Here is a 72,089-nt window from a genome sequence, read left to right as displayed (position 1 = left end):
TAGAACAGCAATGGAAATAACTATTTCACATTTCACTGCATGTATCTCTTGGGTATTAATGTCTCAGTTTTAGATGGGAGTTGTTTCAAAACCAGGTGTATTCCAAACTAATAGTATGTGGCACCTATGATGAATTAAAACAAAGATAATAATGACCAAAAATGATTCCCACACTCATGATTATGTAAGCTATTGTATGTGGAATATACATAATGTGCCTAAATCAAAGACAGGTAAACAAATATAAGCTTGTGACACGAACATTTCAGTGGTTTGTGTCCAAATGATGAGTTTCTGATCTCTTAATTCATCACAGAGTACATACTAGAGATGGACCGATCCGATATTACGTATCGGTATGGGTCCGATACTGACCTAAATTACTGGATCGGATATCGGAGAAAAATAAAAAATGTAATCCGATCCATTAAATATCACGAAAGCACCTCACAAAACTTGCAACACGCCGTAACTCGCCTCAGAACGTTAGCACGTCGGAGCAGTATGCATCACGTGATAGAGCAGCTGTGGCATGCGGGACCTGTCGGTGGTCTGGATAGCATGTGGAGCTTCGCTAGCAGCCCGGCATTTCATCTCCGACAAAGTTATCCCGAGAGAAGTAAAGCAAGTGTGTAAGTCCATCTCTGAATGTTTGTAAAGCATTCCTGCGTTAAGCTTAACAAACGATATATGGAGCGACTGCCTCTTCTTGCAGCTACTTCATTCATGAAACTGCTTGATGATCAGCTGATCGGCTTTTCTGTCGCGAGTCCGTCTGTCTTGTTTGTTTTTGGCCCACTTTGCACCAGAAAGAGGAAACCAGTGGATAAACAACAGCAGCACGTTTAAGCTTGATAAGCTGTTATTAGCATTTATTTAATATTACTTTCTACACCAGGATCTTTTTCTACGTAGCTGACGCTGGTAACTGTGCAGGGGCGGATCTAGCAAAGTTTAGCCAGGGGGGCCGATAGGGCATTAACAGGGAAAAGGGGGCACAAAGACATACTTTTCTTTCTTATTCTCATTTAAAATGTCTAGCTTTTAATAAATAATTATCTGACACCCAAAGTTTTAATTTGATGTAAAATATATAGAAGTCCATTACTGTATATAGTAACTATTAAGTCTAATATATATACCTAACTAATATATAAGCTATAGTACTAATATGTAAGCTATAGTACTTTTTCCTTTGGGAAGGTACCATCTGTGCAGTCTGCAATTTTGTTGAAGAAAGATGTTGAATCTATTTAATATTTTAATATATTGAAAAATAATTGATTTCTGTGCATTTTTTTTCACACTGCATCAAATTAAGGTTGATTACGTCGATTAAGCATCATGAGGTGGAGCGTGAGGGGTGGTTCCCTATTTTTTATTTATTTATTTTTGTTGCTGGGAGTTGGAACCCTATTAGTTAGGTTGCTTAATATTTACACTAAGTACTCTTTAAAATACCAGAATAGGGAGGATGGTGTAGGTTTGAGTTTATTAGATTGATCAGTATTGCTGAACTATGAAATTTTTTTTTGCATACAGGTATAACAGAATAGCTTTAGTGTAGTTGTTGTTTTAAACTTGAGTATGAACTTATACAAAATGCAGCAAGATATTTTAAAAAACAGTTTTGTTGATTAAAAAAACACTATATCGGATTCATATCGGTATCGGCAGATATCCAAATTTATGATATCGGTATCGGACATAAAAAAGTGGTATCGTGCCATCTCTAATACATACTATTGAAAGTTAACTGGTACATTTATATTATTTGGCTAATAACAACAACAAAACTGCATTAATACTGTGTAAAAAATGTTTTATGAGCACCTTTGTCCTGCAGCTGTTATTCTGTTACACTAAGTGAACTTTAGACAACATTCATTCAGCTTCAGGCTCAGAACATTCAGTCAAAACAAAACAGAGATTACACCAAAGAACTGTTTCAATTCAGCACATGCATGAATGCAGAAGAGTACAATAATATTGAATGGGTTGCATTGTTGTATTTTGTCATGTTTCTCAGGTCTTTGTCTGAATTTCTACGAACATTATTGCTAAGGATTGTCTTATTGCATTGGAGTCACACTGGGTTAAATATGTACACTTGGGTTTTAAGGGGTATTTATTATTTTCTTCTTTTTTTTGGGTTGTATGGAAGCCCCAAACGCAATTTCATTGTTCTTGACAATGACAATAAATAAATAAATACTAATACTGTCATGCGGCGGCTGTGTGAAGGCAAGAGAGGACCCAAATGCACGGCTCTAGACACACGGGGATGAACTCAAAGGCCGGTCTTTATTAACAGGAACATAAGAAGTCATACAAAACTATACTGGGAGCAACTAAAAGCTGAGGCGCTGGGAAGACACGGAAAATGCACACAACCTAGAGGGACGACGCAACACAGAACAAAGGGACACTCTGACATAAATACACAGAAGGTAACGAGGGAAGTGGGAACACACGGGGAACACAGCTGAAGACAATTACTTATGGCCGAGCAGGGAGGACACGAAACTGACGATACTGACACCAAGATGTGGACCTTAAACACAACACAGTACACAGAGATGAGCACGGAGAGAGAGAGGCAGAGAGAGAGGCAGAGAAGAAGGATGAATACGAGGGGATGAGGAGAACACAGAACACATAGGATGGGAACACGGTACCAGAGCAAACACCACAATAAAAACATGGACACAGGGGGAATCCAAATACCAAACCAAACAATCCAATGGACATAAGAAACAAAATACAAAACTACAGAAAAACTAAGAACACTGGGTCAAAATGACCCAGGACCATGACAAATACTAAATACTAAGAGTCATGTACGGACAAGAAAGTGTCATCTCCAAAAAAGGCCACTCTCATATTTAATCGGAAATTGAAGACCTGCCATTAAAAATAACATCAATATATGTTATAATCAGCTGAGTTTATTTTTTGCATACTGCAGCTTGGTGTTGCTTTCAGCGGACAGTATGGAGATATTTCATAATGATGCATTCATGGTTCAGGTGTAAATAAAGTTTTTTAAGTTTACTGTGATCCACTATGTTGGACTGGTGCAGAGCAGACATGGTGTCCATGGTCAGTGTTAGGTTACACCAGGGGTAACACACATCAGTTTACAATGAAGCTCATGATGCTGATTAGCTTTACTCACCAAAGTCTTCCTTTTATCCTTTTTTTAAGCCAGCCGTGACAGTTTTTGTGACTATTTCTTGGCGATTCTTTTCTCCACAATGCACCGTAACACTTGATCCTATGGGTTCCCTCATCTCCCACTTTAACCCCTGTAATTAATCTACAGAAGCCATCATGTTGAGCTGCGCCGAGTCGATGTTTCACTTCTGCAGGATGTTCTGATTAAGACATGGAATAAGTGCTTTAAGTTGAAGAAGTTTGTGTTGATGTGAGGATATTATAATTACAGACCGACTTCAGGACTCTTCATGTTATCAAAGGCGTATGAAACTGAAATGCAAATCCAAAGTGCATGTGACACAAAAATTAAAGATTCAAACCACAATTAATGTATTTTTATTTTTAAAACATTGATGTAATTAACTCTAATTATCAAATGGGCTCTGTGATTTTGTTGTTTTTTAATAATCCTTGAGTGCTGTACTTTTTTTCTTTATCCTTCGTTTTCATTCAAGAGAACATTTCCTATGATTAAAATCATGTGACCTGCTGGGGTTCACCCCCTCCCATTTGCACATGTTGCACATTCATTTAACTGTGTCTGCTTTAATCCATAATGGGGCATTTATACGTCTAGATGAGGTGTGAATGACAGTTTAAGTGATGCTCTGTCTGATGTGTTGTTTCTCTGCAGCAGAGTTGAGTCAGTGCTGCAGAGTAATGAGCAGTGAGCATGTTTTGTTCAATAGATTTAACCAGAGAATTATCACAACAAATGAATGGTTACACACACACACACACACACACACACACACACACACACACACACACACACACACACACACACACACATTTGACCTGAAAAACACCATGATGACAAACTGCACACACTGAGCCATCTGCCGCTCAGATACATCAGCACTGTTTCCAAATGTGGTCGGAGGGCCACACGAGGCCCCGCTGAGGGCTGCCTGGGGTCCTTCACACAACAAAACACACAACGGTGATGCTGAAATACAAAACCGCATGAGAGAATCATTCGAAGAAGAATTAATAGCCTTGTTGGAAAGAGACTTCCTTTGTTTTGGCTGAGTGAATTTAAGAAAGAACCAAAAACACAAAAAGACTCATTTTCAGTCATGAGCAGATTAGAAATGTCATCATCATAACAAAAACTGATATAAAAAACAGTAACAATAACAAACACACAAAAGGTTTAAAACTGCCTCCACACCAAGCCCTGGACCAGAAGGACATGTGGACCCAGATTAGTTTGTAATATTTTCAGTTTTTCTCATAAAATTGTTTTGTACTTATGAAGATGTGATGCAAATTTTGCCTGGTCTTAAAACAGTAAACAGACATTCTTCCTGACATTCCTGGACCCAGATCTGGACTGACTTCCAAGGTTGTGCCAAGCCCCACCCCTGGGAGCATTTTCATGCAAATCTGTCCTTATGTTGTAGATAAATGTTAACAAACAGGCAACCAACAGAACAAATCACAAAACTTAAAGTTAAATATAAGTTTCAGCTCGATACATCACAATTAAATATGAAACAAAACCATAGACACCACCCAGTAGTTTCTCTCCTCTGCATTTTTAAGCCTATGCCTTAGTGTTTTGATACAAACACGACTAAATTCACAGCCCAAGAAAACGGCTTTATTTATCTCTAACTAGCATAAGCTTTTCTGAGATTTCTGATCAGCAACTCAACACAATGGAAAACTGAATGCACTGAATGCCTTGTTGATACCAGCTCCAAGTTTGTATATAATAAAGTTTCAATTGACACTTTGCGCCAGCGCCTCTGTTCCTGACTGTCTGCATGGCTTCTCAATGAGATTTAGATATCGAGGAAGTTTTAAAAAGCTAGTTAAGTGCTATTCAGCTGCCCTCAAAGGGAAAGCATTGAAAAAGCCAAAACGAGAGTGTAAAGAGCATCGCGGCGGGGGTTTGTGGAGAAGCGAAACATCGGCATTATGGCACGGATGCCATCTCCTGAGCCGCACAGAAAGCCCTCCCCAGCTGGCAGCGCAGAGTCCGTCGGCTGAAGGCTTTCACTCTGGGACAAAAGCTATCTAATTGAGAACAAACTGTCAGTGAAAGAGACGAGACCGTGACCGGAGAGGGGGCCGCTCCGGGCCGCAGGCCAGCTCCGGAGGCCCCGGGCTCAGTCTATCGCCGGGCCTCGGCCCCTTCGGGCTCCTCGGACCTCTTGTGACTGACACAAGAGGCCACGGAGGATAACACGCGCAGCGGCCCGACACAAAGGCCTTTCAGAGCAGACACAGTCCAAACTCAGCCGACTGTCAAGCGTGAAGAGGAGGAGGAGGAGGAGAGGCTGAAAGGACGTGGATACAGATAAGTGTGAGGTCTTAGGAAAAGGAGGGAGCATGCATCTCTGCAGGGTCCTGAAATCAGAGCGACTCTGCACATCTGCAGCTCATCCTCATTAAAGGAAGTAGTTTCAAGTCGATAGTGAAGGTCATACATGAAAAACCCTCAGTGATTTTTAGAGCCTGCCATAGTTTTTGTTTGAACGTTGTCCAAGAACAAAATAACTCTGGATTTTAAAAAACAAAAACACAAGGTGGTTTTATTTTGATGATTTTTTCCTCGACTGGGAGTGTGCTGAAAATAAAACAGTTTTCTGGAATGTGTGTCCAGAATAATTTGGGTTCCTGAAATTAAATATGACTCTTTTTGAACCTTAAAAACACATTTGTAATTGTATAGAGAATATTTGTAGCTCTGAAAATAACAATATTGAATTTAATGCCTGAATCGGAATCATGATAAATTGTTGTTTTAGCTCTTTTACAAACTAGACTCAACATCAAGGGTATCTGGCTAATTCTTCTTACTGTTCATTTGGGGAAAAGGGTAAATTTAACCTGTGTTTGGACACTTGTGTGACTGCAGGATTGTATTATTCAACAGGTGAATGTTCCACAGGTTTGATTCCCTGCAGTCTTGCGGTGACCCTTCTGCATTTTTACCCGTTCCTCTCCAGCTCCTTGCTGTCCTTTTACCCATGTTTTTGTGGAGGATCTTCTCTCTAGCCTCATGCTCCACTGCTGCAATGTTTGGCGTGTGAGATGAAAAGCCGCTCCACCACCAACAGAGCTGAATGGTCATTGTGAGGTTCACAAAGGCGGCTGCAGGGGAACACAAGACTCACTCGTCTCAATGGTTCACTTTGGGAGCTCAGACAAAGGCGTAAAAAACACAGATAGAGGCTCCAAAAGAGAAGCACCACTCGAATCTGAGGGACTCATCTGGGATTGTGCTCTCTGTTAAAGACGCCATCAATCACCCCATCAGTCGTGCTCCGGCTGACTTGATTTACATGTTCACACAGAAGCATCAATCATCCCAAACCTGCAGAAGTGTTCCCAAAAAGCTGAGAGGGAAAGTTTACCTCACCTGACCTGCCACCTTCACTTAGCATCATGAGGTTGTGGTGCGTTTAGGCGCTAAAATGTTGTCAGGAGCGAAGCGGACATGTCGTTCAGGATGAAAACAAATCCCACACTTTGAGTCTTGGTCAGTGTTTGCAGGAGACGGCTTGGTTAGACCTGTTGTGCATGAAAATTACAAATCTGACAGGATAAATGACAGTATTTTAAAAAAAAATACAATCACAATAGATAAGGGTGGTATTTCTTATCTCCTTATGTTTTCCAGCAGAGCCCTGATGACTTCATAAGCACAGGAGACATGCACATGGAAATTTCAGGGCTGAAGAACACATTTAAGCTCCGTTTGAAACTCAAACCAAATCAATTTTACACCCACTCCAAGTCGTCTTCTTCTTCTGTTGGCTACTCTCTTTAGAGGTCGCTACAGTGGGTCATCCAGCTCACCATATCCCAGCATCCTCCTCTGTCACTCAGGCTTTCAAGCTTTTTTTAAACAATCAGCTCTGAGTGTCAGTATTACAGGATCTATCATAGCTTCAGTTAAATGCTCCAGTTTAATGTCTGTGGTGTCGTTGAACAGAAACAAACATTGATATCCTGCAAGTTTGATCTGTTTCTGATCGTTCTCTGAAGAAAACTTTAAAAAGTGCATTTTGGGTAAATTTTCAAGGCTCGTATTATCATGTTGCATAAGTAGTTGCCCACAAGAGGTTAGAGCATATGAAAGGCCTCCCTTTCACCTACATTTAGACACCAAGATCATCTAAATCCTTCTAGCTCAAAGCAATTTTCTAATAGAGTCGTTTTATGGATCATTCAGTGTCTGAGTTTGACCTATGAAAGTTGACCAAAAAGTTACATGTTTCTGCATGTGTTTGAACCCAGACTGAGATGAGATATCCCTGCTTTGGGTAGATCTCTAATGCAGTGGCTTTCGTTTTATTTCCGGAGCAGTCCCACTCAAAAAGCTGACATGATGAGTGGAGAGCGAGCAGGCAGAGGAGGGGCTGGGTGGAAACCTGCAGACAGACAAACGAGGAGCACGAGTAGAGCCAGGAGGAAAGAAAAGTGTTGCCTGTGTTCAGTGAGCACATGTGCCGATCTTCAAATACTGCAGGTAAAAGACGCGCCTCACAAACACAGAGGAAGCTAACCTGTGACACACTGGCCGACAGTCAAAGAAAAGTGGTTCAGGAATAAACTTTTAAAAGAAAATGTCCAGTTAAACTAAAGAAGAATCTTAAAATTTTAAATTCAGCTAAATTTTGGCTAAGTTACATGAAATTTGTGAATTAATTGGTGACACTTAAATCCCACATGCTTTGGTCTGTTAGTTTTGTTAGTTTGCTACTGGAGCTGTGTCTGTTAAGTGATGTGAAGCCAAGCGCACTTTAACCGAGTGCATGGTTCACTATTGAAGTTCAAACATTTGACCGGTGTGCTGTGGTGAGACCAACTCGACCATGTTGTGCTGAAGTTAGTGTGAAAATGGTGCAAAACGTTTTTCCAGATTTTACTACGTTTCATGTGGCATGCAACAACCCGTGAGCTACACTTTTCTCTTCTTCTGTGGTGTATGTAAACTTACATTAATTAGGCGTTGTATGTATGACATCCTATCCACAATTATAATATATTTGAAAACAGAAAAGAATTTAAAGTTTTTATTTATTTATTTTGCTTTAGTTGTGAAGGCACCATGTGACTATCCTCCTCACTGCTGCTGATATAATGATGCTTTGCAGTGAGACTTACTGAACACATCCATGTGGTTTCAGTCCTGAACAGGTGAATCAGGTTTTGAATATTAATCAGACACTGATAATTATAATAATAAAAAATGTGAACATTTCTGAGTAGCCTTGTGACAAACCCGTCATACCGAAGACTGGAATGAATATAAAGTAAAACTAATAAACTAAGACATATTAGTAAAAACACACTGAGGAGTAAATTGAGGACAGAGGACTAAATAGAAATTATAAACAGAGACACAGGCGCACATCGATCCAACAGACAGGAAGTAAAAACTGAAAGAAGATGCACAAGAGAAAACCAACTTTGAGAGTATAACAAGTAATAGAAGCACAGAGACAGAGGGACACTGGGTAGAGGAGAGAATAAGATCCCAAAACTCAAAGCCAGGAAAAAAAAGAGTAAAATCAAAACCAGGACCACATTTTAAATTTTTAACAAAAACCCAGAAACTCATTCGTAAAGAGGTCAGACCATGAGTCGGCATGAGGGAATGAGAGTGTGTGATAAACCTGCAAACACAGGCACAGCAAAACGCATGGATAAGACCTGAGAGATCATTTTAGTTCAGCACAAAACGTTTTGTGTGTAATTATCTGAAAGAACGCGAATCTGAGGGACTCTTGGAGATTGCTCTGCTCCAGCCTGAAGTATGTTGATGTCCACCGCTTGCAGAAGCAGCGGTCGTTTGTTTTGGAAACAAACAGCACATTTTTCTTGTGCGTCCTGTCAGCAAGGACGGACGGACGGAGGAGAAGGACGAAGCAGTGATTATTCCTCCCTCAGAGTCCTCCCATCTGTCCCCGTTTCTGCTGGCCTCAGCCTCTTTCACTGCGACTGACAGGAGGGGGGTCCACCTCACCTCTCTTCCACCCCCCCCTCCCCCCCATACACACACAAACACACACACACGCATATACACACCTCATCCCACCAAACCCCACCCCGCAGACCCCCGATTGTGTTCCTGTGCACCAAAGCACTCTTCTATAGCTTTTTGATTGGCTTTCAATCCCCACACCACTGACAAGGTTCTGTATGGGAGGAGTGTGTGTGTGTGTGTGTGTGTGTGTGTGTGTGTGTGTGTGTGTGTGTGTGTGTGTGTGTGTGTGTGTGGTGGGCTTACTAAGGAGATTTAGTGAAGGGCAAGGGGGGCACAGAGGTGATTTTTCAGGGGGAGGAGGAGGACGAAAGTAAAAACTGGGACAGATGGGGCTGATTGTTGCTCTTTACGCAAATTAAGGAGCGAGACATCTGCAGAGAGACGGAGTGGCCGACCAAGGCAATTAAGACAGAGGAGAGAGAGTCCGTTCCACAAGTGAGAATACGTTCAGTTCACAGTCAAACCCTGAAACAAGAAAACAGCAAATTTATGCAAAAATTTAAAAAACAGCCCTGACAATTCTGAAAATGCCTTATTTGAGAGTGGCTCTGAGCTTAGCTGCCTTTGACCCTTCGCAGTTTTCCTCGCTGTCCAAATAACTCATTTAGCAAAGTCTGAAATGGAATTCATTAGTGTGTGTGCAGCTTTCTTCTTCAAAGAGTCCAGAATAAAAAGAGTTTAGAGTAAAACGTCCAACTAATGGGAAAACTTCAGAGATCACCTTAAACGACTTCCTTCAGATCACACACTTTTTTATGTGGCATCATCCTTTTCATCACATCTAACAATCTTTTAATCATTTGTGTATCATTTTTAAAAGTTTCTTGTATAATTTTTCACTTTTAATTGCATTAAATTTAATAACCATGAAACTTGAAACTCAGATTTTAAAGGTGCTTTATGATTAAATGTATTATTATAATAACTCGATCATTTTGATATTAGATGCAATGCTTTTCTGCCCCTTTGTGTTCTTGGTGCGTGCGCACACACACACACTCCTCCATTGTAATGTGAGCCTGATTGAATCTCTGCATCTCTCACACTTGTTGACGTTGTTCTTGCGCAATGTCTGCATGTCCTTTTTTTAAACCACAGCAACAGAAAATCCTGCTCTGTGATTGGCCGGGAGCAACAGCATCTCCTCCAGCTCAATCCAGTGAAAGGATTCAGATTCATTCATTTCATTTCAGTTTTCACAAACACACAAGCTTTGCTTCCAAGAAGAAAGCATCACAAGCTGAAATCTTGAGTTACATTTTATAAATCTTGAATGTATAAACGTGTGAAACCATGGCACCTTTTGAGCAGATTTGATAAATTAAAAACCTGCAGGAGGTTTAAGCTCAGCGTAAATCCGCAACCAAGTCGGTCTCTAAAAAGAAATTCTCAGAGCGTACAGCAGGAAATTTGTGAAAACTTTCCTTTTAACTTTTTCTGAAGCTCTGATCTCAAATTTGGGGTAAAGCTGGTGAAAACAGGATGTCCACTGAGAGATACAAAGTTGCAGCTGGCCTCAGAGCCTTCTGGAGGTGCATCTAAAGATGACCTTGATGAGGTATGATTATAATTCATAATTTTAAAGGACCTTAAAATAACTTTCAAGTTAACTCTATCGCCCAGAAAATAAATGGAGTAAAATAAGTGGTCAAAAAAAACAAGCTGGAAGTGGTGGAGAGCGGAACTCCAGAAGACAATGGGAGACGAGAAAAAGGGAAGCAAGGAAAGTGATACACCAAAGCACCTGGCAAAAATGAAACACAAGACAACACAAGAAAAGAATTACTAAAAATAAAAATACCAATCAAATCTCAACGACAAGACCTTGAGATCACAGTAACTACAGAAGTTTGCCTGCTGTGTGTCAGGTGTGAGACAGGAAAACCGCCACAATGCTGTCCAGCAACAGAGTTAACATTTTTAACCGTGCTAAGTAACATCCCAATAAAATCCCAGAATTTCAACCACAAAAACTGGAGCTCAGACTTTTTGAATGATTTGTCAATACAATTAACCTCCCAGCAGCCGTATTACTGGTCAGATAAAAGGCTCCAACAGCACAAAGGGGTCCAGAGGTCCAGTTCAGGGACTGCAATTAGCTGAGGTGAAGCCAGCAGACAGCTAGCAGCTACAGCTGGCTGTCAGTCAAAGAGGCCACGCCCCTAATATTGCAACCATTAATTGGACTCTTCCAGCTACAGTAAGTGCAGCAGAGCTGAAGCAGGAAGTTAGTGATGGTTTAATTTCCCTTTAAAGTCATGTGGTTAGACCTGCTGGTTTGTTCCTGACCTTCTTGTGAGTTCTTGTGACTCTTTCCTGTTGAACTTCCTGTTTTGTGTCAGAAAAGATGACCAAACTACTAAAAAAAGAGCTGCAAAGCTAAATGAATCAACCTGCATGTCTTGTGAAAAGAAAAGCAGAAGAGGCAGGAGGAGAGTGATGGAAGAGAGGAGCAGCTCAGCTCTCTGCAGCGATCAGTCGCAGCATAGGCGAGCAGTGTGCTGGATTTAATGTGAGCTTTCTTCCCTTTTTGTCTCTGCTTGTTTTGTTTGTTCCACTGGCGCACACACTTGGAGACCTTGTGTGACAAAGCAAGGTCATCGGCAGGATTACAGCCGTCGGACGCTGCTCTTATTGGACCGTTTGGAGCTGCAGCAGCAGCGGAAGAAGAAGAAAACCTTAGCCATAGGGTAATCTTCAAAATAAAGTTTAAGCCATCAGTTATTCTGCGTGTTTTGTAATGACACTGTTTTTGTTGTAAAGTGGGTCCGACAGTCTGAACTCATGAATTCTCCTTTGTTTCATATGTAGGTTTGCAGACTGACACACAAGCGTGAACAAAGACTGAATCTCTGCTGCTGAATCGTTAATCCCAAACAAGGCCTGAGCCTCTTCATTCACTGTCAGCAGAGCAACAATACAACAGCCCCCTCCACCCCCAGAATGTCTAAACACGCACACACACTCACTTCTAAAAACACTGTAAATCATCAACTACAGCATGCCCCAGCTTTATTAGGTGCTGAGTTTTCACAATGTTGCTCTCCTAATGGGATTTTTACCATCAATCTGAACATGTAATCTAGTTACACTGGCTGTAAGGGTCACATTTTGAATGACTCTTTGACTTTTCATTTTTAACATGGCCTGTAAGTGTGATATAGACTCTCTGCTGCAGGAAGCATGCTATATTTGCAACCTGTTGCCCTTCATTTTATTAAAACAACCAAATGAAGCCCAGCTGTGAAGTTACGGCATCTCAAAATGCCTCATTCTGTTGAGGAAATCTGAACGCATTCAGATGGTGATGCACAAAAATCGGGTTATAATCGGCTGCTAACTCATATGTAGTCAGTAAATGTTTTTTCTGTTTAATCCAGTAACAAATTGAAGCAATTTCCCCGTCTCCTTCATTAGATCATCAAACAGTGACAGAGCTGAATGTAACGAGAGTCACAAACTGCAGTGTGCTTGGATTGTGAGATAAGAAAGAGACAAAGTGCAGGACGGACAGTTTCCAAAAAAGAAGAGCCAGACATAAATCTGATAAGCAAAGATTCAAAGACACAAGGAAGCCAGAAACACTACCGTATCCCTGTAGTGTACCCCAATGATAGGTGACAATCCATAAGTAAAAACCATGTTTTTTACATTATTTTTAAATATTTTAAACCATTAAACCCCTCCCACATTCTTGTAAACCCTCTCTGCACTCTTAAACACTTTTGAGACACATCCTTATGAAAAGTTATCATCCAAGCCAAGAGCCTCGACCAGGTTTCTGCTCATCACTGATTCAGATGAACCGTGGCTTTAGTTTTTGTTCGCGCTCCTGCCACCCATGCACATACCCAACGGCCCCATCTTTGCCACAATACCCTCCCGGGGAGCTCTGCTTTACCCTCAAACTCTGTTATCTGTAACTGTCACATACAGAGTAGCCCAAAGCTTTCAGTTGTTGATCAGACACAAGTGAAATGTGAAAATGGTGCATGATACTCTGCCATTCGTACTTCCTGAAAAGGCTGCAGCTGGAAAGTGATGAATGTTTGCAGATATCCAGAACTTCCTTCGCATGATCTGGATCACGATACCAAGCGCCCCCCTTCTCTCTTCCAATCTGGTGGCTTGAGCACCTCGTCTGACACATCTTTTCCCAGCAGGTCAGTCACCTCCGAGCGTGGGGACACAAAACACAAACCCTGGAGTCAAAAGGGTGTCGAGAGAGACAGAAAGAAAGGAGAGAATTCCTCCTCAGTCCAGAGATAAGAGCCCTTTGTTATCTCCGTGTTGCCTCACAGGAAGCTTTTGTGAACGGACTCAGAGGTGATATTAACTCTCCGAGCTAGGATCACTTCTCTCTCCAGACACTGTGCCATTAATCCAGAATCACAGAGAAAGATCTGGAATAAGAGCGAGCCGAGTGCAACCAAATCCGGTGGTTCACTTCTGAGTTCAGGAAACACATGAGCCCCGAATGCCTTTAACCTTTTTATTAGTTACACCTGTGAGTTTGATAGTGCAGCAGGTAATGAAAAATCATCTGCTAACACAAACTAAAAGGCTTCATTCCTGTTTACGATTAAATCTCATTGCTAAATATTTCAGTCCAGCACCGGATGCACTCAGTAATTAGCTTACTTCATGGTGATTGATAATCTATCCACTAAATAAATAATTTCAACAGATTAAACTACAAAATGTTTGTATTCTGCTGTAGATTTCTCAGTGCTTAAATAGTTTGCTAGATTTCTTAATACATTTTTTAATGCTAGACTTATTGATTAATAAAAAATACAAAATTCTTGATAGATTCAATTGACTGATTTATTAAAAAACTTCATAGACTCCTTGATCAATACACTTAAATAGATTTCTTCATAGGTGATTTTACAACAGGTTTTTTAACTAGCTTGATTTGACAATAGATCCCTTCATGCATCTTGATAGACATCTCGATCTTGATAGATTTCTTCATCGCCTTCTCGGTCGATTTCTTGATAATTAAACTTTTTGATGAACTAATTGATCAACTGGTTTCTTTGTGTGTTTATTCTTTATTTGATATTTGATAAATCAGTCTACCTATATATAAATGGATGCTTTTATATGTTAACTCTCTGAAGGTCAGTTTTTTATACTGATCCCTAAGTTTCAGTTTTTTTAAACTTTACACCTCATTCTTCTACCTGTATTGAGAACAAACCTTTTCCATTTTCAATTCTCAAAGCATTTTTTCGTCATATGAACAAAGCTTTTGCCCCAAATTAACTGTAAATTACCAGTTTGACATGTTAAAGCCCGGGAGAGGAAAACTGATAAACCAAGCAGGTGTTTTACCACCAACGAGGTCTCTGCAGAAATGTGCTGTGGTTTAAAGAGATGAGGGGACTTTCTGGAAGCTAAATCAGCTTCACTCTGCTCAGCAGCAGCTTTAATGAATCCTTCTGGGATCCTTTCACACTTGTAAAGGAGCCGGTGGGAGCGAGGAGGTTTTAACAAGCTCTGTTTGTTCATGAAGGAGGCTCCGGCGTGATGATCTGCTCTCAGCTCGGAGATAATACCGAGGGCAAACGGCACACAGAAAGGACCGGCCTGATTGGGAGTGAAGAGCTGTTAATGAGATGGAGGCTGCTGGTGGAGAGTCGGCGTATTGTGCTGAAGGGTGGTCCGAGGACACGGAGCCGGGTTCAAGAGGCCAAGACCATCTCACTGAGAAACCATTTTTTTTATGACCAGGAAAAACTGAACAGGTTCTACAGCAGAGACAAAGAGTAGCATCACGTCGAAGCAAAACTCTGATGGCTTAAAGAACATTTTCAAAGTCATGCTCCTCAGACGGCAAACAGCTGAGGTCACTGACGAGCTTCAGGTGCTTGGACAACTGATGGAATCAAAGAAAGAAAGACATTTACCAGAAAACCAAATAACATTAAGATAAGAAATGATTCAGGTTTACGTATATTTGATCTTCATTTAGCTCATTCTTGGAGGATTTTTGAAATCACAGAAATCTGGTGTGTAGCAGACGAGAACATGAAGAAAAATAAAGACAAATAAACCTCAAATCCATCAGAAAGCAAAGACACTGCTGATGAACTTTAAGCACTCGCACTGATCCTACTTTTAAAGACAGTGAATACATTATAATTACATTCTAAATATGTTGTTATATAACGGAGGAGTGGCCTCTTTGGCTGACAGCTGGATGGTCACGCAAGCGGCTGTAGCTGCTTGGCTTCAACTAAGCCAATTGGAGTCCCTGAACTGGACCTCTGAACCGTGTTTGTGCTGTTGGAGCCTTTTGATGCGATTATCTGACCAATAATGTGCCTGCTGGGCAGTTAATTGTACAAATAAACGTTTAAGAAGTCTGGGCTCCAGTTTTGGTGAAATTCCAGGATTTTACTTGGAGGTTACTCAGCATTTAGCATGGTGTAAAATGGTAACGCTAAGGCTAAAAATATAGAAAAATAGTGGATGGTGTTATGGTGGCTACATAGGTATTCAAATGACTACTTTTGGGATATTTTCACAGTTTTCCTTTCTCACATGTGACACACAGCACAGAAAGTCTGTAGCTGTCACAGTTTTGGGTTCTTTGGTAGAGTTTATAGAGAAATTTATTTAGATTTTAGATTTTAATTAATATTCTTTCTCGTGTTTCCTTGTTCATTTTTTCCTGGTACCTCTGGTATTTCCCTGTTTGCCTCCCACTATTTTCCATATTTCTGCCTTTTACCCCTCCACCACCTCCAGCTTGATTTTCTCACCACTTGCTTTGGTGAGTGAAATTCTAGGATTTTATTTGGATGTTACTGACGCTTAGTAACAGCATCACTCCACCCTTGCATCACTTCTGACAACAAAAATCTTACATGGTGATGTCACAAGCTCCATAGTCAAGGGTTCTGAATGTGAAGTGTCCATCTTTGATATACAGTCTGTGGGAACAGTGCACCTACTTTTTCTGGTTCTGGTTGAAATTTTGAGTTATGGATGGCAAAAACATGGTTTTTTTTTTCAGAGGTGGAAACAAGTTTCCATACTTTTCTCCCATATAAGAGTAGAGCAGAAGGTCCGGTAGCGCTTCTCCATCTTCAGTGAACCTGCTGCAAACTCTGCTGAACCTGTGAACGCAGCCGGGTGTGGACGTGAAGACGAAGCAGATTCAGTTTCAGTTTTGGCTGCAGTCTGACGCCTCAGGATGTTTCAGGGTTCACTGGACTGGATCTCTCTCTCTCTCTCTCTCTCTCTCACACACACACACACACACACACACACACACACACACACACGAGTGCAGGATCTCCATCCTTATGAGGTCTTTCCATTGACTGGGCTCAGTCCTGAGGCCCCCCCCCCCCCACGTATGTGTGTGTTTGAATTAATGTGCGCGTGAGCGAAGTGTGTTTGTGCAGATGCTTTTTCATTCAGGCTGGCAGTGAGAATGAACTTAATCCTCTAAGCTCTTGTCGGGGCTTGTCCTCGTTCTCTTCAATAAAGCAAGAAGAGAAAAAAAAACTAAAGCAGTGAAACTTTAAAAACAAAATCCCCAAAACATTTCCACAACTTTCTGAGTTACAGGCTGTTTACTGAAGGCGTGAAAGAAAACTCGAAAAGGAAATGTTGCACCTTCAGTAGCACTGAACTTAAAGTTATGGATGTCCACAAAGTCCTGTTTGGCAGCCATCTTGGAACAAATCCAGGAGGTTATTTTGAAGCCTCAGTTTAAATGCAAGCAAGTTAAGTGCAAAGTGGTTCATACTTATAGTAATAACACTCTAACACCTTGTAAAGGCTGTAACCCTGTTACTGCTGGTTTGGTTAGAAAGAGATCAGCTTTTGCTTTAATGCAAATGTAATTTCATCTCTTTGGACTCTTCTGGAGAAAAATAAACCACTACCATCCTCCCTGAACCCAAACAAGACCTGCTGGAGTCTGAGCAGAGCCAGGAAAACTGGTCCAGAGAGGTGCAGAAGTGGCGGTTCCTCTGCAACCCCCATCATAGGGGCAGACCGTGTTTGTCCAGTACTGATCGTCTGGTAACTTCAGCATACACTAAAATCTAAAGATCAAATTAATGTTTTACCTGTTTTATTTTTGTATTTGCCCAAATACACAATGTCTTCCGATCCTACAACTTTAAATCTAGGAGAAACAGTGCAGATTTTAACTCTTTTGGTCCTCAAAAACAAAGGCATTATCACTTTTAGGTTCTTAGGAGGTACATTTAACTAACTACCTGCGGGGATAGAAATGTGTAGCACATGTGTGCCTGTGTTTCTGAGACCTGTTAGCTGATTTCCAGGATCTGATTAGAAGGGAAAACTAATGAAGCACACTGTCAGTAAAAATTTCACACATTCATTCATTAAATATGTTCTTCCTCACTTTTGGAGAAAAGACACAAAGCTTTGAATTTTTACCTACATTTATAAACCAGGATCATCTTCAAGAGCTAAAATGTCAGTCCTGAAAATGACACGCATACATCTCAAGGCTAAAAAAATGATGGAAAAATGATTTGAGTTAAAAAACTCTAAATTAACGTTGTTACTGTTGAAATTACTGAAAGTGTGGTGGAAACATTTATTGTATGGTTTCATTAAATTTACTACTCAGCTGACTGTGAGGGGGTCTGGTGGGTGGCACTGAGTTCTGATGGACCACCATTGGTTTCCCAACATGTCCTTACTCTGTTTTAGTCTCGTAAAAGCTGAAACTCAGTCTGTCTGTGTTTGACATTTGAAATGAAAAGCCTGTAAACGTGCGTTCCAGCCTCCTGACTTTGCTGACACTCGGTCATCATACTTGCTCTTGGACTTGTGTTGAACTCGACTGAGGTGGTCTGATCAGACACAGCGCTGCTCTTCGCTGCAGCTGTCCACACATCACAGACAAAGTCAGGAGTGTTTCTACCTCATCCAGCTGCCTCACAGTGTGTGTGTGTGTCACCTCAGGGCATTTTGTCACTTAAGAGTGGGACATTTGGCTGATCGGTTTTCCTCCCCCTGAAGTGCACGCTTCAAAGGCCGGATGAGCAGATTAGAGGTCAGGATGGGCTCAGGACTAACTGATTTAGGAAGGTTTAGGCTTCAGTCCGAAATCCATCCTCTTTGTTTGGCCTCATCGCCCCGCCGGCTCTGTTCCTGTTGGCAGCTTCTTCTCGCCTCTTTAATTCGTTTTTCTCTGCTTCAGTAAGCTACAGGGGCCTACACGGGACAATAATTGATCCTCATGTTCGCATGAGATCAGTAAATACATGCAGCGAAGCCCAGAGGACACAGGTAACCAATACAGGAGACTTTTCCTGCCCTGCAGAGAGAAAGTTGATTTCTTCAGTTTTACTTCTTGTTGGGGTTTTTGTTTTTACTGTGAAGATTTTAGATGTTTGACTTTTAATTCTCATACTCCTGTTTAAAGTACTGAGGTTGTTATTCTTGCACCTGTGGACAGGATCGTCTGTTGTTCTGGAGAAGCAAACCTAAAGACGCTCTGCAGAGAAACGTAAAAGTCTGCTGCCACCTGTTGTTCACTCAGAGCATCGCATCCTGTAATATCTCTTACAGGGAGATGTCATGGTTTCACAACATATAAATAACCGTTAATACAAAACAGTTATCACTAAATGGTTGTATGTTTAGTTTAGTTTCCAGAATGAGTTTTAGTTCAGTTTTTATTTGTTTCTTTATTTGTTTTATTTGTTTGTTACGAGTTTAAGTGTTCTGTAAAAACATTTGAGACAACGTAAAATCCCATTCTTAAAAATCCTTACATTTTCTTTTTTCTATTTTATTTAAGTTAATTGAAGATTTTCACACTGTTTTATAATAATGGGTTGTATTTATATAGCACTTTTCAGGACCCTCAAAGCGCTTTACAATTCCACTATTCATTCACTCTCACATTGGTGGAGGCTACAGTTGTAGCCACAGCTGCCCAGGGGCAGACTGACAGAAGTGAGGCTGCCATATCGCGCCATCAGCCAACACCAGTAGGCTGTAGGTGAAGTGTCTTGCCCAAGGACACAATGACCAAGACAGACAGAGTTGGGGATCAAACCGGCAACCTTCCGGTTACAAGATGAGCATCCCAAGCCCCTGAACCATGGTCGCCCTTAGTGCAATTTTAAATTACTTTTCATCCATTCATCCATTCGCTACCGCTTATCCTTTTCAGGGTCGCGGGGGGTGCTGGAGCCAATCCCAGCTGTCATGGGGCGAGAGGCGGGGTACACCCTGGACAGGTCGCCAGTCTGTCGCAGGGCCAACACACAAGGACAGACAACCATTCATACTCACATTCACTCGCACATTCACACCTAGTGGCAATTTGGATTATCCAATTAACCTATCCCCACAAGCTGCATGTCTTTGGATGGTGGGAGGAAGCCGGAGTACCCGGAGGGAACCCACACAAACACGGGGAGAACATGCAAACTCCACACAGAAAGACCCCGGCCTGATGGTGGAATTGAACTCAGGACCTTCTTGCTGTGCGGCAACAGTGCTAACCACCGTGCCACCGTGCTGCCGAATTACTTTTCATTTGTTAGAAAATCAGGTAATTCCATCATAACTACAAAAGCACAGGAGATAGCTCTATTAAAAACTACAGCCAAACTTATTTGAAGCAAATCCAAATGATCCATGCCCTTCAAGTAGTTGGAAAACATTCTTGCATGCAAAGGTTGTTTGAGCAATATGATCTGTCCAGAATATTATACAGAACATGTGAATATCTCTGGTGTTTCTCTATTTCACAATAATAATAAGATTTGCATGTATCTAGAAAAGGGTGGAGTGCCCCAAGTGGAGAAGTTTAAGAATCTCAGGGTCTTGTTCACAAGTGACGGGAGAAGGGAGCGGGAGATCAACAGACAGATTGGTGCAGCGGCTGCAGTGAGGCAGACGCTGTACCGGTCTGTTATGGTGAAGAGAGAGCAGAGTGTAAAAGCAAAGCTCTCAATTTACCAGTTGATCTACGTCCCTACCCTCACCTATGGTCACGAGCTGTGGGTAGTGACCAAAAGAATGAGATCACGGATACAAGAGGCAGAAATGGCTTCCTCCAAAGGATGGCTAGCCTCTCCCTTAGAGATAGGGTGAGTTCAGCCATCCGGGAGGGGCTCAGAGTAGAGCCGCTGCTCCTTCACATCGAAAGGAGCCAGTTGAGGTGGTTCAGGCATCTGACAAGGATGACTCCTGGGTGAAGTGTTCCGGGCATGTCCCACAGGACACGGTGGAGAGCATCTCTCGGCTGGCCTGGGAACGCCTTGGTGTTCCCCCAGACAAACTGAAGGAGGTGGCCGGGAAGAAGGAGGTCTGCGCTTCTCTGCTTAGGCTGCTGCCCCCACGACCTGGCCCCGCATAAGCAGACGAAGATGGATGGATGAAAATATGACTCAGAGCTAAAAGATAATCCTCGTGTAAAAAGGAGACCCATCATATGCTCTGACTTGTTTTGAGCTGCCATATATCTCACATGTTGATATGAGCATAGAACATTTACCTGAAAATGCACTTTCTGAAGTTTTCTTCAGTAAATCATCAGAAAATAGATCAAACATCTGGAGTACAGAGTACAGAAAAAGTGAGCATTTTGTCTTGGAATGAATGCAAAATTTACTTTCTTGCTGATTTTTAATAAAAAAATAATTGTGTTTTCATGTAAAATGAAGATAAAGGTAAAATTTTGTATGTCTTCATTAAATTTCTAATGCTACTGAAACAAAATTGTAGTTTGTTACTCTTGATTTTCCTGATGTAGGTGTGTTAATGTGGCGCTGTTCAGACTGAAATCAGAATCCTGTCTCAGAGTGATGCTGCAAAACCAGCTCATGCATCACTTGGACTACAGTAATTAGTTTTATGACAAAGGCAGTAAAATGCATGAGGGAGGACGTGACAAAGAACAGAGCGAGACACAGACGGAGACTAGAGCAGAATGGACGCACCTGGGAGCACAGCTGAACACAACTAACTGATGAGATAGGGGAGGCAGAGCTGAACATCACACACACGAGCCGAGGGATTGTAAAAAGTAGCACACACACACTGAGGCGTGTGAACTTGACACAGGGACCGACAACAAACAGACATGACAGACAAAGGTATGACACACAGAGAAATGATCCCGGGAACACAACTGACTTCCAAAAGAGATGCTGATGACAAGACAGAGACGAGACAAGAACTAGAAATGTGAATAACCAAATTATTCTTCCCACTGATTCTTCATGGCCACACTGGTGCTGGTGCTTTAATTCCAGGTCCAGCAGACTGAAAAGTGTGCCACCGCTTTTATTCTTCAACACAACACACTAAAACTTTGGCTGTGAATGATGAAGGTGGAGTGATCTGAATGTGGGGCTCGGACATGGACAGAAGTCATGGATAGTTAGTCATGGACTCCCTCCTCTGTGCCCTCTGTAGAACAGAATGAGCTGCTCATGCATCCTTCATCCATCATCATCAAAACCAAATAGAAACAAATCATCTAACAGCTTCCATGCAGAGGAGAAGAGCTGTTTATGCTTAAGGCTCATATCTAAGAAAACACACTTACAATGAAGAACAAAATAAATTCATGCAGCTTTGGTGCAGATGAGATCACTTCTCACTTTGTCACAGGTCTTTATACAGACAAACTAAAAACATCTCCTGATTCAGTAGCTTGTAGGACCTCCTTTAAAACCAGCAGATTGAAAGGAGATCACAGGTGTCTCAGTTACTGCCAGAACTGGATCCTGATTCCAGACTATTTTATTTTATCATTCACATGTTTGTTTCTTAAGTTTTCTTGTGTTCCATAAAATTATGCCTGGCTCCCCATCCTCTACTGGGAAAATGGGATCTAGATAAGACTGCTTTGTGGATGCGATCCCCCACACTGTTGTTTTTCCTGCTGCCAGCAGATGGAGACAAACTTTAACTTCATGTTCTCTGTTTTTAGTCAGGCTTAGTTTCTGTAGTGGAAATAATAAGTGTGATTATATGCTATGACTATGACATGTATGCACATATGATTCGTTCGGTAAAATAAATTAAACAGTGTTCATGTTGTACCTCTCTCCTAACCCACTCCATACTTACTGGTGATTTGAACAAAATTTTTTAAAATTGGATTCATTGCTCCATCAGACCCGTTGCCACTGATCTTCAGATGAGTTTGTTGTGGAATTTGACATACTGCAGCCCCTTCTCCCTTTTCCCTTTCATTAAGAATGACTTCCTGACAGCCTGATGAGACTTCAGTGATCAGTAGATGGATTACCTGAAGGTCAAGATGCTTCTCTCAAGTCCTGTGTCAATCTTTTTAAAGACACACTGCACACCATGCTGAGATATGCCAGTGTAACAGGGCGGCCCTTAGCGGCTGGAAACACAGTGAGATGGACCAATAAATATAGTAAGGGTGTCCTCTTCCTTACAGCCAGCTAATAGTTTTTTAGGATTCGCCTTGTCGTTTCAAAAATACAATTTTATGCTGTCAAACTGTCTAATCTTTGATATTTTTCATAGATGTAACCAAAGGAATGGAACAAATGATATATTTTATGACAGGCTGCCTAAAGACACAGTTTAAAATTAGCTCTTTGCTAAGTTGTGTGTAGACACAACACTGATTCATCTCGTTATCTGCCTTTTTTATGTTTGAATGACTCATAGGTGAGCATTGAAGTTGCTTATAAACAAACCAAAAACATTGCTCTAAAATGGTCTAGTACAGGAGGTGTACTGAAAATGAATGAAAGAGGAGCCAATGTCCAAAGAAAAGCATTGACAGTTCTTCAGAAAGTATGAAGAAATACTGCTCAAGAAGGTCTGGACGCTTGGAAGCAAAAAATAAAAAAAATGATGGGCGGCTTAAAACTTTTTAAACAGTTCTGTAATTAGTGAAGTTAAAAAAGTGAAATAAAATATTTCAAGTGCAAGTGTTCCTAAAAAGTTCCTCGTCTAGCTATTAAGTAGCGTGAATTCTTTTGATGTTACAAAAGTACACATTATTTTGAAGATCACAGGAACTTTTCCAAAACTGGTCTTATTTTGAAATGTCTTACCGGAAGTTACGTCTTCGCTCCGTGTTGTTGGGCCGTGGCGCTGAAAGGAGCGCTCCCAGCCGCAGGGGTGGATGGCAAGGAGCCGGAAGAAAGAGAAGTCAGAATAAAAGGACGTAAAGCAGAAAAGAAGAAGAAGACTAGGAGGAGGAGAGGAACGAGGAGAGGGAGAAGTCCAGAAGAGGAGAAGAAGTGAGGAGCTGGTGGAGTGACTCAGTGTGATTTCTTTAACAGCTGCAGCGGCTGTCAGTCAAACACGAACAGACCCGCCAGGTGGGCTCAGGCCCCGCCCCTTCAGGTAAACCCTCAACTGTTTCTGCTGTTACAGAAGTCCTTAAATATCAAAGTAATAATAAGTAATCAAAGTAACAGTGGAGTTCCGCTGAGTGGAAAAATTACTTTAATGTGTGTGTAAGTATGAGCGGGAGTAGACACGTGTAGAGACTTTGTACTGAGAGGAAGGACGATTTAAAAGTATTTTTTACAGTTTTGTATGAAGTACTGCAGTAATTACCAGTGAGTGTGTGTGTGTGTGTGTGTGTGTGTGTGTGTGTGTGTTTGTGTGAGAGAGAGAGAGAGAGAGAGAGAGAATGGGATCAGTGAGCATAAGCAGCTTTCCTAAAAGCATGAAGTATTTGCTCACTTCCTATCAGGCTGCCGGTGTTGTGCTGCATTCTGTGACCGGATCAACTGCGTTCCTGCCTGCTGCTCATGTTTCCATCACTTCATGCTCAAAAAGCAAAGTCAGTGATGCTCTTCATCAGTCAGAGATCCACCTCCAAAACGAACAAGAAAAACACATCTGATTTCAGTTATGACGAGCTGTTTGTACTAACGTCATAAAACAAAAAGTCTTTCTAGAAGACAAATGAAACAAATGTCCCGAAGTCAGAGCCAGTGTTGTGTCAAAAAGTGATTGTCTGCCAAAAACTGATTGTTTGTATTTAAACTGCTATAAATAACTTGTTGGTCTATAATATGTGAAACATATGTCAAATGTATCCCTCATGAATGATATCAAGGCATCTTAAGCAACAAACAACATTCCTGTAACAAGGTAGAAGCCGCAATCAGTTTTTGGCAGTGACTTTTTTGTATCCTTTATTTATGCAGTTAAAAAAATTCTTGTTGACTTTAAAAAGATCTCTTTCAAGAGTAATCGGGCCAAGGGGACAGCTGAAATTGCAACAAATGCAAAAATAGTTCTGTAAACATATTTTAAGTGGACAAAAGGGAGCTGATTGATTATAATGTAAGTACAATAACACAGGTATTTTTTTTATTTTATATACACCCCTTTGTAATACCTGTTCACCAAAGTCTATTTAGCAACATATATAATGATATTACACATAAAAAAAAAAACACACGGAAACATTGGAAATCAGTTTTTGGCACAACACCTGTCTGCAGAGCATCTCAGTTGAGCATGGCTAAAAACCAGTAAACAGGCAGAATTATATTAATAAATCAACCAGCAGAGGGTGCTCTATAGGTTGGCTAAGTTTGTAGTTTTGCATTAAATTAGACAAGAGCCACTAGCACTTCTTCCTGGTGCCTTACAGTGGTTGCTAGAGGTTGCTGGCCGTTTTGGGGTGATATTGGTTGCAAACAGGGTGCTGCACCAGAAAAACTCCTTTTAATTGCTGTGGTTACTAGGAAGTTGCCATAGTCACCCATATTTTGCGTGCAAGGTTGCCACTTGTCTGCAAACACTCACTAACTAACCACTAGCAGTAGTGCAAACCAAACAGGAAACAGATAACTTTCAAAGTAAAGGTTGGGCCTCATTGCCAGACACATTCCACAAGACATGAATGACTTTTACTTTGAAGGCACAGTCTTTGTTTTAACTAACTTAGCTAGCAGCTGTCAAATGTTTGCAAACAAGATGGCATCTTCCACCCAAACTACAGGCAACTGCAGCAATCTGTCAGCAACCAAAGCAGTTTCACCTTGCAACAGCAACTTTCTGCAACCACTTGTAAATCAATCAGAGAATATTGATTTTTCCTTTGCAGCCTGGGATTGCCATGGCGTAACTGTTCACGCTGATGGATAAACATCATATACATGACTTCCACACAGAGAGGTGACAGTGTCTGTTGTTTCTGTTAGATGAAATAACATGGAGTCACTCATAAATATCTCACAGTTGTAAGTCATTACCAAAGGATAGAGCAACAGGAGTAAAATAAGCTTAATGAGTAGTAGGCTCAAACTGTCATAAACCTCTGACGTGCTTGAGGGTTTGGCTTTGGGTTGGGCCTTCGGGGGCAGTGCAGTGAGCTGTGAGAATGCCAAAACTTTTCCAAGTCAAACAAACATTTAGATAACAAGACATATTGGCCAAAGCTGCTGCCGCAAACATGAATCATTTCATGCTCACTCAGATGACAAGCAGTATGCTGTGGGACCGACACGGTGAACTCTAAAAGCGGTCACACCTGCAGCGGAGCAGCCCCAACTGAAACAAGTCACGTGCAGACCATCGCTTGTTTTTTCTTCAGCACTTAAAATGCTTGCATTACGTTCCTGGAAGCAGCGCTTAGGCTTTTAAATCAGCACTGTCTCAGCTTTTCCAGTTAGCACGCTCTGAACACACACCAATACTTAAATAGCATGAGAGGAAATACAGGCATGAGACACACCACTGCTGAAAGGAATTTGTCCTAGGTGAAGAATTTCCCATGAACGTCTTCTTTAGCATTGATTGGATCCTTTCCCCCCCTGTTGAACACTTAATTTGATTTCAAGCAATTTTCTTTTCTCACCCTTTAGTGTCATGCAGATCTAACCTTTTCAGCTTTCTTACTCTTCCTGCCAGTCTAATATTAGCCTGGTAGTTTCATCTGGAACTGGATCCAAAACCTGACATGTACAAAACAGCATTGAGGGAAAAGCTCCCCCCAGAAGCTAAATGTCTTTTAAAATGGCCACAGAGCACTCTTGCTTTAAATCTGTGGTTTTTAAGGGTTTCCAACCCATCTCACACTTTAGTGTTAGCCATTGTCCCATGATGACGATTGCATCAAGCACACTCTGAATCAGCGCAGTTAGATCAGTTTCCGTACAATGACCCACAAAATCCCAAGCAGGTGTTCATAAACAGCTGACACTAAGTGTGACAACACAATAGAATTTGTTTTAAAAAAAGATCTTCAGTCTGTCACAGTGATTCTCAGAAAGTTATGATAAAAAACAAACACACTATTCTGAAGCATTTTAAAAATATTACACATTAAACAAAGTGAAGTAACTTAAATGAATGGTAAGTCAACAAAAGTGAAAGTTGGGAGAATCAGGATTGTGAGAGGTGCAAGGAAGAAAAACAAAGAACTAACTCAGAGCAAGTACTAGCAACAGCTTTATAGACTGGAAAACCCAGTCAGCCCTGCCCTCCAGGTAGCTGAAACACCTACAGAGGAAAGGGAAGGCATTAAATGATGGGATCGGTCAGACTAAATTAAAGGAAAGGAAAATCTCAGAACTTAGTGCTTCTTTGAATGAATTCAAGTCTCTGGAGTGTGAATCAGCGCTGACACCAAATGCCGCACCACTGCTTACACAAACTAAATGTCAAATACCTCGAACTGGAAGCACATGCTCTACAAACACTGTCAGACAAAGGCAGAATGTGGGGAACCTTTACCATCTTCCCCTTTCAGCTGTTTGAATAAAATGAGTCTAGTAGTCAATAGAAAATTAAAGGGCAGCTGGTTTTCCTATCTGAAACCCGTTTAACTGAAAGCCAACAGTCCATACAGGACGCGGCCTCCTTCCAAACTCATTGAAGGCTGTCTGGAAAAATCCATGAATATAACAGCAGTCAGTAACATGCATGATCTGCACAGCACAGGTCTGCAGTTAAGCTGAACTGGATATTCCACAAATACGTGTGGGCTGACCTGCCACATGAGAAGGTCATGCCACGCTTACCAGTCAAGAGCCGCTACTCTAGTTTGGCTTTCCCCCTTCATATCTGTGTGTATAGAGATGCAGAGATATGGATTGTCATTTAGATGTTTTGCTTCCCTGGACCTGAACCACTTCCTGTAATTAGGTCCCATTACTTTAGAACTCATCAGATTTGTGCTTATTTTGGTGCTTTTCTTCAGTAGAAGAAGGATTCAGGTCCTCCACTGCGGGAAAAAAACACTAAAACGTGTTTTTAGAGCTTCACGCATCATGGTGCTCTGCTCCTGGACCACCAACGGGTGAATAAAGAGTCGAACACACATTTTAGACTATATACAAACACGTGACTTCAGTAAAAGAAGAAAGAATGGAAAAATAATTATTTACAGGTTTGGTCCTATTTGATTTTTATTTCTCAGTAGAGAAAAAACTTTTAGCATTCTCAGCTGAATTTTAAAATGATGATCCACAGACTGTATACCTTCATATACATATACAGTAGGCACTATACTGTACATTAAGACACTGACTACGCTTGCCATTGCACGCACAACAAAATCCACACCCAAAGCAAAGCTGATGTTTCTCTAAACAGGAAAATGTTCAACTGTCAGCCCAGCACTTAGAAATAACAATACAACTCTCTTTTTTTCTGTCCGCTTGCAGCACGCTCTTACTATTTATGGATTCTTTTCTCTTTAAATGGTTTTTAGTTTTACAAATTAAAGCATGAACTTCGAAATAGAACCAATAGAATTTCATCACCAACCCCAGGGCTTTAAAAAAAGACAGAAAAAAAATGCAGTTCTTCTAATGTCCACTAGAGGCTACAGCATAGACTCCCATGTTATTCTTGATTACAGCGTGCTTCAAAAGGGGTGTGGCCTCTTTGGCTGACCTGCAGAAAGGCTGTATCCCAATTCAGGGTCTGCAGCCTTAAAGGCCGCATTTTAAGGCCAATTACGTCACCGCGACGCGATGAAGGCTGTCCCAATTCGAAGGCTGCTCGAAATGCGTCCCTTAAATGAGATACAGCCATAGTTCACAGAAGTGGCTGCAGCTGCTAGCTGTCTGCTAGGCTTCACCTCAGCTAATTGGAGACCTCAGGGCCATGTTTGTGCTGTTAGAGCCTTTTGTTGTCATTTTAATAATTATTATTATTATCTAGCCAACAATATGGCTGCTGTGTGCGTAATCGTACTAACAGACCATTCAGTAAGTCCATTTCTAAACTTAAACTTTTATTTAGATGTTACTGTGCAGTAATTAGCAGGTATGTGTCTGTGTGATGCTGTTGTACTGTTTGTGAATGCAGCTTGACAGTCAAGCTAGCTAGCATAACATAACACTCCACCCTGTCATACAGATATGGTCTATATCAGGGGTGCTCAATCCCAGTCCTCGAGAGCTACTGTCCTGCAGCTTTTAGATGCATCCTTGTTCCGACACAGCTGAATCAAACGAATGGCTTGTTATCAGGCCTTCTCCAAACTTGATGGCATGCTGAAGAGGTGATCAAACATTTGATTCAGCTGTGTTGTAGTAGGGATGCATCTAAAAGCTGCAGGACAGTAGCTCTCGAGGACTGGGATTGAGCACCCCTGGTCTATATGCTATCTCTGAGGTTGAAGACAGATACTAAAACTAATGAGTGGCATTAAGGTGGGTATAGTCATCTTTTATTTACAGTCTATATAAGGTAAACACTCAGAAAGTAAGCAAATCAATTTAAAAAAATCATTTAATAAATAAATGAGTTTGAGGAACCTTGGCTGTCCACATGATTTTACTGCATACAGGTGATATTGCATATTTCAACACAAACTGATGTGTATCTGAATGTGTAACTGGTTTACTTTGAATTTGTGTCCCTGCATTTCTTCTCCTGCTGGCTATGTTTTCTTTTTTCCAAATGCAGCCTTTATTTATACTCCTTGTCTGGAAAAAGGCACTTAGCCTGGATTTGAAATTCTCAGAATCCAGTTTGATGGTTTACCGCCAAACGTCTCCTCACAAACATCATTAAACTCAATTTCCTTCCTCCGTCTTTCTTTTTGCAGGATGAATGGAAGCGGCTCAGCAGGAAATCCCAGCTCTGCCTCGTCTTGCTCACTTCCTGCCCACGCTAACGAGGGGACGCTGAAGACAGAGTCTCCGAAGAAGGACCACCAGAGCACAGAGTCTGCCAGTGTGCCTGGGTCACAGAAGAACCAGAGGCCAGGAGGGAACAAACAGGCTAAAGAGAAAACAGACCGGCGGGATCCTCACACGGAGAAAACCTCAGAAAATACTCCAGAGACAAACAGGCTAAAGGCTAAAGATTCAACTTCTTCAAAAAATGAATCAAAACCAGATCGACCACAACCAGAAAACCTCTTTCCAGACCAAACCGAACTAGATCCTCTTCCTGAATCAACAGATTCTGGTTTGGGGGCAGATCAGAGGAACCTTGGAGATTCTGTCAGACCAAAACATGAACAAGAACCGGGTGACTCTCAGGACTGTCAAAACCACAAAGATCTTTTTTGTGCAGATCAGAAAACTAAAGATGAGAAAAGAAACTCATTTATAACTTTGCTAACAGATGAAAAGGATGTCCAGAATAAGCTCCATATTTCTGAGTCCATAGAGGAGAAAAAACCTGAGAGGCTTCAGCATTTCCAAGATCCTCCTCACCTAAACACCCACAAGTCTCCTCCCCCTTCTCCTGCAGACCAGAAAAGACACTTGGATCCTCCAGCTAAAAGATCCGCCCTGGCTCCACCAGCTCCACCTCTCACCATTGAGGCTTTCTGTGACCAGATGCAGCCCGGCCCTGCAGGTTTTCCTTCCGGGGAGCCCAAACTGTGCGGCTTCCTGATGAAGCAGGGTGGGCCTCTGAGGGCCTGGAAGCAGCGCTGGTTCACTTACGAGGAGAAGAAGAACCAGCTGTTCTACTACCGCACACCAAATGACGTGATGCCGCTCGGGTGGGTGGAGCTCAGCGGTGCCACCTTCACCTACCCACTGAAGTCAGAGCCGGGTACCTTCCAAATTAAGACACCTGAACGGACTTTCATACTGAAGGTAGGAGGCCAAATGTTGCTTAAAGCATTTTTGGATTTGAGTCGCAAGTGTTTGGAGTCTCTTAATCCACCTGCACCCTCTCCAGGCTGTGACCGAGGAGCTGATGCTCTATTGGCTGCAGCAACTACAGGTGAAGCGCTGGCAGCACCGAATGATGTCCATGTGCTCAGACCCAACAAACAACAACAACAACACTGCAGGTGAGAAACCAGCGCGAGCTGCTGCTCGAGCTTCTACATGGAACGCTGAGACATGAACTTAACTGTTTTAAAGTTTCTCCAGGATGTAGTTACAGCGAGCAACAATAAAAGTTTATTTAAAACAAAAGCCCTGAACACTGACAGAAGATCTGCTTCGTCTAATCTTATTTTGAAAATATCAGTAAATTACAGTTTGGTGAGCTTCAACCACCGTCCACTAGAGGCTCCAGCAGACCCCATAGTGCAGGGGTGGGCAACTCCAGGCCTTGAGGGCCGGTGTCCCTGCAGGTTTTAGATGTGTCCTTGAACCAACACAGCTGATTTAAATGGCTAAATTAGCTCCTGCAGTTCTCCAGAGGCCTGGTAATGAACTAATCATGTGATTCAGGTGTGTTGACCCAAGGTGAGATCTAAAACCTGCAGGACACCGGCCCTCGGGGCCTGGAATTGCCCACCCCTGCCATAGTGAGTCACTCCTGAAAGAAAAACATGTTTACAGCCTGATTTTTAAAAAGGGGGCGTATCCGTTTATGACTGCCAGGTGGCTGTAGCTAGTAGTATTCACCTCAGCTAATTGGAGTCCCTGAACTGGACCTGTGGACTGCGTTTGTGCTGTGGGAGCCTTTTTAATGCTAACAGATATTATTAATTTCGTTAACTCATAATTTGCATCATAACTTTCGTCAGGACGAATTTGGCAGCGATCCAATCTGAATCAACTTTTGATTTAGTCTCCTAGTCTGATGATGTTCAGTTGACTAAAACTAGTGATGGGCAGATGAAGCCTCATGAAGCATTGAAGCTTTTCATCCAATTGGTTCACCCCAGCGCAAAGCTTCTTGAAGCTTCATTTGCTCTAGTAGGACACCTACTGGACGTAAAAATATTAGTTGGCATGAATTTGAAGAGTGTGGCCTTTTGCACACAGCCTGTAAATGTCAACAACAAAAGGAGTGTGTAAAACATGTATATTGTATTGATGGCAGTATACTGTGTATATTTATACTGGCAGTATGGAAAATGATCATTTGGAAATGCTTAAAATGGAAATGATCATTTACTGTGAGGTGAGGTGTGGTTGGGGTGTGGACAGTGGTTGTGCTTTTGTAACGTTGAGGTATGGACAGCTACACACTGAGGCCTCAGTCCTGCCCATATTTTATTCAGTAAAAACTAAATTTTCACTGCTTTTATAACCTTTAGTGGGGAGAACATAGCTAGGATTTAATGATTTAACAAATCTTTTGAATCCTTTGTCCTCCACAATGCTAAATGGCTGGGAGTCCTCAACCACCATGCTAACCAGGTCTTCATCTATTGGAGATTGTTCTCCTGAGGAAAGACAATAAAGACAAAGCACAAATATAAATATCACACACGTAACTTATTACAGCTGTATAATATTGTTATATCATTTAGTAACATTACTGCATGCTATATTATCATGACATTTGATGGCTCACCTGGTCTTGCTCCACAATCGGTGTTCCCCTTATTCTCATGCAAAGCTCTGTTGTGCCTAAGCATGGATGAGGTGTTGTTGTTATATCCCAGCTCCCTGGCACAGAGCAAACACTTCACCTTGTACAAAAGTAAAGACAGCTTAACATATATTGTATTGCACCATCAGTATTATGAAAATACATCTTCTGTAGAAATTTACATACCTTGTTGGGAGGAATAAGATCAAAATGTTCCCACACAGGGGAGGACATCCTCCTCTTCTTAGCTGGCTCCATTCTCTCCTGACTTTCTCTCCTCACTCTCATAAACCTCCAAACTGTCTCCAAACTCTCACTAACTGCAACTCTCCATCAAACACCCACATTTTGAATGAAGTCTGAGGGGTTTATATCGCTGTCATATCTCGCGGCAAAGTTCGAACCACTTCATGAACCAGTCACGTGGTACAGCCGGGCAGCGAGGCTTCGGACGTCATCATTTTCAGCTCCTCCCATAAATGAAGCAAGCCTCGATACGCGCATCGCGGAAACGCTCCCTCCATTACTCGACACAAGCTTCGAAGCCTCGATACAGAACGTCACATCACTAACTAAAACTAAACTTTCAGCATTTGCTGTCCAAATGAGTTGTGGTCCCAGAAGAAGTCTGATCTCTGTGTCTGTGTGATGCACCTGTACAGTGTATGCCTCTCATCCACACGTGGTCACTTCTAGCTCTATTAATGTTGAGGCTTCAGAATGCAGAAGCTACAAAGCTGTGAGTTTCCCATCTCATTTTTATACCCAGTCTGTGGTTGAAACAGACTTTCAGTCTCTAACTTGCTTTTCCCGTGACTCTCACCAGAAGCTTCTTCAGACCTTTTGTCTTTATCGGCCCTCTCATGTTCATGTTTGGTCTCTCATGCTCAGGAAGTGAGTGACTGCTGTGGTTTATCTTCCTCTTCCTCCTTTGTGTCCCAGCAAGAATTGGGAAATCCTTCCATGAGGCATGGGAGGGGCTCACTGTTCCCTGAAAGTCTAAAATTGCGTCAGAATAAAGGATCGAGCGAGTCATTTAGCATGCACTGACTGGTTTTGTTCCTCTTTTCATAGAAATATTTCAGGTTATACTTTTGTCACAGAGAAGAAGCTGCTTTTCCTTTCATTGTGTCTTCATATATGTGGCTGTTTTTCTTTTGTTTAGGTCAGCATGAAGGAGTTTACAGGGTCTCTCTCTGTGCTTCTTACACCCTTATCATCCTAATTAGGACCTGAGTTTGGAGATGGAGATCATCAAAATCCCAGCAGGGCCATTAAAAATTAAGCAGAGGAGCAGGTGGGGAAATTCACCGCTCCCTCCCCACTGAAAGGCACTAAACATGAATCCAGTCTGGTTTTATTTCTCTGTGCATTATGTCGGGATTCACTGATCAGCTTTTAGTTGAACATCCTCTTGTACAGACAGCCTACGGTCAGTTATCCGTCAGTGTTAAGCAGGCAGAGACTAGCTGAAGCTAAGCACAGCATTCCTATGACAGCAGTGGTAAACACAGTCATGCTGTGTTTAGGTGCAATGCTGGACAGCCTCCAACTGACAGATGAGGTTAAAATTGGTGACAGTGTTCACTGACTCAAACTAATTGAAAATATTAAGCACTCTGATGAGCTCTTTCAGCCTTTTGAGTTTCTGTGTTTGATCAAATAAACCATTTTTAAATGGCCTGCATTTGTATAGCGCTTTACTTAGTCCCTAAGGATCCCAAAGCGCTTTACACTACATTCAGTCATTCACCCATTCACACACACATTCACAATGGCAAGCTACATTGTAGCCACAGCTGCCCTGGGGCGCACTGACAGAGGTGAGGCTGCCGGACACTGGCGCCACCAGGCCCTCTGAGATCACCAGTAGGCAACGGATGAAGTGTCTTGCCCAAGGACACAACGACCGAGACTGTCCAAGCCGGGGCTCGAACTGGCAATCTTCCGATTACAAAACGAACTCCCAACTCTTGAGCCACAATCACCCATGGCTTAATCTTAAATTATACTTTTGCGGATGAAGTAAAAAGTGTGATTTTACTTCTGTTGTGTGCCTCTACTGTTGTCTATTAACAAGTAAGCGCATTAGAGGGTTAAAAAGGTTAAAAATTTAATCTTCACTTAGCAAAAATTATGCAAATGTCATTAAATGAAATCATGAATGAAGCTTGTACTAAAAAGTGTTATCAGTCCAAGTACTTCATGTAGCATGCAGTCAAATACTTCACCTCTGAAAATATTTGACTTTTAAGAGGCCATCACGGCTCATTTCACCAAATATTGGTGGTGCTCAATATGCTCTGTGATGTCGCCCTGTGGAGCTGAGGATCATTTCCTGTTATGGTTCAGTTACATCATCATCTGGACAGGAAGCGATTCTGACTGCAGATCAGCTGCATGCGACTGAATGAGAGGAAACCCCCACAGACTAAATATAAACTGGCGAGCAAACACCTGCTGGAAGGGAAAAAAAACAGAGTGGCACAGCTCAGAGCTTCATTCTTTCATTTTTTTATCGTGAGATAAAATTTGTATAAAACAAGCATTGAACCTCCTCTGTTTATCAGTCTGACTACTGGAGCAGCTCACCTGGCTCTCAGGTATTCAGTACATGTCCCAGCTTGTTCAGCACTTTTACGTCTCAGCTCAGCTCACAGAGACGGCTCCATTGTTTGTTTGTTTTTAATTATCCTTCATGTAGGTGTTCAGAGCCTAATCTGACAGCGTGGAGATCTTTCAGTGCCCCCTGCAGGGTCTTTATGACATGGCCTGGAGATCCTCCCAGACTCATCCCAATATATACAGTGAAAATCGCAAAATTTCTTAATTTTTAAAAGAATCATTTTTTAAAATTGTTTTTATCTACGTTTGTGTTGTTTAGGCATCAGAATTACTCAACTACTTCAGTAAATCATTCCTATTATATTATAAAACACCTTTCAGGCACACACATTTCTGGATTATACCTTTTTGTAGCTGTTTCTTTTATTTATAGTCTAAACATTATTTATTACTACAATCTGCAACTCTTTCACAATTTTAGTCTTGCTTTCTACTTTTCTTTAACTTAAACGTATTTTTATTTTTTTGTTTTGTTTTATCACTGTTGTGCATATAATACCTATTTGTCGAGCTATCTTATCCATCTAACTAACTAGCTATCGTTTTATCTATCTAGCAATCTAGCTAACTATCTAGAATTCACATTAATCACATTATTGGACCTCTAGTATGGAAAATTTTAAAAGAAAAAGATAATGGAGGTAGAAGTGCAAATAATTTTACATAAGGGGGACAAAAAATACACTGAACAAAAATATAAATGCAACACTTTTGTTTTTGCTCCAATTTTTCATGAGCTGAACTTAAAGATCTGAAATATTTTCTACATACACAAAGGACCCATTACTATCAAATATTGTTCACAAATCTGTCTAAACTGTGTTAGTGAGAACATCTCGTTTGCTCAGATAATCCATCCCACCTCACAGGTGTGGCATGTCAAGGTGCTGATTAGACAGCATGAATATTGCACAGGTGTGCCTTAGACTGCCCACAATAAAAAGCCACTCTGAAATATGCAGTTTAATCACACAGCACAATGATACAGAAGTCGCAAAACCCGTCAGTATCTGGTGTGGCCACCATTTGTCTCACACAGTGCAACATATAGATGTGTTGCACTGTGTGAGGCAAATGGTGCGCAATGGGCATAGAGTTGATCAGGTTGTTGATTGTGGGCTGTTGGTCCACTCTTCTTCAATACTTGTGTAAAGTTGCTGAACATTAGCAGGAACTGGAACACGCTTTCATGTGACAAACTGCTGTCATGTGACGACCTGCAGTCAGGTCCAGTCCCCGATAAGGACGACGGGCATGCAGATGAGCTTCCCTGAGATGGTTTCGGACAGTTTTCGCAAAAATTCTTTTTTATGCAAACTGATTGTTGCTGCAGCTGTCTGGGTGGCTGGTCTCCACCTGGTCGACCATCCTAGAGGTGAACGTGCTGGATGTGGAGGTTCTGGGCTGGTGTGGTTACATGTGGTCTGCGATTGTGAAGCCGGTTGGATGTACTGCCAAATTCTCTGAAACGCCTTTGAGGACGGCTTATGGCAGAGAAATTAACATTCATTTCACAGGCAAGAGTTCTGGTAGACATTCCTGCAGTCAGCATGCCAATTGCACGCTCCCTCAAAAGCTGCGACTTCTGTATCATTGTGCTGTGTGATCAAACTGCATATTTCAGAGTGTCCTTTTATTGTGGGCAATCTAAGGCACACATGTGCAATATTTATGCTGTCTAATCAGCACCTTGACATGCCACACCTGTGAGGTGGGATGGATTATCTCGGCAAACGAGAAGTTCTCACTAACACAGATTTAGGCTACGTCCACACGTACACGGATATTTTTGAAAACGCAAAAGTGAAGGAAAACGCTGCTAGGAACATGCCAAAGCAACAGGTGGCGATATATTCCTAAACGTGTAGAAATGTTGGCCAATCAGAAGTCTAGAAGCCTCGGTGGGAAATAGTAAACAAAGATGGCACAAAGAAGCAGAACCTATGTGTGCAGAGATAGTAACTGTGTGTGTATGTGTAAGCATTTAAACACTGCAGAGAGTACAGTTAACAGTATTTTGTCCCCCACTGTAGAAATTAATTTCACCGAAACAATAACATGGCGCACACCTTTGACGCTGCGTTTTCTCAGTTTTCCTCATCCACAAGTAAATGCAAAAATGGAGCTTTCGAAAATATCCACCCTGGCAGGCCTTTTTAAAAAATCTCCGTTTTCAGTGACCGAAAACGCCGTTTACGTGTGGACGAAAGGTGCAAACGCACAGCAAAATCTGCGTTTTCAAAAATACCCGGGTACGTGTGGACGTAGCCTCAGACAGATTTGTGAACAATATTTGATAGTAATGGGTCCTTTGTGTATGTAGCAAATGTTTCAGATCTTTAAGTTCAGCTCATGAAAAATGGGAGCAACAAAAGTGTTGCGTTTATATTTTTGTTCAGTGTAATAATTAAACAATTTAAGACCCGTCAGTGAAGTGTGCTAAGGTTCAGACTCGTAAAACAATTAGCCTGAGCTTTTTTTCAACAGTTTTAAAAAGAGTGAACATCTTTATATTCCTGTCACCTTTCTTTTTTTGCCTGGACGCAAGAGTCATAGCTGAGCCAGTGTTGATGTGTTTTGATCTTTCCATACAACAGAACCCTTTACCAGAGATTTGGAAGTGTGCCTTTTTTTTTACTCCCCTACTGAAAACTGGTGATTCTTCAATGGTCAATAACTACAGTACAGACCAGTTTCCAAACTCTGGATCTTAGTCTGGTAAATAATCAACTTAGAGTTTCTTGGATTATAGTAGTTTTTCTTTATCTCCTTCTCTGTCTGGCTTTAGGAAATTGCAATGCTATGAAACTGCTTTCTTAAAAGTTCTTAATGATGTTTATTGAGCCTTGAAAGCCCTTTCAAAGAACTACTGCGCTGCTCTTTTTATTGGTTTTTCAAAAGCCTTTAGCACTATTGACCATGGCATTTTATGCCAGAGGCTACTGGTCGTAGGCCTTTCAGACCAAGCAGTTTGGTGTATTACTAATGACTTTTCTGACCATCAGCAGTGCATGTAGCTCAGTGGCCTCTCTTCCAGAGAGTGCCCCAGGGTTATGTAGTGGGGCCTGCACTATTTACTATTTATGTTAATGGCTGTGGACAAAATCTTAATGCTTCGGTTAATTTTTACACAGATGATACAATTATTTATTGTGTTTTGAATTTATACAGTCACAGCTGTGTCAGCTCAGACTGCTTTTGAATGCAGGAAAAAAAACTAGTTTATGTGAAAATTACTGAAACTGAGGCTGAAGTTGGGCTTCTTTTTCCAAAAATCAATCGTGTTTCTCTTTCACAGCAAGGAAAAGGCTCGTTGTTACCACCTGTTAACCCCTCCTGGATTACAGCGATAAAATTTAGATGAATGCCTCTGCTCTTTCTCTCCATTTCATGGACTGTTTATCACAGGGCACTAAGATTTACAAGCAGCTGTAAACCTTTGGCACGCCACTGTACTTATATTCTCTGGTTGACTGGCTCTCACTGGCCATATGCAGGATGGTTCATTGGTATAATTTTATCTGTAAATCTATGTATGGTTTACTCCCTTCTTATTTATCAGAGTACACATCATGCAAACAGTTTAGTCATAGTCTGCAGTCTCAGGATTTTATTACAGTCACCATCAGTTCATACAGAACTCAGAAAGAAGGCATTCCTCTTTTTCTGCCCCATCTTTGTGGGATACACGATATGACATCAGCTGATGTCACTTGTAGACTTTAAAAGACGTACAAATGACTTTGTGAAATCATCCCTGGGAACTTGTTCCTGTTTTTGACATGAATGTGTAAACGTTAGACAATTTTAGCTATTCTATTGTTTCTTCTATTGCTGCGATTTTAATGTTTGTCTGACACAGGTCACTCTTGTAAATGAGACACCGAGTCTTAATGAGACTATATAAGAGAGTGTATAAGTAAAGGTCAAATAAAAAGTATTTAAACATCAAACACACATTCATTGAAAATAAGCAGCTAGAAGAAAACACACAGGCTTTGTGTGTGTGTCTGAGGTGTTGAATGTCTGTGTGTGTTTGTGCAGATGACTTCCTGCCAGTGTTGAAGAGCCCCATCGGTCTGGTCGGGGAGGGGGCCGCCAGTGTGCCGATGACGCGAATTCCCCTCGCCAACGTGTCGCTCAAGCATCCGCTCATCGAGATCCAGTGAGTCCCCTCGGCCACAAATCTGAGACATTTAAACGGCTCAGACAGTCTGATGTCTTCCACTTGTTTTGTTGTTGGTCTTCATGTTTCTTCTTTCTGAGTACAGAAACTCAGTCCACTGTCTGCGTAAGAGGTCATCCCAGGACTGGAGTCAGAGCGTGTTTCATGTAGAAGCTCCTCCCTGGATTCCCCCGAACATTGCCGACACAGTCAACACCCCCAGTATGTATATACAGTACTACAGCAGTACTACAGTAACTAGCTAGAGCTTAGAGTACACCAGTAATACCATTTTTATTCATCTATGAAACCACATGACGCAAATCAGTTAAACTACAGTCATAACTTAAAGACTTGAATGATGTTAAATTTTCTCCTTTTAAATTCACACAAACTGAAGTTTTTTATTGTACGCGGCCCTAAAAACCTCAGAAACTTGGTGTCCAACCAGATCCTTATTCTGAATGGTGTTACCTTTGCCTCCAGCAGCCCTGTGAGGAGTCTCGGAGTCACTTATGTCCGTCAGTGCGCACATTAGACAAATATGTAGGCCTTTTTTGTTTCATATATGCAACATCAACAAAATTAAGAACATGGCCTCAAAGTGATGCTGAAATATTAGTTCACAGATTTCCTACTTCTAGGCTGGACTGTTGGAATTCATTGTCAGGTTGTTCTTAAAGCTCGTTGAAAAGCCTTCAGCTGTTTGAAATTCTGCAGAATATAACAGACGAGCTCCCCAGTTTGGATTCAGGAACACTCTCTACTTTTCCTATTAGATTTCTCTTTTTAATAAACCTTGTAGTTAGTGTTGTGTAGGTGACAGGTGACAGTGAACCAAACCATGTTATGAATGTTTCCACCCATATTTGGTCGAGACAGATTGCTGCCCCACTCTTATCCTGCTTCTGTTGAAGGCATCTTCTGTCATAAAGTGCTCCACATGGAAGATCATGTAATCACTGAAGTCTCTCTAATACTGTAAGGCCTTTACTTTGAGATAATAAGGCAGCATTTTTGTGATTTGGGGTTATATAGAAATAAAGTTGAGGCCTGCGGTGCCCATCAGATGTGGAAGGAAGAAGATGCATCTATAGTTACCTGTGACTTTAAATTGGACTTGAACTGGGACTTTTTCATTTTGACTTCAGACTAAACACATAAACATCAGCCTGAACTGTGACTCACCTGTACTGAGTATTTTGTACCTGATTTGGGCCATGGTCCGCTTCAGTCCTCGGGTTTTTATTAAGAGCTTGTTAGTCTGTGTTTGTCCTGTAAATTACCACCATCAGTTTCTTTACAATTCAATTTTATTTATATAGCGCCAAATCACAACAAAAGTCGCCTCAAGGCGCTTCATAGATACAGAGAAAAACCCAACAATCATATGACCCCCTATGAGCAAGCACTTTGGCGACAGTGGGAAGGAAAAACTCCCTTCTAACAAGAAGAAACCTCCGGCAGAACCAGGCTCAGGGAGGGGCGGGGCCATCTGCTGCGACCAGTTGGGGTGAGAGAAGGAAGACTGAATAAAAGACATGCTGTGGAAGAGAGACAGAGGTTAATAACGGATGACTCAATGCAGAGAGGTCTGTTAATACATAGTGAGTGAGAAAGGTGACTGGAAAGGAAAAACTCAATGCATCATGGGAATCCCCGGCAGCCTACGTCTATTGCAGCATAACTAAGGGAGGATTCAGGGTCACCTGGTCCAGCCCTAACTATATGCTTTAGCAAAAAGGAAAGTTTTAAGCTTAATCTTAAAAGTAGAGATAGTGTCTGTCTCCCGAATCCAAACTGAAGGCTGGTTCCACAGAAGAGGGGCCTGAAAACTGAAGGCTCTCCCTCCCATTCTACTTTTAAATACTCTAGGAACAACAAGTAAGCCTGCAGAGCGAGAGCGAAGTCCTCTAATAGGGTGATATGGTACTACAAGGTCATTAAGATAAGATGGGGCCTGATTATTTAAGACCTTGTATGTGAGGAGCAGGATTTTGAATTCAATTCTGGATTTAACAGGAAGCCAATGAAGGGAAGCCAAAACAGGAGAAATATGCTCTCTCTTTCTAGTCCCTGTCAGTACTCTTGCTGCAGCATTTTGGATCAGCTGAAGGCTTTTCAGCGAGTTTTTAGGACTTCCTGATAATAATGAATTGCAGTAGTCCAGCCTGGAAGTAATAACTAGTTTTTCAGCGTCACTCTGAGACAGGATATTTCTAACGTTAGAGATGTTGCGCAAATGGAAGAATGCAGTCTTACATATTTGTTTAATATGTGCGTTGAAGGAAATGTCCTGGTCAAAAATCACACCAAGGTTCCTCACAGCGTTACTGGAGGCCAAGGTAATGCCATCCAGAGTAAGAATCTGGTTAGATACCATATTTCTAAGATTTTCAGGGCCGAGTACAATAACCTCAGTTTTATCTGAATTAAGAAGCAAAAAGTTAGCGGCCATCCAGGTCTTTATGTCTTTAAGACATTCCTGCAGTTTAACTAATTGGTGTGTGTTATCTGGCTTCATGGATAGATAGAGCTGGGTGTCATCTGCATAGCAGTGAAAATGTATGCTATGTCTTCTAATGATACTGCCTAAGGGAAGCATGTATAATGTAAACAGAATTGGTCCTAGCACTGAACCCTGTGGCACGAAGGTCTAGCAGGACAAGCACAGAGATGAGTTCACTGTCAGAGGCCATAAGAAGATCATTTGTAACCTTCACTAAAGCTGTTTCTGCGCTGTGATGAACTCTGAAACCTGACTGAAACTCTTCAAATAAACCATTCCTCTGCAGATGATCGGTTAGCTGTTTGACAACTACTCTTTCAAGGATGTTTGATATGAAAGGAAGGTTGGAGATTGCCCTATAATTAGCTAAGACTGCTGGGTCTAGAGATGGCTTTTTGAGTAAAGGTTTAACTACAGCCAGCTTGAAGGCCTGTGGTACACAGCCGATTATTAGAGATAGGTTGATCATATTTAAGACTGAATAATTAATAAATGGCAGGACTTCTTTGAGCAGTTTTGTAGGAATCGGGTCTAAAAGACACATTGATGGTTTGGAGGAAGTAATTATTGAAGTTAACTCAGAAAGATCAATTGGAGAAAAAGAGTCTAACTTAACATCAATGGTACTAAAAGTAGCTGTAGATAATATTACATCTGTAGGATGATTATTGGTAATTTTTTCTCTAATGATAAAAATTTTATTTGTGAAGAAGTTTACCCGCTTCAGCATCCAGGCGTGTGACTTCTTTTAATCCTTCTCTGTCACTTCTCAGCTTCTCCAACCCTCAGCACTCCCTCTGAATCCCCGAGCCTCTCCCCTCCCCTACCATTGCTCAATGCCGCTGATCAGGCGCCCCCTACAGATGGCAGGGAGTCACCATCACTGTTTGAGAGTTGCAGCCGCAGGGTGAAGGCTCGCAGCGCGTCCACCTTGCCTGTCCGCCGCAGAGACATGGCGTCTCAGTCCTCAGACCGGATAGGCCGCTTGCAGCAGGAGAAAGAGATGCTGATGGAGGAGGTCAAAGCTCAGAAGGTGATCAGTCGTTCAGTAATCATAAAGTTTTATTGATCTCTGCTGCCACTGAAAAAAGTGACAAACACAGCGCCTCCTGCAGGAGCTGGTGTGGATCCTCCACAAAGCGCTGGAGGCTTCTCAGCTGGAGAAGCGAACCTGTGCCGAGTTTTTGGCAGAGGAGGATGAGCAGGAACGTCTGGAGCTGCTCCGACACCGCGAGCGGCAGGCGGCCGACCTCCGGGGGCGGCTCGACGAGGCCAAGATGGAGGTGGAGGTGGTGAAGAAGAGTCTGGCTGAGAAGGCCATGCAGGTCGCCGAGCTGCAGCACAACAACAGGATGCTGAAGGAGAAGAACAACGCCAAACAGGAGGTGAGGACAAACCAGAGGTTGCTGTCAGACTGACCTCTGGTTGGTCACGTTAAAATAAACTGTGCACGTTTGTTTCCATGACTGAAAGTTTCTCTGAGATCTGGAGCTGTTCCTGGAGCTGCTGCTGGCTCAGGAAAAAAAAAAAAAAAAAAAAAGCACAAAACAAACCGAATGTGGGTGGATGTTGATTAGATCAGACAGAGGGCCTCTCCTGTGCATTCAACGCTTCACCTAAATGACCAGCCCAGATGATGGATGTGCCATGTGATTCGTTGGAAAACTGAGAATTGTAGCCAAAAGAACAAAAAAGGGGAACGTTTAAGGAAGATCACAGAGCAAAATGCTCATTGAGCGAGCTCCGTGTCTTCACTTTTAAAGAGCGGTTGGCAGGTTGGTGTTCTGTGATGTTACTTAGGTCTCTTCAGGAGGTGTTTTTTTTTTTGTTTTTTTTTTTAATATTTTCTGATTCTTCAAGTTTGTGCCTCCTTATTTGGACCGTCCGCCTACCTTTGACCTGGATTTGAATTGTTGTACGCCACACTGAAACATCTCAATTCCTAAAATTCATCAGGAGGAGAGAGGAGGCTGCAGGAGTTATGACTGACGATAAAAAAAATTTAAAAAAAACGTGCTGAGAGTAGGGTTCTTTAGGTAGCTCGTCCTTCATAATCATGAGTTGTTTCAGTTATTTAAAATGATCAGCTGTGTCAGTTTGAGTGCCACATACACTGCAGTTTGATCTCAAATTCGTGAAATTAGTTTACTGCAGATTTCTGAATCCAAGACAAATATTTAGAAAGAAATTATGTCTTTTTAAGTCCAAACACATTCTGAAAAGGTTCATGTTTAATATGCTGCGAGCTGCTTACGAAGTCTAAAACAGACAACTTCACTCAGTTTTCTGCTGTCGCAGGTTTAAATAGCATTTCGTTATCATTCAAGCACAGGAGCAGTCTTCTGCTCCTGTGCTGGCTTTCTCACACCGCGAGTAGGAGATGATTTTATTTTCCAGATATCTGAACTTTTAAATTTTCACTTCATTCAAAGCCACCCAAGACTGCACTGGGACCTTTGGTGGGCCTAATCCGGCCTCCGGGCTGCATATTTGACTCTGTCAGGGTTTCATTTTAATTCTGTTTTATGTGTGGCGTGCATTATGACCATATAGCTCAATCAACTGCTCCACCCAGTGGTCACGTATCGTATCTAGGCAGTAACTGGCTCTGTGACTCAGCTTCTTCTTCCTGCCTGAACCAAAACAGGACGCACCCACGCAACATGAGAACGGCTGAAATGAAGTTGAACGATTCTTTATTCTAGTTTTGTGTTGTTGAATCACCGCCTGCAGCTGGCAGACAAATAGAAAGTGCTTAGAGTTACAAGCACTTCTACTTGAGTAAATGTACTCATTTACTTTTTCTTGCTTCCTGTGAGCTTTGTGTGACAGTAAAACATGAAGTCTATCTGCAGCTGTACTCACTGTGCGACTGTTTCCTGTCAGGTGATCATAAAGCTGTCCGATCAGGTGACAGCGTGTCTGTCAGAACCGCGGCGCCCCGACTCGTCCTCTGCCGGCCGCATCAACTCTCAGACTCTCAGACAGCTTCGGCAGGAGAACAACAACCTCAAGGTGAAGCACAGTGATAACTTACAGCGAATTACAGTTTTACTTGAAGGTACAGAGTGTAAGTGATTGTGTTTTAAAGAAAGTTTAAAAACCTTCCAATATGAGCTGAAGCTATCAACAGTAAAGAAACAGCCGATATTACGTTACTGAGTCTAAAACCTCTTAAACCTCCCAGGTTGTCTGTGTTTGTGTCTGCAGGATGACATCGAGGCATATAAGACTCAGAACAAGTTTCTGAACTCTGAGATCTACCAGCTGACCAAACTGTGGAGGAAAAGCTCAGAGCAGGAGAAAACCCTGATGGTGAAGGTCGGTCTGATGCCATTTCTGTTCATTTAAACACTCCACCACCACACAGAGCTGCTATGGGCCAGCTACAGCCCACAGCCTACAGCACAGTGATTAATGCCTTTTCCTGCCCTCTGATTGGCTGCAGTGTGCTTTCCTGGAGGCCACTAACTGTCAGGTGGAGAGCCGTTACCTGGGAGTCCTGCGGAGGCTGCAGGAGATCAAATCTCTGCATCCGGCCCAGCGGGAGGCCGTGCAGAAAATGATCGAGGACGCTCTGAAGGGAGAGCTGAAGAGAGTCACGAAGCTCAGTGTGCACAGGTACGAGCACCTGAACAGCAGGGTAGACAAAATAACAGACACAACCTGCTTCTTTCTCATTCAAGAGTCACTTGACATGACAATTAAAAACTCAGAAGAAGAAACTCTAAATAGATCAAATTTTTCACTGTTTACTCCAGACCTGATGAATGTGTTAAACATCTGCTGTGTCCTCAGGGATCATGATGAGTACGGCTTTAAGATCATCCCAGACTACGAGGTAGAGGACATGAAGCTGTTGGCAAAGATCCAGGCACTGGAGATTCGCTCCCACAACCTGCTGCACCAGGTCCGAGAAATCAAAGCTTACAGCCGCTCATCCGGGGGAGGTTAAATAAACTCAGTGCGACACCCCCCCAGCAGGCTAGCAGGGCCTGCTGTCACTAATCAGGGCTAAAAAATAAATAAATCAGCCCAAACCTTCTTTCAGCTGCTCCCTTTAAGGGGGTTGCCAGAGCCAATCATCTGTCTCCACCTGTCTGTAATGCGGTTAAAGGACCAGGGCGCCTGACTGCAGCCTCATAGACAATGAGCTATCAGAATAAGGTTCGACTGTGGAGCCTGAGGGGGTGTGAATAAAACACAGGAAATCAAAGTTGAGCTCAAAATATATATATATATATATATATATATATTGTGAGGGACCAAGCAGCCAAAGCAAAGAGGACACAGGCAAAAAAATATCTTCAAAAAGGGTTTTCTTTATTTTAACCCTCAAAAAGTCCAAAATTCAAAACCATACTTAGCAGGCCCATAAAACAGGTCAACTAAATATAACTCTACAAAAAGTAATTTCCAGAAACTTAAACAAAACAAAGTGAGACACAACTTAACTCACAAACTGACCTAATTAAAAAGACACATGAGGGTAGCTTTTATAATGATTTGGCCAAACCATTTGAACACAATAGGGGGGAAAACAAAAACACACACTAATATTAACTAAGCACAGAATAACCTAACTAAGCCTAAAACACCCCTGCTCCTGGTAAGCCCATGGTTGGTCCTGCTGAGCAGGCATTTTGTCCCCAGAGTCCTCAGCCACGCCTTTTGCCCAGACAGGAAACAGCCACCGCCCAAACCCAGGTAACTCAAAGAAAGAGAAACATAATATAACAAAACATTTTAGAAAAACCACACAATGTTACTATGTGCGCGCCTCATAATACCAGTGTTAGGTTTAACCAAATGATTAATGAAGAAAACTGCAAAGCAAACTAGTAAAGTGAAAAATGGACTAATTTACCCCTGTGTGGCTGATGCCATCACATATATATATATATAATGTTTGTTATGAGAAATGTATAGACGGATGTACAAAAAAAAAAAAAGAATATGCATATATATCACAACCAAAAATAATGTTGACAATACAAAACAGCTTATTAGGTTCCAAAAGGAGGTTGAATGAGGTGTAGTCCAGTATGTGATTTATTTTAGTTCCATGGACCTGTGATAGGTCATGTGTCAACAGTTTGATTCAGTGATTCAGTCCATAGGTTCACAATTCCTACCGCAACGTAGCGGTGGTCGGGTGGCTCGCCATCTTGCGCTGATCAGGGCTGATCGCGGGAGAAAAAAAAAAAAACCTGACCTAAACAAGGTCAAAAACATAAATTATCATTCACAGAAGAAAATGAAACAGAATTCTACTGCTGTGACAAAATAAATACATATATCCATAAATAACAAAGACAAGTAATTAATGCCATGTTCCACACAACAATCAACAAACCATCATCTCTTATAATGAATTTCATTCAAAATACTATTATAGAAAAACATTCTCATGGGTCCCATCAAAGTATATCAGCCATAAAGCTAATAAACATTATCCAAAGTTAATCAAATATATTTACAAAACTCATTTAATCACAGGTGTTGCGCAACAGATTCAATAATCTAAATGGAATTTACCTCAATGCAAAATCTCATAGGCCGCTTTGGCATTTCATCAGAAAAGTAACAAAAAACATCCAAAACGGACAAAACTACAAAAATCAAATCACTCGTTCAACTCTAGATACGTTAAGTCAACATTCGGCCATAATGGAATAAACAAAAACAACAATATTCAATAAATAAAACTAGTAATTGCACTTACTGTCGCTAGCCTAGCATTAGCTTACCGGCGTTTTAGGATGTGCGATCGCGGCTCCGCATTTTCATTAATTGTGACAAAACAAACAAATAACTCACCGTTGAGTCGATTGTGAGGTAGTGTAAAGATGAATGAATCGGCCGGGTTATTGCACGCTGTCAACTGGTCTGTAGTGTAAAATTTGTCGATATCTGACAAGTACGCCAACCACAGGGACAACAGCAGCCAGAGGAGCAGGGACATGCAGCTGATTGACCCGGAACTTATACAGGGTTCATTCCCGCCACAATTAAGGGACTGGCGGAAGTGGGGTCAGAAGTTACCGTGGTTACATTCTCCCCCCCCAATCTCATGGACGTCCTCGTACATGGACTAGGCTGGCACCGAATGACTGGTTGGCTGAGGTGTGAAGGCATCGTCTCCTCTTCTTCATCGTCTTGAAGAGCGAAGGAGAAGACAGAACTTAACCCATGCAGAAAGGTCTGAACGCTCTTTAACAGAAGCTTACCAGGCTTGATGTATTGCAGCCGATCAGGAGGATTCCTGGCGCGGGTTGAATGCCTCAAGAGTGGTTCTGCCTCAGGACTGAGAGGCTCTGATTCAGTAGGTGAGTGTTGTGACAAGTTACCTCTGGATGCTTCCGAATCAGAAGACAGACTTTCTTCATTGTGAGAAGTTTCTGCAAGATCAACTGGCTCAAAGCCAGCTTCCAAGGTTCCGTTAGCAATAACTTGTTCCTCTTCAACAGGTACAGGTTCCTCTGGGAGAATAGCATTCTCTTACTCTGTAGCCAATACTACGGGGACATCTGGCTGGTTGATAAGTGGAACAGGTTGCGGAGTATTGGGTAAGTCAATGGTTGTTGTGAAGGTGACCGGTTCAGCAGAGAAAGGAACAGGTAGGTATGAGACGAGTTCCTCTTCGTCATTGTCATCAGCATCATCAGCACGTACAGGAGACACGGGTAAGACAAGCATTTTTCTCTTCTGCTTAGTAAGCCTTTCCTTTTCAGAAGGTGGTAAATACCCACAGGGCAATAGGAGGTCTCGATGTAAAGTTCTCAGGGGCTTGTCTTGGCCTTCGGGTCGAACTGTATACACAGGAAGAGTGCCGGCTTTCTTCACTACAATGTACACAGATGACTCCCATTTATCTGCAAGCTTGTGTTTGCCTCTTAGCCGCACGTTCCTCACAAGAACTCTGTCTCCAACATTCAGCTGTGATGCAGTGGCATTTTTATCAAATCTGTTTTTGTTACGTTTCATCACCTTTTCAGAGTTTTCGATGGCCAGCTTGTAACTTTCTTCTAGGTGGGACTTTAGTTTTTCCACATATTGTCTGTGGGATGTTGATCCTTCTTTGGCAAGGGGTAGTCCAAAGGCCAAGTCCACCGGTAAGCGAGGTTGGCGGCCAAACATAAGCTCATATGGTGAGAAACCTGTAACATCATTTCTTGTGCAATTGTATGCATGCACCAGGGGTTTTGCGAAATCTTTCCAATGGGATTTCTGTTGAGCTGTGAGTGTTCCTAGCATATCCAGTAATGTTCGGTTAAACCGTTCAACAGGATTGCTTCTTGGATGGTATGGAGTGGTTCTTATTTTGTGGATCCCAGCCATTTCACAAAGCTCTCGGATGATTCTGGATTCAAAGTCAGGGCCTTGGTCACTGTGCAAGCGTTCTGGGATACCATAATGCACAAGAAAGTTGTCCCATAAACATTTGGCAACAGTCCTGGCTTTCTGATTTGGTGTTGGCACAGCAATGGCATATTTTGTGAAATGGTCAGTTATGACAAGTATGTCTTTGACTCCACGATCTGGTTCCACAGAGAGAAAATCCACACACACCAGTTCCATGGGATGAGAGGTGCGGCTCGTTCAGATAGAGATTTGCATCTCACGCATCTTTCACAGTGTCTTATTTTATTGACCACATCACTCGTCATTTTAGGCCAATAAAACCGGGAACGGACCAAGTCCAGCGTTCTGTCAATTCCCATGTGACCCATTTGATCATGTAGGTGGTGTAGTACAACTGGTCGATATTCCTCGGGTAGCACTAGCTGGTATGTGAAGTCACTTCCCACTCGTCTCTTCCTGACGAGAAGGGTGTTATGGAGCTCCAGTTTATTTACTTCTCGCAGTAATAGAGGTAGATCGGGAAGTTCTTCCCTCAGGAATGGTGGTGGTGACTCTCCTTGCTCATCCTGAGCTATGACATGCCGGATGACAGGGTCAAGGCGTTGTTTGGCTGCAAGGTCAGCTGTTGAGATTTGGGGGAGTACCATGGAGGTGAACTGGATGTCATCCGTGAAACTGTCAGGCAGACTGTTGACATTGACAGACATGGATAACACCAGAGCAAGATCAGGATCAGTGCTTGAACTGTACACCAGATGACAGTCACAAACTGCTTTGATGGTATGCTGGTCAATAGAGACATGATCTGGTTCATTGAGATGTCGCCATGCAGATCTCCAGATTCGCTCACGTTCTTTCTGTGACAGAGGATCATCAGACAGTTCACCATGAGGTCGGCGAGACAAACCATCAGCATCCGAGTTCTGCTTTCCTGCTCTGTAGATTAATTTGAAGGTGAAAGTGGACAAAGCTGAAAGCCATCTGTAACCGGTAGCATCAAGTTTTGCTGATGATAAGAGGTATGTTAATGGGTTGCTGTCTGTCACAACTGTAAACTGAGCACCATAAAGATAGTCGTGGAATTTTTCAGTCACCGCCCATTTCAAAGCAAGAAACTCCAATTTGTGGGCGGGATACTTTGACTCACTCCGGGAAAGACCTCTGCTGGCATATGCTACGACTCTGTTTTTTCCATCCTGCTCTTGATACAGCACCGCACCAAGACCTGTGGCACTGGCATCAGTGTGGAGTGTGTATGGTTTCCGGGGATCAGCAAATGCCAGAACTGGCGCAGAAGTAAGTTTGTCAATAATGGACTCAAAAGCTTGTTGACACATTTGCGCCCATCGTCCTCCAAATGGCTCTTTGGGGTTGAGGTAATTCTCTGGCTTTGCAGTTCGTCTCAGTTTCCTCTGGGAAGGTGGATAACCAGCAGTGAGATCATGCAACGGCTTGACAATGGCCGAATATCCCTGGACAAAACGTCTGTAGTACCCAGCAAAACCAAGGAAAGATCTTAATTCCTTCAAGTTTTTTGGCACTGGCCAAGAAGTGAGTGTGGAACTCTTGTCCGGATCAGTTTCAACACCAGCCTGGGACACTACATGGCCCAGATACTTCACAGATGTCTGGAAGAACATGCATTTCTCAAGTGAAAGCTTCAAGCCAAACTCTTTGAGTCTGGTGAGAACTTTCAGCAGGCGAGCTTCATGTTCCTCAAGAGTTGGTGCAAAAACAATGAGATCGTCAATGAAAACCAGGACTTCTTTTAGATTTAATTCTCCCATGCATCAGCCGTTGGAATGTGCTTGGTGCATTGGTAATCCCTTGTGGCATCCGATTAAATTCCCAAAATCCTAATGGGCAGACAAAGGCAGTCTTTGTCTTATCCTTCTCCTCCATTTCAATTTGGTAGTAACCTGACTTGCGGTCTAGCACCGTGAACCACTTTGATCCTACAAGTGCGGAGAAGATGTCTTCCAGTTTAGGCAGAGCATAAGCATCTTTGATTGTTTGCAGATTGAGTTTGCGGTAGTCAATACAAAGACGTACACTCCCGTTCTTTTTGCGTGCAACCACAATTGGAGAGGCAAATGGTGAGTCGGATTCTCTGATAATGCCAGAGTCAAGAAGTTCTTGCAGGTGTTTCCTGACAGCATCAAGATCTTGAGGGTGAATTGGTCGGGGTCTTTGCTTGAAAGGAGTTGGATCGGACAATTTGATTTGGTGTTTAACTTTGTCGGTCCTGCCGAAATCCAGATCGTGTTTGGCAAATACTTCAGGAATACTGTTGAGTTTTTGAACAATGCGTTCTTTCCAGTCTGGAGTTAAAGGGGAATCTCCAAAGTTGTATTGTGGTTGAGATGGAGGTAACGACTCTATAGACTGGTCTGAATACTGGATATGTTGCTCTTTGGAAATGACTTCCTGGAAGGCACTGATTTCTGCAATAATAGCTCGAGCTGGAATGTGGATTTCGTGGTCAGACTCATTACTCACTACAACAGGCAGAAAACATGGCTGATGTTTAGGTAAGTCCACAAGGCAGGTTTTTACTAGGAGTCCACCAGGCAGAGAACTGGAGGTGGGGTGTTCCAGAATAACTGCTTTCTCACCTTGGAATAGCCTTGTGACCAGGCATCCCTCAAGGACAGTGGTTTGGCCGGCAGTAATGGTATGTGGTTGGTCTGACTTCAAGGAGCATACTGGTCATTCGAATTCTGGACGTGGCGACACTGGAGGATTTTATAAACTGCAATGTAACCGGAACCAGTTGGCAGGAATGACTGCTCAGAGAGGGTATCACAGTGTTTGCTGTACGCAACGTCAAGAGTGTTGGTACCAACAAGTATCATTGGGGGTGATTGCTGGACGTCAGGCACGACAAGAGCAAGTGTATCAACATTAATGGATGAACCAAGAAAATCAGCTGGGAACGTCATGTTAATCTCAATGTATCCCGGGTAAGGTACGGCTTGTCCATTTGCTCCTTCTACTTCCAACAGATCATTCAGTGGTTTGATTGGATGGTCTGAAAGATAGGTGTTATAGAAGGAATAAGGAATGGTAGTAACCTGAGAGCCAGAATCAAGAAGACAGTTGAAATGGTTGCCCTTGATTTGAATTTGTCCTGTGCTTTTGGTCCCCACAAGCCCTTTTGGCAGCAATGGAAATTTTTTGTGGTTTCTGGGACTGTTAGTGCACGCAGCTCCTGTGTGTCCCACCGCAGAAGCTCCTTCTACTTTAAAGATGAAGTATTTCTAGCGTCCCACTCTTGCTGTTTTTTCCTTAATTGGTTCTTTTTCTGTTCAACAAGACTGGAGTTTGCTCTGTTGTTGCAGGTGGAAGAAACATGGCCATCTTCTCCACAGTTAAGACAGTACCATGACTTGGGTTTGGTATTTGACTGAGGTGAAGAATGACTGGACTTGTTTTGTCATGGCTTAAACTTTGACTCGGTTGGACTTTTTCGGGACAAAAGTTGGGACATTTGCTGTTGGAGGGTTTGGAGTTGTTTTTTCATTTCTTTTAGCTCTTCATTGGCTGTAGAATGCCAACAAGAACAAGTGCTTTGGGATTGGATGTTGGCTTTTTGTTTTGATGAACCGATGTATTTTTTCATAAGTGACTCCTTAGCAATTTGTCTGTCTTCTTCTGTCCGTAACGACAACAATAAGTCAGAGAAAGGTGGTGGGTTGTCCTTTTGCCGTTCTAATTGTAACTTGGTTAGTATAGTGTTATCCCAACACCCACGACAAAACTGCTTCAGCAGATGTTTATTCATGTCAGCAGCTGCAAGTCCTCCTTGCTTTACAACACTGCTGAGGGTTAGCTGCAATCTTTGGAGGTAAGCGGATGGTCGTTCACCTGGATTTTGAAGAATATTTAAGTATTGAGCATACAATTCTTCACCATCTTGAACTGTTCCAAAAGCGGAGTCAAGTACACTTATTATGACTGAAGGCAATGTGTTGGGACTTAGACCTTTAACCAAATCAGCAGCAGGTGACAACAGGCTCTCTATAATACGTCTGGCGACGTATAGAGCTGACAAACTGGGGTCGGCAAGCAGTAGATCAATTTGGGAACGCCATGATTCAAAATCTGCTTCACTACTTGGCTTAGGAATCCTTCCTGAAAAAGCACGGAGACGTAGTGAAGTTGTGGTGCCTATGTCTGGGTTTCGGACCACATGCTCAACAACAACCCTTTGTATTTGTGGTGGGTTGAGATCATGGGCTGTGAGTTATACTCTTGGAGTTGGTCCAGTCTGGCTTTGACGCGGTCGTGCCCCTTGCTGGTCAGTGGAAACCTGTCCGGCAGGAGGTGAAGACCTCGTCGATTGTAAGGTAGTGTAAAGATGGATGAATCGGCCGGGTTATTGCACGCTGTCAACTGGTCTGTAGTGTAAAATTTGTCGATATCTGACAAGTACGCCAACCACAGGGACAACAGCAGCCAGAGGAGCAGGGACATGCAGCTGATTGACCCGGAACTTATACAGGGTTCATTCCCGCCACAATAAAGGGACGGGCGGAAGTGGGGTCAGAAGTTACCGTGGTTACATGTCCCCTATTAAAGATTTAGTCTTTATAGTCATAATCAACATTATTTTGTATGTTTAATGCTATTTATTAATTATGTTTTATATTATTTGCCCATCATGTCCTGTTCAGAGCCGACCGACAGTCCAAAACCGGAAAGCAGTTTCCTACAAAGAAACTTTTTCCAGTTTTGATCAAGAGCTACGATGTTCAGTAACTGGCGATCTCGTTTGTCCCTGTAGGAGTGTCTAGAGCACCCCCTGCTGAGCCGCTGGGCTCAGTACCTTGCAGGCAGGTCCAACGATGACTTCATCATCACACCTGAGCTCAAAATTCTGGTGCGTGAAGGCGTCCCTCGGGAGTATCGGCAGAGAGTGTGGCGCTGTTTGGTCCGAGCCAGAACTTTGACAAGCCAAGAGCGCCACCCGCAACGCTATCAGCAGGTACAGCTGTAGAGAGAGAGAGTGCTTTATCCGCACCTGAGCACAGGTGGCTCCTCCTTCTTCCTGTTGGGAATGCTGGCGAGCACTCAGTAATCCTGTTCTGTTTCCAGCTGTGTGAGAAGAGTCGGACAGCTCCTAATCCTGCCTCCAGGCAGGTCCAGCTGGACCTTCACCGAACCCTGACGACCAATCAGCACTTCTCTTCGCCGTCCAGCCCCGCCCTCCAGCAGCTCCGCCGCATCCTTCTGGCCTTCTCCTGGCATAACCCTGCCATTGGCTACTGCCAGGGACTAAACAGGTCAGAACAAAAATATAAATTTTATATCTGAGTTCTTATGTGGACCCGCCTTCCAGGCAGAACCTCACCTTCCATCAATGTCCACAGGTTAGCGGCCCTCGCTCTGCTGGTCCTCCAAAGTGAAGAAGATGCCTTCTGGTGTCTGGTGGCAGTGGTGGAAGCCATCATGCCTCAGGACTACTACACCAAGAATCTGGTGGCCTCTCAGGTCAGCAGACACACTCACCTGCTTGCCTGCTGTGATCTGTTTTAGTGATCAGTGAGGCTGATCTCTGTGAGTCTTTGTGCTCAGGCGGACCAGCGCGTGCTGAAGGACTTCATGGCGGAGAAGCTTCCTCGCCTGGCATCTCACTTTGAGGATCACAACATTGACGTCTCTCTGGTCACCTTCAACTGGTTCCTGGTGGTTTTTGTGGAGAGTCTGCCCAGCGACATCCTGATGCCTCTGTGGGACGCCTTCCTGTATGAGGGTACCAAGGTACCATACACCCGAACACACCATGACAGAAATGCAGACAACACTTGAATGCACCACAGTAGTGTCCATGGAAACAAAAATGATTTTGTTTTCACCTTTAGATGTCTTTATTTACATTTTAGGAGTAATAAGACATTGTTTACTAAGCATGGGGAACTGTCATGTGACATGAAATAGGAGTGGGAAAGCAGATCATTCTAGTAACGACCTCACAGTCTACCACAAGCAGCGTAAATCCAGACGATGAGCGGGACAATGGCTTTGGGCTTGTTTCTGCAATGTGACAAATGCAGCACAGCTTTTACATCGTTTGTCTCAGGAAATAAAATCACAGTTCAGACACAGAAATATATACCACACAGGGATAAATGCTGACAACAGCTTCAGCCACGTAGATCCAACCCAAAAGTTTAATTTAAACTTAAAGCTCAACTACCAAGTAAGTTAATATTATCTGGCAACTGAGGAACCAAGTGGCTTATTGGAAATCGATCAGAGCTGTAATGAGTAAAGGGCCCAACTGCACCACAACTGAAAGAGTAATTTTATGACTCACCTCCTCAAAGTTTCCAATTAATTGTGTGGCGTGAGTGTCCTGTTATGAAATGCGTGTCTGTGCTGCAGGTGATCTTCAGATACACTCTGGCTCTGTTCAAATACAAAGAGGACGACATCCTGAAGATTCACGACAGCGTGGAGATCTACCAGTACCTACGCTTCTTCACAAAGACCGTCTCCAATGCCAGGTACGCACTCGCCTCCACCCGCCTTAATCTACGAGCTGTTACACTCTCAGAAGTGTAGCGGATGTAGCTGTTGAATCTTTGAGCTTCAAACCCTTTTTACTGAAATTTTGTGAGAAGTTTAAATTTGCGAGTGAATGTGAGTATGAATGGTTGTCTGTCCTTGTGTGTTAGCCCTGCGACAGACTGGCGACCTGTCCAGGGTGTACCCCGCCTCTTGCCCTATGACAGCTGGGATACGCTCCAGCGCCCCCCGCGACCCTGAAAAGGATAAGCGGTAGCGAATGGATGGATGGATGGATGGAAGTTTAAATTTCCCTGATCACAGTAACAACGATTTAAAGATTTTTAAGTATCTGCAGCTCTCGGATACATGTGGTCCAGTCAGTCCAGTATTTCCTGCTCAAACTGCAGTACCTGAAGTATCAAGCAGCATAAAACAGAAACACTCAAGCTGATCAGTTTCCAGTTCCTCTGTGTTGGTGATCGAGTCCTTTCCACCTGCGTGTGTCCATGCAGGAAGCTGACCAGCATCGCCTTCAACGACATGAACCCATTCCCCAGCCGGCTGCTGAGGAACCGGCGAGTGCTCCACCTGGAGCGCCTGCAGGCGGAGCTGCGTGAGCTGGAGGAGCAGCAGAAGGAGTTCATCACCGAGAGCGTCGTACGGAAAGACAAAGAGCTCGACGTCATGGTGAGCGAGGACGACGAGGACCTCTGATCACACGGGACGCTTCAGCTGCTCACTTCGAGACGACGATGAGTTTTCCATGAGTTCAAGAGAATTTTACTAAACCGGCTGTTAACTGGTTTCCTTCACACCAAACACAGGATTGTGTCAGGTTCACCATCTCTACTAACACTACAAGGAAACAGACACATACAGATTTAACTGCATCACATCTCTGAAACAAGCTTGCAGTAAACAAATGTGTACTGTGTTCACGTGTGTAATAAGTCAGGCTGCAGAAATGTGCAGATGTATTTCAGTGAATTCATTTGGATTAATATGTGATAGCTTATTTATTTCATTGCATCTTTTGCTTTATACCTAAAAATGCGTGACATTTCTAAATGTAGTCACATCCCTATGAAACATGGTTGATTATCAGCTGTAGTCACAGCTGGTGATAAAGTAATTAAAATGTCCAGCTATTCAAAAATAGGGCATTCTGCACAATGAGTACTTTTTGGTACTTGATTTATATTTTGATGCTGATGCTTCAGGGCATTGTGCTGCATTGTCGACGCTCTCTGGGCTTCCGGTTAGAACGTCCTCACAGTATTTTATTTTGATCTGGTGTAAAGTGCATTGTGCAGAAATGACAGCATGATAGTCACATGATAAAACTGACTTTTCTTTTTTTTTAAAATTTTACTGGGTGTGCATCTTGTTCAAATGTCTTTTTCAGCATTTGTACATAAATATTCTGTATATAAATATTTGATTTTCATTTATTTTACAGAGTCCTTTATTTTGTTTCACAAATATGACATTCATGTCAAATGACATCTGCAGACTTTATAATGACCAGCAGGGGGCAGTGTATTGCAGTCTATCAGAACATTTACTGAGACCTGTTTCATGCACTAGTTTCATGTCTCATTGAATCCAACATGATGTTGATTTTGTAAATTAAGGTCACATCTTCATCACATCTAATTTCAAAACACTGATCAATTTTTTTAAAAAATGAATTCCATACCAATTGCAGGAATAAAATAGGAATAAATAACAAACGAGAAATACATACAAAACAAGAGAAAGGCACACATGAGAGAACAGGTCACATGACAGCACAGCATTATCTACCCACAATTTGAACTAAATAACAGATAGCACAGGCAATGAAAACAAACGGAAATCAGAATAAATTTAAAAACTTTTATTGATGTTAACTTGAAGTGCTGAATTAGCCCTGTTGTCAGTTCAAATCACTTCAATCTATAGCGCACTTTAAGGTCTTTAGACCTTAAAAAGTAATACACTGCAAGGTAAGCTTGCAGCATCTTACTTTAAGGTCAACTGTGAAACTTTGTGGAAAGCCTGAGACAAGTTGATGAGTCAGTGAAGCGCACTTCCTTCTGATGACGGCTATACTGAGGTGAGTTTTTAAGCATATCCTGAACTTTATTCATTATTAGACTTCTGACACCTGGCAAATAAACTCTCACGCGATATGAGAACATAACAGCAAAAAGCCAGTAGCTGGTACATGAATGGATAAAAATTGGATCCCTCAGGGAGGCGCCACCACTTGATCTTCTCCACCGTCGTGGTTGGTGTTCTTCGTCGTCGTTGGCCAAGGTTGAGTCGGAGATCCATCACAAGTAGCCGATGTTGAGGGCCAATATTGGTTGATGGTATGACTTTTACGTTCGTGACTAGGCTGAGATGGGGTCTTCGGACTAGCCAGTAGTCGATTTGGGTGTCTCTGCCGCCGCTGGAGTACGTGATGAGGTGTGCCGGCTTCTTTTTGAAGAAGGTGTTGGTCACGGCAAGATCGTGGGCCTCTGCGTAGTCCAGTACCCGGCAACCGTCGTCGTTTCTGGTCCCAAATCCTTGGCCGCCATGGAATCGGTGATATCCGTCTCTCCCCTTGCCTACATGTCCATTTAGGTCGCCGCCTACCGCCACGTGTTCCTCAGGGCTAATCGTTTGCAGGTGGTCGTCGAGGGCGCGCCAGAATTCTGTCTTCTCCTCGTCGGGGCAGTTGGTCTGTGGTGCATAGCAGGAGATAATCCGTAGGACGGTCGGGTCGGCGTCGATCTTCACTGACATGATGCGATCCGATATGCGGGTAACTTCGACCACGTTGTGCCGGAGCTTTATTATTAGACTTCTGACACCTGGCAAATAAACTCTCACGCGATATGAGAACATAACAGCAAAAAGCCAGTAGCTGGTACATGAATGGATAAAAATTGGATCCCTCTTAGATTGAATTGGTTGCCCTCTTATATTACGTTGTTTTGAACCTAACCGCATCCACTGAATTAATGCAGTTTTCAGGACAGTAAAAACAGAGAACTCTGATATACACAATTTCTGATTGCTGATAGTGTTTCTTAATGCAAAATGGGCTTCCATTTAAAATGCAATTGCTTTATGTTCGATCTTTAGTGAAGAAGGGTCATTTTTGATTCTGTGGACAAGGGATGCAAATGGAATGTGAAGGCAACAGGTAGTAGGGTGAATTAGGGTTTCGTGTGGTCTTCAGTGCATGAATTTTATTGCCACTTTATTTCAACTTTTTATTAATGTACTCAAAAGAAAAACAAGAACCACAAAGGAGATTCTTGTGATTCTTGTTTGTGCTATCTGTTTGTGAAAGAAAGCACATTTTACCACATCATACTGTGTTTGCTGCCATTTATTTTACTCGTCCTGCCTGAGTGTCTGGGCTGCGTTTGTCTGTGCACCTTTGTTCTGGCCTTCTGCTGATGGGTTTCACATGCTGGGCTTTCCCTCTTGGTCCACACCCAGCAGCCTGCTGCTGACCACACACAGCCTACAAACTGATCCATCCATGCATCCATCCATGCATACATGGCCTGGTTATTGTTGAGTTATCACCTGCAGCTCCTTGCTCATAACCAGGTAGATACTGGGCTGGGCCTGATCTCTGAGCTCAATAACAATGACAAAAATGCCAAACACTTTACTCTTCATGGTAAAAAATGTTTATAATACAGTAAAAACTGGATGTAGCCAAAATCAGTGTTTTATATACAGTGTAAGTGAACAACATTGCTACACTGCTGGTGTTTGATTGATAGAGGCTTTCTTTATAAGAACTATGATATCATTTCTTTTGCTGATTAACAGTTTTTATATAATTTTTATATCATTTATAGCTTTCAAGAAGCCAAAGATCACTGGACGAAAAGACTACAGACCTGTGGCTCTGACATCTGGTCAGGAAGTCTTTTGAGCGCCTGGTTCTCTCCTATCTTAAGACCCTCACGGCCCCCCTCCTGGACCCCCTGCAGTTTGCATACAGAGCCAACAGGTCTGTAGACGATGCCATCAACATGGCCCTACACTTTGTCCTGCAGAATCTATGCTAGGATCCTGTTTGTGGACTTCAGCTCTACCTTCAACACCATCCTTTCAGACCTTCTTCAAGGATTGCTTTCCCAGATGAATGTGCCTGATCCCATCTGCCGGTGGATCACTGACTTCCTGACGGACAGGAAGCAACCAGTGAGGCTGGGGAAGAATGTCTTGGACTCCCGGACCATCAGCACGAGCTCCCCTCAGGGCTGTGTTCTTTCTTCTATGCCCTTCTCCCTGTACACCAACTGCCGCACCTCCAACCACCAGTCTGTCAAATTAATTAAGCTTGCAGATGACACCACCATTATTGGACTCCTCTCAGACGGGGATAAGTCTGCCTACAGGATGGAGGCTGAACATCTGGTGTCCTGATGCAGCCGCAACAACCAGGTGCTGAATAAGTGTTATTTTCATTTACCACTGGCCCAAGTACATTTTTATTGGCTTGTGAACAAAGCTGTAGTTTTTGTATTTTTAAATATTAACGCAATTTAATTGAGACATTATTTATATTATTTCACTTTCAATGTGAAAAATGCTGTAAAAACGTTGAACATAATGGTCACCCCTGTTCGCTGCAATGTAAAATAGTACAACTGCTGTCAGCCTTCATTAAGTTGCATCATTTAAACATTTGCATATTTTTATTCAACTTCTGCAGGATGCTTTGATGAAAGACTCCCTTTTCCCAAGTAGAGGCTTTACTAGAGGTCACAGGAACAGCGCTGCTGTTTTGGATGCGGAAAAATGTTGTCTTTCACTCTACCTGAGCTCAGTGTCCCAGTAAGGGCTCCGCCTCATTGTAGCTGACGCTGAAATGTTTGTGTGGGTTGCCATGACAACACCAGAAGTGCATCTGAGATCGTGTCCAAATTCATGGGCTGCATCCTCCTGAGGACTCGGTGTTCTGACAAAACGTCTTACTTTGGCAAAACGTCCTACCGTAAGTAGTTCATGCGTTCTCGGCGGCTCTAGTGACCCTCGAACTCTCGGCTAGCTATCGAGGTGGTGGATAACATACGTCTCCCCCACAAGAGCACGAACCTACAACTTTTCTACTACTGGTTTTACAAGGCGTACACGGTAAAAACATTATGCTGTTATTTGTTAAGCACTTGTGCACCTTGTGAAAAGAAATAAGTGGCTGAGATGGATGTCATATGTGCTATTGATATTATTTTACTCGTTTCTAGTTTTCACGGTGCTCCATGATTGTGAGAGGAATAAAAAAGAATTGTGGACATCAGTACGAAGCATGGATTCTTTTGACCAGAGTAGATACACTGGTCCCTTGAATATACTAATCTTTTTGAGGTGGGTGACTGTTCCTGTGTATTTACAGAAACAATGGTTGTGATAACCTCAGCTGTTTCAGAGGGTGACTGTTCGTTGCTTTGCGCACTTTTAAATCTGTATACAATGGTTTGTTCCCTTTTTGTGTTCTGAGGTTTAAACAAAGATGTACTAGATGTATTATACCGGTCCCTCGAATCTACAAATCTTTTAGATGTGGATGACTGTTCATTTTCATCTGTGTTTACAGAAACACTGGGTGTTGGAACCTCAGTAGTTTCTTTTTGGCTGACAGACTCTGGAGCTGTACAAGAGGAATAAAGAGCTGCAATGCTTTTGTGAACCTGACCTGGGAAGGGAGAGAAATATATTTTTGTTTTGCTTTTGTTTGTCTTCTTGTTTTTTTTTTTTTGTTTTTTTTTATTCATATTTTGGATGGACAGAAACGTTAACAAATATACAACTGGAATAATCATACTGTCAGTTCTCTGTCCGTTTCTTAACAACAACCAACAAATAAGGACTAACAGTAACTAAGACAAACAGACAAACAAACAAACAAACAAACAAACAAAAAAAACCAAAAAAAAAAAACCCAGGAGAAACAAAATGATATACCGCCTCCTGGGAAACATCAGCAAAAACAAAAGTAATGGGGGCAAAACACCCAGGTGCCTAAAAACAAAACATAACCTTGACCACTGATGACATTAAGACAATTTCTTCCCTCTACTGACTTTCAAAGTGAAAAAAAAAAAAAAAAAAAAAAAAAAGACAACAAAAATACCAATGACACATGAACCCCCCCCCCCCCCCCCCCCAAAAGAACATTTATCATAATATCTAGGAGACATTGTCGATGTACACCAAAAAAGGACCCCAGACCTGCTCAAAAATGTCTTCTCTCCCCTTAATTCTGTACATAACCCGTTCATATGATGCCATCTTAGACATTTGTTCAGTCCATTCCCTGAGAGAACAGGGGCTGGATGACTTCCAGTGCCTAAGTATTATCCTGCATCCAGTTATGAAAGCCAGACGCATCCACAATCTCTGTTTTTTTGAAAGGATAATTTGTCTTCTTGTTTTATTTGATTCCTTGTGGGATTTGGATCCAACAAGTAAAGTATGCATATTATGCACACACACAAACACACATGCAGCTATTACCATTTCTTGTATTCTTGAATAAAGACATTGATCTGACACATTTAAAATGCAGCCAATTGTTTTTATTGTTATATTATTAAGAAAAAAGAAAAGGTGGGGGTGGGGGGATGTAAAGAAGAGCTTAAAGGAAAGGGCTAGAGGAGAGAAAACCCCAACAATTAGCAGGGCATTTTTTTACTTGGACAAATTGTTAATAAAGTTTCCATATCTGTAACAATGATGACAGTATAATTGTTTATAAACAATTATATTGACAATTATATGTGTCCAGTATGTTGGCTCATTTTCTTTTACTTTTTGCATTTGAAAATAAAAGTTGGGCTGATTTTGACACCATTACAAGAAGTGTTGTTAATGATTCTTTTTGAATTAAAATCAGGTTACCACAAATTGTTTTTTAATTTAATTTCATTTGAAATGTTTGTCAGTGGGTAAACAATTCGTAATGCAAAGTCAGAAACATCGAGTTATTCTTGTACTGCATGCTTGCAATAAATAAGTTGTCCTAACAGTCAGTCAAAGGAGCTTGGAAAGAAAAGCGTCTGGACTTCTTTGAGTTGAAGTGACTGATATATATATTTTTTGTCTGTTTTGTTGGTTTTTGTTTTTTGCCCTTTATCACCATTCCTCTTCCCTGCTGTTTTTCTTTCCCTCTTTCTTTCTCCCCTTTCTTTCCCCCAGTCATGTCTGTCCCATGTGTAGCAAGTGAAAATAAAATAAACAATAAAAACAAAGGTGAATCAAATAGACCAATACGGCAAGGCCGGGATGGTCCATTTGGTAAAGTAAATCCGTTAGTTATATTTAACATAATGTTAAATGGCAACATTCTGTTTACAATTTTACCATTTCACATTATGTTAAATGGTAACATTCTGTTTACAATGTTACCATTTTACATTGTGTTAAATGGCAACATTCTGTTTACAATGTTACCATTTCACATTATGTTAAATGGTAACATTCTGTTTACAATGTTACCATTTTACATTGTGTTAAATGGTAACATTCTGTTTACAATGTTACCATTTAACATTATGTTAAATGGTAACATTCTGTTTACAATGTTACCATTTTACATTGTGTTAAATGGTAACATTCTGTTTACAATGTTACCATTTTACATTATGTTAAATGGTAACATTCTGTTTACAATGTTACCATTTTACATTGTGTTAAATGGTAACATTCTGTTTACAATGTTACCATTTTACATTGTGTTAAATGGTAACATTCTGTTTACAATGTTACCATTTAACATTATGTTAAATGGTAACATTCTGTTTACAATGTTACCATTTCACATTATGTTAAATGGTAACATTATGTTTACGATGTTACCATTTTACATTATGTTAAATTGTCAGTAGGCCTGGTACCGGAACCGGTACTGCACCCCCTTTTACTTTCAGCCATCAGAAGAGGGTACACTGTGGTCATAACAATACTCAGACTGTAGCACTTAAAGGTCCCAAAGTGTACCAGGAAAATATCCCCCGCACGATTACACCAGCAGCCTGAATTGTGAATGTGAGGGAGGATGGATCCATGCTTTCATGTTGTTCACTCCAGGCTGATATAAAAATGATATAACTAATACTACTTCTACTAATAATGACAATAACAACAAAATAATAATAATAATGTCAAAAATACCAGTAATAATAATAACAACAATAACAACATAAACAACAACATTACTACTAATAATAATAAAGATAAACAAATGTATTAAAAAATTAATAATGATAATAATAATAATAAAACTGATCATAACAGTAACAATATCAATCATAACAACAACAGTACTAACAACAATAATAACAATAACAATGAAGGTGTTGCTGCAGATCTGAGTCCCGACTCTGCTGCCTTTCTAGTGCGGCAAAGAAAGTAAGAAATAGAAAAAGAAAAACACAAATAAACTGAGTGTGAGGGTTTTTCTACAAGTTACACTGAATATTTGCACAGACATGCTGACTGTTTGCTGGGAGACGTCACCTGTCTTTTATAGAATAGCAGGTAAGCTGTTCTCTGCCGCTGCTCACACACAGACTCACACGTGGTCTGGCAGACCAACTCGTCATCGTACGTGAGCCGGCTGTCTGTGACGTCGTCTCTTCCGCTCATCTGGTGAACGCCGTCACAGACGTAATGTCCTGAGAGGAGAAGGCGCACTTATTAACGTCTCATAAACTTTCAAAGCTGACCTGCATTCAGCACATGTGTCTGAAAGCACCCACTCACCGCTGTAAGCTGAGGAGCCCAAACGACTGATCACGCTGACCAACAAATAGCGAGCAGTTTACTGGGAGAGGGCAGCGGCACCACCCGTTAGCTTAGAAATGGGCTCCATCCATACTTGAAATGAACGGTGTGCCTTTTCCCTTACCTCTTCAGTAAAGGCTGTGTCCTGGCTGATCACCAGCTGCTGTGTCAGAACAATGGGGCTGTTCTTCTTCTCCACGGTGAACGATGGAGTGAACGTAAACCACTTCAGATGGAGGATCAGCACACTGAAAGAGATGAGACAAAGAGGAGAGGCTCAAAGGAAGACGCAAGGAGGACATGACATGAACAAAACTGACACCGACTGAACTGTGGTGGTTTGAGGCCTTTGGGGACCGATTTGAGGTTACTCACTTTGGCAGGTTCAAGAACAACAGCTCCTCTTTGATCTTCTTAGCTCCGCACTGGCATTCTTAGTCCAACAGGCGGCCCTGCAGCAGGGAGCAGGAGGAACAGGTGCATTAGAGTTAAACTCTTTTACAGATGAATTCACATATTCGTGGGAGCAAGCCTGTTCACAGAATAGAGTCTAAACGAGCTCTTACTTTCAGACTCCAGCCCCGCCCTTCAGCAGCTCCGCAGCATCCTGCTGGCTGGCACAACCTTGCCATTGGCTGCTGCCAGGGACTCAACAGGTTAGAACAAAAATATAAATATTATATCTGAGTTCTTATGTGGACCCGCCTTCCAGACACAACGTCACCTTCCATCAATGTCCACAGGTTAGCGGCCCTCGCTCTGCTGGTCCTCCAAAGTAAGAAAAAATGAGAAAAAATAAGGAGCAGACCAAGCAAAAGAGGGTATTTAAAGAGACAGTGTTCTTAAGGTGCATTTTTGGCGAGTTTTATTATCTAAATGTCATTGTGTCACTTTCTTATGAGGCTTCAGTGAACTGAAAAAGCTTCTGGGATGAGAGGCGAAATGTCTTCAAAAAAGTTAAAGAAGTCCGGTTGCTTTTTTCCCCCAAGCTCCTTAGAGTTCTCTGAAAATGGTCAGGTAGAAGGACTGGACTGAAAATGAGTAAAAAAGCAGCCAAAGCCCAAGGAAGTTGAAAGACTGGAAACTATTGCTGAGGTCATGTCAGTGTAAAAAGTTACCTACAAGTCTGGCACCTTGGAAGCAAAACATAAAGAAATAAGGTGTAAGGCCAAATGTTTGGTCCTGCAGCCAACCGGACCATGAAATATAGAGCACAGGTGAACAAAGTGAGGCAGCAGTTTGCTGATTTCCACCTTGTGCCTTTCATGTTGATCAGCTTAGTAGTTTGCCAGCTTTCTAGCTGTTAAAGACTTTTGGCGAGAGGTTATTCATATTTGAACTCTAATTGAACCCCTCTTTTTTACTGTTTTTTTGTTTGTTTGTTTTTGGGGTTTTTTGTTGTCTTAGATGGCCTGACTCAGCAGGTGGGGGCAGTTTCTGAGTTTACCTTCGTTCAAACAGTGCAGAAATGGTTTCGCTATGCTCCAGACCGGATGGGTGGTGCAGGACGCCCGATATCCAGCCCCGTCATGGAGTAAACTAAAAACAGTAAATAATACATTTAACAAACAAGCAAGCTCTAAATTTAAGCGGAGAGACTGCAGACGTAGCCGCACCATTCCAGGGATTTTTGGTTAGCATGAGGGGTCTAGCCAGGACCCTTACTGGATACTGGGTGGGAATCGAACGTGCGACTCCAAAGATATGTAGTATTACCACTACACTATCCAGCTGCGCTACACTATCCAACAAAAAAAGTTTTTAGAAAATTTGATAAAGTCTGATGCTTAATATTGTAGGGATATTAATCTCCCTATGATATTAATACGGATTAAAATTGTAACATTATGTTTACAATGTTACAATTTTACATTATGTTAAATTGTAACATAATGCTTAACAGATAATGGTTATCCTCTTTTTATATCATACATCATTGTCTCTGTAGGAGGGTCTGGAGCACCCCCTGCTGAGCCGCTGGGCTCAGTACCTTGCAGGCAGGTCCGACGATGACTTCATCATCTCACCTGAGCTCAAAATTCTGGTGCGTGAAGGCGTCCCTCGGGAGTATCGGCAGAGTGTGGCGCTGTTTGGTCCGAGCCAGAACTTTGACAAGCCAAGAGTGCCACACGCAACGCTATCAGCAGGTACAGCTGTAGAGAGAGAGAGTGTGTTGAAATAAGAAGAGAAAATTCTCTCAATTATGGAGACAGTCAAATGGTTTATTTATGTTTGATGTGTGCTTTACATTTGTGTGGCTGTTAATAAAGTTAGCGCGCTCTAGGGGGCGTATGCGTTCATCAAAAAATGGCCGAAGGCTGATGTGTGATTATTCCTCCCAAAATGTCGTTGATGAAGTTAGCTATGCACGTTAGATTTTACTGCGCATTTTCATACCTCTGCCAACAGGTTATGGGCCCAGGAAGCTAAGAAGTTTTCCAAAAGAGTCCATGTCGTTTTGCCACCGAGAGAAACGCCGCGACGTACTGCGCACTCGGTGAGGATTAGCATACCATGCTAGCGCCATGAGCCGACGAGCCGCTGAGTCAAATAGCCGTTGGGCTCGGCTAGTTTTTGATGGGGATGAAAAGAATTACGAACTATGGGAGACGAAATTTTTGGGCCACCTTCGTCTGCAAGGTTTAAGAGACATTATTTTGAAGCAGCCTACCGACGCGGAGGGAGAAGAAGAGAGAGCAAAGAATGCAGAGGCCTACGCGGAGCTGATCCAGTTTCTGGATGACAAAAGTTTGTCTCTTGTTATGCGAGAAGCAGCGGATGATGGACGGAAGGCGCTGGGGATTCTAAGAAACTATTATGCAGGTAAAGGAAAGCCTCGTATAATTAGCCTGTACACAGAACTCACTTCGCTCCAAAAGTGAGAGTGTGACTGAGTATGTGATACGAGCAGAGACAATAATCACAGCCCTGAGGAATGCTGGTGAAACTTTGAGTGATGGGCTATTGGTAGCAATGGTTTTGAAGGGACTGCCAGAATCGTTCAAACCGTTTGCTATCCATGTCACACAAAGTGAAGTTGAAGTGACTTTTGCTGAATTTAAAACTAAACTGCGAAGCTTTGAAGACACAGAGAAAATGCGCGCCGCAGCGTCAGATGACAACATCATGAAAGCACGTGCACGACCTGTAACATGTTGACTCATGTGTGTATCAGCCACTAGATGGCACTGTGTTGCTGCAATGTGTGTAATTCACTCGCGAGCAAGAAGCTCCAGAGGAAATGGAGAAGTAGACGAAATAAAGTGGAAGCGGAGCAGAGATCAGTGTGTGCGTGCAGTTAATAAGAAGCTCGGTATACATACAAAAACAAAACATGGTGTCAGAGTAGCGGCTTTCTACGCAATCCCTCGCCGTCGGACAGCGCAGACATGGAGGCTTACGGCGTTCCCACACCGCGTATGGATTGGGACTCCAGCAACCTGCCCGAGGCATGGCGGCGTTTCAAGCAGCACGCCGAGCTAATGTTCGCTGGTCCTCTTCGGGGGAAGGAGGAGGCAGACAAATGCAGCTACCTTCTTCTATGGGTCGGTGAGAAAGGACGGGACGTCTACAACACGTGGACGCTCACCGCAGACGACTCCCGAAAGCTTCAGACGTACTACGATAAGTACACTGATTACATCATACCGAAAGCTAACCCAATCTACGCCCGATATAAGTTTCATGAAAAGATGCAGGGTGAAAATGAGACATTTGAACAGTTTATTACGGAACTGAAACTACTTGCTAAAGACTGTGGGTACCCAAATACAGATGAAATGGTCAGGGATCGCATTGTATTTGCCACTAACTCGCCACACGTCCGAGAAAAGCTACTCAGCCAAGGCGCAGAGCTCACGCTAGAGAAAGCTATAGATATAGCACGATCACACGAGCTAGCAAAGCAACAGCTAAAAACTATGGGTCACTCCAGGGGCCAAGAAACTGTGCACGCCATCGGCAGGAAATCGCACAGACAAGAATATCAAACAAGAAGCGTGAGACCAAAAGAACACGCTAATGCAACACTAAAAACGTGCAGCTATTGTGCCGGACAACACGGTAATAAAGACACCTGCCCAGCAAAAGGGAAGCAATGTGCAAAATGCAAGAAAATGAACCATTTTGCGAGAGCATGCAGGTCAAGACTCCCTTCGCAGACAAAAGCCCACCTCAAATCAGTACACACTGTGAGAGAGAACATAGAAATGTCAACTATGGACACAGATGAGGACCAAGACTGTTTCTACATTGATAGCATCACCATAGAAAATGAAGGAAGAAATGATGAGCAAGCATATGCAGACATGCAGCTTGGTTCCCCCCCACAGACAGTGAGGTTTAAAGTTGACACTGGGGCGCAAGCAAACACAATTCCAGCTAACATGTTCCAGACACTCTTCCCACACGTGACACTGAAGCCTGTCACACACAAGCTCACAGATTATGGGGGACACTCACTCAGCGTGGAAGGAAAATGCCAGTTAAAATGCAAACACAAAGACAAGACCTGCACGTTGGAATTCCATGTTGTTAACACAAGCGCCCCACCTGTATTAGCAATGAAAGCTTGCTGTGACCTTAACCTGGTAAGGATTGTGATGGCAGTGACGGAGGAAAGAGGCAAGACAACCAACAGTTCACAGGCAATACTAGACGAATATGCAGACGTATTCAAAGGGATAGGAGAATTTCCTGGTGAATGCAGTTTCCATGTAAATCCAGACGTTGCACCCACAGTCAGCCCACCTCGTCGGATTCCCATTGCTCTGCGAGCCCGACTCAAAGACGAGCTCGACAACATGGAAAGGAACCAAATCATATGCAAGGTCACAGATCCTACGGACTGGGTGAATGCACTTGTTGTCGTGGAAAAACCCAAGACAGGCAGACTCAGAGTATGTCTGGACCCCAGACCCCTCAACAAGGCTATACAAAGACCCCATTACCCTCTACCCACCTTGGAGGATGTCACCACAAAACTTGCTGGAGCCAAGTATTTCAGTGTTTTGGACACCAGATCAGGCTACTGGGCCATTAAGCTAAGCCACGAATCATCTCTGTTAACCACATTTAATACTGTGTTTGGCAGGTACCGCTTCCTCAGGTTGCCATTCGGCATAATCTCAGCTCAGGATGAGTTCCAGCGACGCGTGGACGAGACCTACGAGGGCCTGAGGGGCGTGGCAGCCATTGTGGACGACGTACTGGTCTTCGGAGAAACCAAACAGGAGCATGACGACAACCTGAGGGCCATGCTGCAGCGCAGCAGAGAGAGAGGTGTAAAACTGAACCCTGACAAGTGCACCATCTGCGTCAAAGAGGTCAGTTACTTCGGTCACACATTGTCACACGAAGGGCTGAAACCAGATCCACAAAAAGTAAAAGCAGTCCAAGACATGGCGCCCCCACAGAACAGGGCGGAATTGGAAACAGTGCTGGGGATGGTTAATTATCTAGCAAGATTTGCCCCACACCTGTCAGAGATAAATGCTCCGCTCCGCCAGCTGTTAAAGCAGGACAGTGAGTTTGTATGGGACAAGAACCATGACAGAGCCTTTCAACGAATGAAGGAGCTGATCACTAAAGAACCAGGCCCAGTTCTCTCCTTCTTCGACCCCAAGAAAGCGCTACGACTCCAGGTCGATGCATCCAAAAGTGGCCTCGGTGCTGTGATGCTGCAGGACGGCAAGCCAGTTGCCTACGCATCCAAGTCACTTAACAGCACTGAGCAGAACTATGCCCAAATAGAAAAAGAGCTGTATGCTGTTCTCTTTGGTTGCAAGCGGTTCCACGAGTACATGTACGGTCGACATGTGACCATTGAGTTGGACCACAAGCCACTTGAGTCCATACTCAAAAAAACACTAGCATCAGCACCACCACGGCTACAGAGGATGATAATACAGCTGCAAAAGTACGACATCAGCATCATCCACAAGCCAGGAAAAGACATCCCGGTAGCCGACACGCTCTCCCGGAAATCCATAGAGTTTCACGACAAATCACTATGTGACGGGATGGATGCGCAGATCCACTCAGTCCTCAGCAACATGCCTGTCAGTGATCAGAGACTCTCAGAGATAAGAAACGAAACAGCCCAAGATCCTCAGCTCAACAGCCTGAGACGGACCACATTGAGTGGATGGCCTGATAAACGGTCTCAATGTCCGCCTGACATTCAGGAGTTTTGGAACCACAGGGATGAGATCTCACTGATAGACGGGATCATGTTTAAAGGAGAGAAAATGATCATCCCAAAAAGGCTCAGAAAGGACATGATAGAGCGGATTCATTCCAGCCATATGGGTATAGAAAAGAGCAAAAACAGAGCCAGAGACCTTCTGTTTTGGCCAGGCATGGGAAAGCAGATTGAGGAAGCAGTCGGAGCCTGCAGCACATGCCAGGAGAGACAAGCTGCTAACCCCAAGGAACCCCTGTTGTCACATGCAATACCAGAACGACCGTGGCAGGTCATAGCCACCGATCTGTTCACTTGGAACTCGGAAGACTACATCATCATGGTAGATTACTACAGTAGATTCTTCGAGTTGGAAAGACTGCGCAGCTGCACTGCAGAAGCAGTGATCCACAAACTAAAGTCAGCCATGGCTAGGCATGGTATTCCAGAGTCGGTGATTAGTGATAACGGTCCGTGCTATGCTTCGAGTAAGTTTCAACAGTTCGCAAAGTCATGGAGTTTCACCCACACCACTACTAGTCCCCATTACCCACAGAGCAATGGTCTAGCCGAGAAAACAGTCCAGACAGCAAAGAAACTTCTGGACAAGGCCAAAGCGGAACATAAGGATCCCTACTTGAGCCTATTAGAATACCGGAACACCCCCGTGGACAACTTAAAGTCGCCTGCACAACTACTCATGAGCCGGAGACTTCGCTCCATCCTCCCTGCAACACCAAAACAGCTGGAACCCCAAGTAGTTTGCCAGCAAACAGTGCGTGAGAGGAGAGAGGTCTGCCAGCAGCGCCAGCAGACTTATTTCAACAGAGCCGCCCGACCTCTGCCTCAACTATATCCTGGCACACCGGTCCGGTTCCGGCAAAAAGACGGTTCCTGGAAACCAGCTGTGGTCACAAGTTGTGCCGACACGTCCAGAAGCTACAACATAACCACAGATACAGGACAAGTTTACCGGCGTAACCGCCGACACCTCCGCAGAAGCAGGAACAGCGTAGGAGGTGAGGAGTTCATTCAACCAACAGGCATCAGCGATGACAGCCCTGTGGTATCTCAGCCCCCGCCTGTGGAGCCCCCTGATAAAGACATTACAACACCTGGATACACGACTCGTTATGGGCGTGTTACCAAACCAAGACAGGTCTTGGACCTGTAATATTGTAAAGGGTGCAGGCGGATCGCTGCCCTAGAGAAAAAAAACAAAAAAAAAAAAACAAAAACAAAAACAAACAAACAAACAAACAAAAAAAATCAAAACAAAAGCTGTTTACATGTTTGTTGTTCCAATGATGTCATTATATGCATCTGTTTATTATGTTAATGATGTAGCCAGTATTGAGACGAATGCTACGTTAGTAATGGATGTTGGTCAGGATATTATTCCTGTAATTTCAGTTGCCTTAGGAATTTTACAAGCCTGAGTTGTGTTGTGTTTGTTTTTAAGAAGGGAGATGTAACATGTTGACTCATGTGTGTATCAGCCACTAGATGGCACTGTGTTGCTGCAATGTGTGTAATTCACTCGCGAGCAAGAAGCTCCAGAGGAAATGGAGAAGTAGACGAAATAAAGTGGAAGCGGAGCAGAGATCAGTGTGTGCGTGCAGTTAATAAGAAGCTCGGTATACATACAAAAAACAACACACGACCGAGCGACAATCCCACGTTTGAAAAATCGAATGACCGTGGGGCCGGCAACGCAGACATAGTGTGTTTCAGATGCGGACTAAAGGGACACAAAGCCAGGACGTGTCAGCGCAAGCAGTGGTGTAGCGAGCACCACCCATCGGGACTCAACATGCAGACGGAAACGGCGGCAAGACAATGCACGGAAAGTTTCCGAGGAGTGGGGTAGCAAAGACTACGCATTCCGGGTAAGCAGCGAGGGTGCAGCGTTCCAGTCAGAGCATGGCATCAACAAAAAGGGTCTGATGGTGGACACAGGGGCAACTTCGCATATTGTTACAGATATAACGAA

General features: G+C 42.7%; 1 protein-coding gene, 1 long non-coding RNA gene and 1 pseudogene across 3 annotated transcripts in view; all 3 read left to right on the top strand.

The window, feature by feature from the left end:
• Nucleotides 1–14,145, top strand: part of LOC308408920 — a 24,081-nt gene extending 9,936 nt beyond the window's left edge. Inside the window, exons 3-5 of the long non-coding RNA XR_013973871.1 lie at nt 7,543–7,705; nt 11,803–11,916; nt 12,038–14,145. This is a non-coding gene — a long non-coding RNA (uncharacterized lncRNA). The remainder of the gene's footprint in view (nt 1–7,542; nt 7,706–11,802; nt 11,917–12,037) is intronic.
• Nucleotides 14,146–23,321: 9,176 nt separating this feature from the next.
• LOC308408707 (TBC1 domain family member 2A-like) lies at nt 23,322–55,845 on the top strand (the record flags this gene model as incomplete). Its single annotated transcript, XM_080901091.1, has 18 exons — nt 23,322–23,587; nt 23,943–24,032; nt 29,268–30,273; nt 30,359–30,473; nt 38,624–38,744; nt 38,851–38,966; nt 42,027–42,286; nt 42,369–42,638; nt 44,140–44,268; nt 44,464–44,574; nt 44,702–44,874; nt 45,052–45,163; nt 53,405–53,605; nt 53,716–53,903; nt 53,991–54,111; nt 54,196–54,381; nt 55,006–55,127; nt 55,644–55,845. Exons 2-18 carry the CDS (start codon nt 24,001–24,003, stop codon nt 55,843–55,845), a joined length of 3,465 nt encoding a protein of 1,154 aa, XP_080757217.1. The 5' UTR covers nt 23,322–23,587; nt 23,943–24,000.
• Nucleotides 55,846–65,554: 9,709 nt separating this feature from the next.
• LOC308408364 (TBC1 domain family member 2A-like) overlaps nt 65,555–72,089 on the top strand; it is an 11,975-nt pseudogene continuing 5,440 nt past the window's right edge. Inside the window, exons 1-2 of the transcript in view lie at nt 65,555–65,590; nt 65,864–66,062. The product of the transcript in view is annotated as a TBC1 domain family member 2A-like (transcript). The remainder of the gene's footprint in view (nt 65,591–65,863; nt 66,063–72,089) is intronic.

Source organism: Rhamphochromis sp. 'chilingali' (assembly GCF_963969265.1).
Source record: "Rhamphochromis sp. 'chilingali' genome assembly, chromosome: 13".
Taxonomy (NCBI): domain Eukaryota; kingdom Metazoa; phylum Chordata; class Actinopteri; order Cichliformes; family Cichlidae; genus Rhamphochromis; species Rhamphochromis sp. 'chilingali'.
Note: the sequence above shows the minus strand (reverse complement) of the source record. Positions and strands in the feature narration are given on the sequence as shown.